The sequence below is a fragment of the Pteropus medius genome, unplaced genomic scaffold, assembly GCF_902729225.1.
Source record: "Pteropus medius unplaced genomic scaffold, Ma_sr-lr_union100, whole genome shotgun sequence".
In the NCBI taxonomy this organism is placed as follows: Eukaryota; Metazoa; Chordata; class Mammalia; order Chiroptera; family Pteropodidae; genus Pteropus; species Pteropus medius.
The window spans coordinates 1,571,632-1,623,489 of NW_024349798.1; the positions used below are offsets into that span (position 1 = coordinate 1,571,632).

The following is a 51,858-nucleotide window of genomic DNA, read 5'->3' on the forward strand; positions in this document are numbered from 1 at the left end:
CATCACCAGCCTCTTGCCTTCCTTATATTTCTCAGCTGTGTCTCTCCTAGACAATGATGGGCCAACTACAGAAGAAGGGTGTGTAAGGATATCAAGGAGGAAGAAGCTGACCACAGAACTAAAGTCCTTTTCATTGACATTTTCCTCTGAACTGGGAAGATGGGTGGACAGAGATGGTGGAGACCTTAACAGAGGCCATCTGTGAGCTATGTTAGTTTGTTGAGAGCAGACAGAGAGTTGGAGGATTAAGAATGGCTAGGCGAGAGCTTGACCAATGAAATTTTACAATTCCATGTGGCAGCCTCAGTCTTGAACAAACATTCTTGTGTGAATCGAGGCATTTACGCTTCTCCAAACCCTTGGGTCACTTGCTTCTGTGTTCCAGGATGACCACTTACTTCACACCAATAAGCTAAAGTTGACTCTGGAAGTTTTATTGAAAAATCTCAGAAAAAAGTCATGCTCCTACTGGACTTGCTAAGGTATTGGGACTTAAGTTTGGAGCTATGGAAAGCCATTTTGCCACTAAGAGAGAGGAGTCCGCCATATGCATGGGGAAAGCAGGGCCTAAAGAAAGTGAACCACAAGTTCCTGCTATCTTTTGGCCTTTTTATTCAGCTGGCCCTGAAGAAGCTTAATCCACTCTGGACTTTTCAATTGCTTGAGCAAACAGATTCTTTTAATGCTTAGGCCAGTTGGAGCTGGTCAATGAGAGATAGGATTGATAGAGGATCTCTTTGTGCTCATGATTTCAACTACTCTCTACACCTTAATGATTCACAACTTCTGTATCTAGCCTTGATGGCTCTCCTGAGCTCCAGCTTTTACATCCACCTGCCTCCTGAAGTCCACAAGCACATCCAAAACTGATTTCATTATTTCTGTCCCCCATCTTTATTTCCTGACTCAGATTGGAGCAATCTCCAGTCCCTTTCCTCAGAGAAGCCAAGGTCGCAAGTTCAGGCTCCGCCCCCTCGCGCGGCCTCACCAAGGTCACCCGCCTTTTCTTGCCCCGTTCCTTGGGGGCGGGGTCCGTGAAGCCCTCCGCCTCAGGGCTAGGCGCTCTAGGCAGCAGGCCCGTCAAAGAACCTCTCATCTCGCTCGTTTCCAGTACCCTGTGGCCACTCTAGCCTTCATCAGGGCCTCGGGACTCTATCCTCTAAAGTGGCTTCTCTATGGTAGACTCTTCTCCTTTGTCCCAAATTTCTTCTGGGAGGACGATCTGTTGGGCCCCAACTCTCTCCTAAGGCTGCTTCTGTCACCGAGCCCTCCAAGAGTTGCACACCCCTTAGGTCTTAAGGGTTGAGCGGAGTGGGAGAATGGCGGAAGTGAGTGTGAAGGTGCCCTTCCCTCTCGCTGCTCTTCTCTATGGTCGCTTCCTTCGGTGACGGGAAAGGGGGTCCCGGCGCCTGCGCAGAACCAGGTTGGGAGCTAGTTGCGGAGGGGGGGCAGGGAGCGGGAGCTGCCGCCGCCACCGCCGGAGCTAACCGCGGGGACCGAGATGCAGGTGGGACCGGAACCGGAACCCCCCTCTTCAAGTCCCTCTTCCCTCTCCGCGACCCGGCCCTGGCGCCTGCGAGGGGAGCAGGGTGGGAGAGGGCGTGGGAGGCCAGAGGCAGGAGGGGCCCTCGGCCCCGGAGAGTGTAGCAGGCGGGGCTGGTCCCCAGGAGACTGCGGCCCCGGGGAATGGGCGGGTGAAGGGTGTCCAAGGAGTAGGGTCGGGTCACAGTGGACTACACCGAGCCGGGAGGGTCCGAGCCAGGAGCGGAGCCTGCACCCTCCACCACCCGCTCTTCGGGAGATACCAGAACTGAGCCAAGAGGCAGGTGCACCGGGAAAATGTGTCAGAGTTCTGCTTGGCAGAAGAGAAACTGAGTCACCAGCTCAGGAGCCGCAGGGTCAGCGGGCCTGAGGGGGCTGGGTCTGCCTGTGGTGCAGAGGGTTGGGTGGGCCTGTGTAAGCCGAGGTGGCCTCTGCTTGGAGATTGGGCTCTTTGCTGTGTCCGCACCTCTTGGCTCAGTTCCCCTGTGCTCCATGACTCTCGCATCTCCTGGCTTCGTTTCGTTGGTTTGGAATTGTCCCAGTGGTTGGAGCCATCTGAGTGTGTAGTGCCTAGTCCAAGGAGGAAGGGGAGGGGTGGCTGACTGTGGGTCTGAGCAGGAGTCAGGTTTTGGGGAGACTTCTCTGAGCTGCCCTTGTCCCAGTCCTGGTGCCAGTCATCTTCCAGTAAAGTATGGGGGAGGAGCACTAACAAAAGAGCCATGGGTTGTATATTCCATGCCCAGCTCTGCCATTTGCTAGTTGTAAAAACTTGGAAAGCTTCTCTGATTTCTCTTTTAGAAAATTGGAACCGGTAGACATAGTAATGATGGCAGTCATTTATTGTGTGCTTGCTTTGTGTCAAGCACCGATGTGTTCCATTTAATTATCCCAACAATTCTAGGGTAAAAGATCATTAGTTCTGTTTTATGCATACAATCACTGAAGCTCAGAGAGGACATGTAATTTGTTCAAGATTACACAGCTAATTGGTGGCAAAGCCTGGATTTCATCCTAGGTCTAACTCCATAACCCATGGCCTTAACCAGCAGGCTAACCAGCCTTTAGGGTACACTCCTCAGTGAGAGAAGAGGGAGGTGAAAAGTCCTAGTTCCCAGCTCCTTGTTATGTTTTACTTACTTTATGGTCAGCAAAAACTTACCCTGACCCAACCCATAGTCTTTCTTCACCTGGTGCTGCCGCCTCTGAGCCTCAAACTGAAGGGGCACCAAAGAAGTGGGCTATAACCGTTCCAAGCCTTCCTCACACAGTGCTTGGGTGCTGAGCCCTTGGGTTAGCTTTTAAGACAATTGCTGTTTCAGTCCATCACCCATCCACCCTCCTCAATGAGCAACCTCCCTCCTCAGAGCTGGACCTCAGGATACATGAAGCAGGGTCTCTAAACTCTGCAGGCCCAGCTCCCCTGAGAGCTGGGACAGTAAAGGGCTATGACTAAGGCTGGTCCAGCCAGCCTCTGGGGACAAAGACTATGCAGTGGGAAAAACAGTAGACTCGGAGGTCTGAAACTCTTCTGAGCTTCGGTTTCCTCACCTGTTATAGAAGTTATTAAAACCTCTTACAGGGAAAGGTAAGAACAGCACGTGGGGAGCATGTAATAACTACTGGAAGATCTGTTTTAGAGAAGGGATGTGACGTGAAAGGGATTCCTTTTTAGAGGGAGGTGCTCCGCAGCTGTTTATCACTCCTGTAACCAAAGCCTGGGAAAATGGATTGGGAAGGCAGGATAGGTGCAGGCTGGACGCTGGCTCGTGGGGTGCGAGGGTCTGGGAAAGGGAAGGGAAGCAGTTTGGTGTTCTTCCCCATTGCTCTCTGAGGAGTCTAGACCAGAGTGGGGAGTCTGGCTTGGGTGGGGCTCTGCCCCCAGTCCCACCTCAGCAGTGACTCGGTATATGTGCCTCTCTTCCTTCTGCAGCTGCTGCCGCTCACCCCGTGTCTTCTGGCCGCTTCCCTCTTTGCTGCCCCTCCCCACAGGCTCCCCCTCTCCACCTCCTGGGGACCATCATGAATGGTGCCCTTCGAGGATTTTCCTCCTCCTCACTACCCTCCCCCCAGTGGCGGAGCTCAGGAGTCCCATGTGAGCGGCTGCCCTGGATTTTGCCCGCCGTTTTCGCCTCTACCTGGCCTCCCACCCCCAATATGCAGGGGCTGAGGCTGCCTTCTCCCGCCGTTTTGCTGAGCTCTTCCTGCAGCATTTCGAAGCTGAGGTGGCCCGAGCCTCTGGCTCCCTCTCACCGCCCATCCTAGCTCCTCTGAGTCCTGGTGTGGAGATCCCACCACATGACCTGTCCCTTGAGACCTGCAGGGTAGGCGGGCCCCTGGCTGTGCTGGGCCCATCTCGATCATCGGAGGACCTGGCCGGCCCCCTCCCTTCCTCAGTCTCTTCCTCATCTACAACCTCCTCGAAGCCGAAGCTAAAGAAGCGCTTCTCCCTCCGTTCCGTGGGTCGCTCCGTCCGCGGTTCAGTTCGTGGCATTCTGCAGTGGCGAGGGACCGTTGACCCTCCCTCCCCAGCTGGGCCCCTAGAGACTTCATCAGGCCCCCCAGTTTTAGGTGGAAACAGCAACTCCAACTCCTCTGGCGGAGCTGGGACCATTGGCAGGGGACTGGTTAGTGATGGAACATCCCCAGGGGACAGATGGACTCACCGTTTTGAGAGGCTGAGACTCAGTCGGGGAGGAGGGACTGTGAAGGATGGAGCAGGGATGGTGCAGAGGGAAGAGCTGCTGAGTTTCATGGGGGCTGAAGAGGCAGCCCCTGACCCAGCTGGAGTGGGCCGGGGAGGAGGGGCATCTGGGCCTACCTCAGGGGGAGGAGGGCAGCTTCAGTGGCAGAAGTGTCGCTTACTGCTTCGAAGTGAAGGAGAAGGAGGAGGAGGAAGTCGTCTGGAGTTCTTTGTACCACCCAAGGTGAGGCCCAGAGGAGGGTGGTGCCTGGGAGCAAGTGGTTGAGCTGCCAGAGTGGTAACAGCCACATCCATAGCTTTTCTTGCTTTGGTTTTTAAAGCAAGCTCCTGACTCTGGATTAGTAGCTGTGGGCATGACTGAAAAATAGTTGTTATTCCCTCTTGTCTAACTCCCTTAAGATATAGAGGGAAAGATGAATCTCTGGAGGGAAGGGAAAGATGCTGTCTGCCCACTGAAAATCTGGATCTTGTTCTCTTCCAACCTAGGCATCTCGGCCTCGACTCAGCATCCCCTGCTCTACTATCACAGATGTGCGGACAACCACAGCCCTGGAGATGCCTGACCGGGAGAACACGTTTGTGGTTAAGGTAGGAACCCTGAGTTCCCCTGCCCTCTTGGAGCGCTTGCGTTGGGGCGAAAGCTCTTACCACCATATAAGCAAAGGATCTTGGTAGAAGGAGGTGCCTAGATGTCAGATGCCTTGGGAGTATGTCCCTGGGGCTGCAGCTTTTCTGGGAGGAAGAGAGAGAGAGGGAGGATGTTCTTGTTGTCATTAGGGGTGAATTAAGGCCTCAGGACCTGCAAACAGCCTGTGGGCCTCCTCTTGTTGCCATAGGTGGAAGGCTCCTCAGAATATATCCTGGAGACAGCTGATGCGCAACATGTGAAGGCCTGGGTGTCCGACATCCAAGAATGCCTGAGCCCAGGGTGAGGAGCCTGACTTTTGTCACTGTGGGACCAGGGGTCGGGATTGGGAGCAGCCTTGTGCCACTCACCTAGTGACTTTCCTCTTAGTACCATTTTCCCTGTCTCTGCAGACCCTGCCCTGCTACCAGTCCCCGTCCCGTGACCCTCCCTCTGGTCCCTGGAACCTCTTTTCTTACAAGGGAGAACACAGACAACCTGGAGCTACCCTGCCTGAATCACTCAGAGAGTCTGCCCAGCCAGGATTTGCTGCTGGGACCCAGTGAGAGCAACGACCGCCTGTCACAGGGTAAGGTCGGAGCATTAGAGAGCTGTGAACCTCAGAAGCTGCCATGCAAGACCCCTTGCTGTCAGGTCCCAGACCCTCTCTCCAGACTACTGTGTACCCCATTCCTACTCCTCAGCTACCCACCCCCACCCTCCCAGTGTTTGTCTTCTGTCCCTGAACATGCCAAGCCACTGTTTGTCATTCAGGACCATCAGCATCGCCACCCCACACAAAGCCCCAAGCAAACTCCTGTCTGACCTCGTATGCCCAGCCACACCACCTTTTCCTTAAGCCTTGTGCAGAGCTGCAGATAACAGTTTTCTTCACCAAATTCCGAACACTTTGTACACATCTTTGTTTTGCTCTTACTCTGTCTCTGTGTGTGTGTCAGTGGCACCAAGTTTCCTTTTGACTGCCTGTCCTTCTGGGCTTGACCAGACACACGCATACCCTTACCCGCACACATAAAAACATGAGGACTTGTGTCTGCCTGGCCTCAGTTAACCTCTCTGGACTTCGCTGCACTCTTTCTCCCTGACCCTCTGTTCTGAATTTTAGTTTCACACTGCCTAACGCACAGGTTATATTCAGTGACTAAAATGAATTATAGAACCTTAAAAATGGAACGGACCTTACGAGTTCCAATCCCCTTGGTTCACAGGCAACTGATACTAGGGAAGGAAATGGCTTTTCTGATGTCATCTGAGAGTCACTGACAAAGACAGGGGCTGTGCCAGCTTGATGCTCGAGCCACTGCTCTCTGCACTGCACATATACCTGTCCTCTGAGTATGACTGTGTACACGTTCCTGTAGGCTCAGGCCTGCACTCAGCAGACGTTCAGAAATGATCTAGTACCTACCTATCTGTGTTGGTCTCTGGGTCACGATGGGAGAACGCAGACATCCCTGAGATGAGCTATTTGTCCTACACGGGCTCACAGTCTAGCTGAGTTAGCAAGACGTCATTCTGAAAAGCAGAACTCTGAAATGGAGAGCCTGTGCTTCGTGTCCTCTGAGCAGTACAGTGTACCTTAGGACCTCAGAGGAGAAAGAGAATCGGGGAAGGTGGAACAAACAGGGAATACTACACAGAGAAGATGAGGGAAAAGAGCACGGCTCGGAGGAGGCACATGGTGAAAGTAGAGACCTGAGGTGCGGAGAGCCCAGGAGATTTGGAAAAATTAGATGGGATAATTGGGCTAACATAGAGGATAGTGAATATGAGTTAACATGGGGATCAAATTGGTTAGGTTGGGGAGATTGCTAGAAGGAGGATCTTCGATGCCTCTCAGAGTTGGAGGCTTTGTCCTGCTGGTCAGACAGGATTTTGACAGCAAAAAAGAATAGCTCTATTAGACGGGAAAGTAAAGCAGCAGTGCGCTTCTAGAAGTGGAAGCAGCCTGAGCAAGAGAAGAGCAGCTCAAAGGGCTCAAGGGCCCAGGATGCCTTTTTAATGCAAAAATATTTAAGGGATTCTGCCACCCGCTTCTGCAACAATAGCTGTAATTTCAGCTGTCGATTAAAAAAAGAGGCACTCGTAGATTCTAGGACCTCCTTGCACTAACTGTAGTCGCTGAGCATTGTGTGAAACATAAATTAGGAGTTGTTGGGGGAAGAAATCAAGGGTCTGTGCCTGGAGAAGAAGGATCCAGCATTTCAGCCGGTGGACCCTGCCAGTGCACACAGGGCAGGCTGGGTGGCGGGAGGCAGCGCTGGCAGACCGGTCCTGCCAAAGAATAGCTTTTCTAGTTCTCAACTTTGCCCTCATACGTTTTTTTCTAGGGGCGTATGGTGGCCTCTCAGACCGTCCGTCGGCATCCATCTCCCCCAGTTCCGCCTCCATTGCCGCCTCCCATTTTGACTCAATGGAACTCAGCTTCCCCAGAGTTGCCCCCAAGATCCCCATTGAAGAGGGACCCCCAGCAGGGACAGTTCATCCCCTCTCGGCCCCCTACCCACCCCTGGACACTCCGGAAACAGCCACAGGTACCAGAGGTGTGAGTGCATTTCTGCCTTCATGCCCCGTTGTCCGTCAACCTGAAACTCTTTCCTTGGGATCCTGAGGGATCTGACTGAGGGGGAGGGAAGCGACGCAGGAAGGGAAAACAAGGCTTTTCTTCTCCAAGGATGGGGAGGCTTCCCTGACACCCCGATTTCCCTCCCTCTCTCCTTCCCAAAGGGTCATTCCTGTTCCAGGGGGAGTCAGAGGGAGGTGAGGGGGACCAGCCCCTCTCAGGGTATCCTTGGTTCCACGGGATGCTCTCTCGACTCAAGGCTGCCCAGTTAGTACTGGCTGGAGGCACCGACTCGCATGGTGTTTTCTTGGTACGTCAGAGTGAGACGAGGCGGGGCGAATACGTCCTCACTTTCAACTTCCAGGGCAAGGCCAAGGTGAGTGACTAAGGAAGAGGCCCTGTTCTTCACACAGAGCTTGTGGGTGGAGAGGGGGCACATTTCTCTCCCAGGGAGATGGCCCTGTAACTGACAGGGGCTTGGACTCCCGCTTCATCTTGTTCATCCTGCCCTCAGCACCTGCGTTTGTCACTGAATGAGGAGGGTCAGTGCCGGGTCCAGCACTTGTGGTTCCAGTCCATTTTCGATATGCTTAAGCATTTCCGGGTGCACCCTATCCCTCTGGAGTCTGGAGGCCCCAGCGACGTTGTCCTTGGCAGCTATGTCGTGTCCTCCCAGCGACAGGGTGAGCAGAGCAGGTCTGCAGGGGAGGAGGTGCCCGTGCACCCAAGAATTGAGGAGGTGTGTGTGCCAGAAAGGTGGGGTTGGGGGGCTTTGAGGAGGAGAGGCTTTGTTAGGGAGAGCAGGGAGAGAAAATTCCTGTGTGTCGGGGTATCAAAGGGAAAGAAGTATTCTTAGATGAGATAGGAAGGCAGAGGGCTCCTGGTTGGAGCCGGGGAGGAAGCTGCGAGTGGGTTGGTGCATTCCCATTCCATCAGACTCCTCTGTTCCATCATTTGTCTGTCACCTCCCCCGCCTTGTCTTTGCCCGTCTGCCCGTCCTCACAACCTTGCCTTGGGCCTGCCCTTCTTGGGAGTGCTTGGTCTGATTCCCCCTCCCTCTTCCCTTGATATTTGATGTCCCTGTCTGATCTCTCCCTTTTCCCCGTCCCAACGTCCCATCTGTCCCCACATTGCCCCTCCCCCCCAGGCCGAGAGCAGGCCGGGAGCCATGCAGGGGTGTGCGAGGGAGATCGATGCTACCCCGATGCCTCCTCCACCCTCATGCCCTTCGGAGCGAGTGACTGTGTGTAAGTGTGGTCCTCTTCTCACCATCGCCCATGATCCATCTTCCATGGATGGGGGGTTGCTCAGGAGATGGGGCGTGGGGAAGATAGCACATGGCTCCTGGGGGGATGAGTGAAAGGGAAGCTGCTACAAGAGCTTGCCTCCCTCCACAATCAGTTTGTCTTCTTACCATTCCTATCCAGAACCGAACACCTCCCACGACCCACCCCAGCCCCCTGAACCCCCTTCATGGACAGATCCCCTACATCCTGGGGCAGAAGAGGCGTCGGGGGCGCCAGAAGTGGCGGCAGCAACAGCCTCAGCAGCCAAAGAGAGGCAAGAGAAAGAGAAAGCGGGCAGTGGAGGGGTCCAGGAAGAGCTGGTCCCCATGGTTGAGCTGGTCCCCGTGGTTGAATTGGAAGAGGCCATAGCACCAGGCACAGAAGTCCAGGGAGGTGCTGGTTCTGGTGGGGCCCCAGGGGCGACCCCGATGGTGCAGCTCCAGCAGTTACCACTAGGGGGCGATGGAGAAGAAGGGGGCCATCCCAGAGCCATTAATAACCAGTACTCCTTTGTGTGAGACACCCTACCCCACCCTTTTCCCCACTCTTCTTGTTCCCATTCCTCAGTTCCTGAGATGGGCTGGGCAGGGACATAGAGGAGCGGTAGGTCTCCCCTCCCCACGTGCTTCTTGACCTTTGATGGCCAAGGGCATATATGTTGGTACAAGAAGAGGTTCGAGAGCCCTATTAACTCCCCAGTTCATACACTACAAGTCCTCTGTCCCCTGGGCAGGGGAGTTGGGCTTCATTACCTCCCTAACGGGCTCTTATGGTCAGCCCCATCCCTGGGGGACATTTCCCCATTAACCCCCCCCCCCCCCAGCCTAGTCCAAGGAAGGGTGAGGGGGAAGGGCTGTCAGTTACTATTAAGGTGGTGGTTGTTGTTGTTGTTTTAAACAAAATGGAGAAGCATAAATAAATAAAAGGGTTTATCTCAGTTCCATCCTGGTGGCTGTGGCCAGTGTTTGCAGTGGGGGCTGGGACAGGTGGGTCAGGAAGGTAGCCCACTCAGTGTTGGGAACCCCAAGGCTGAGAGGCTAAAGGGCTGGGTTGGGTTGTGTCCCCACTGCTCCCCAGGCCTGTACTTTTGGCCCATCGTCCACTGTATTGTCCAGTTTGTGGAGCGGTAAGTGCAGTGCTGCTCAGGGTCTCCAGCCAAATTCTCTTAATGGAACAGACAGTGAACAGCAAGATTGACAGTCTCCAAGGACAGCTCCTGTTCTGAATTCTTCAGTCAAGGCTTCCTATCCTGGAGAGAAAGCAGACAGATCATGGGGATGGGGCGGGGGCGAAGTGGCTGTGTTGGGAGAGATTTAATGTGGCGGCCACAGCGTCTAGCTGAAGAGGGGCCTAAGGGTAGGCCGACCGCCCCACTTCTCAGATCCAAGCTGGGAAGGTGGAGGATAGATGGCAGAGAGCACTGGCTGCCACTCCTGGCTTTGCCCCTCATTTGCTCTGGGCCTCAGTATCCTCGTTTGTAAAGGGGGAAGTTTCGTCTAGGTGGGAGCTGCTGATATGATTTGCTTGGCCTAAATAATGTTTCCATTGGAATTTCATATAAAAGTTCCGATTATTGGCTTCTCTTGAAAATCAGAATATCTAGGACATGGTTCCATAGTGTAGCGGTTAGCACGTCTGCTTTACACGCAGACGGTCCTGGGTTCGTACCCCAGTGGAGCCATGGTCCATGGTCTATGGCCATGCCACCCTGAACAAGCCTGATGTCTGATCTCGGAAGCTAAGCAGGGTCGGGCCTGGTTAATGTTTGGATGGCAGACCACCTAGGAAGACCAGGTGCTGTAGGCATAAATAATAAATAAAAGATAGATAGATAGATAGATAGATAGATAGATAGATAGATAGATAGATAGGTAGATATCCAGCCTCACACTATCCACCTTCCACGTGTGCTGCATCCTCACCAGACCACTTTACTCACATCAAGTACCTGGCCCTGTGGGTATCTGAGTTTGCAACAATTCCCCTCTTCCTCGTGTTCCCCTCCCCACTGCCACCCCGTTTAACCCAAGCTCTGCTCTCTGAACTGTGGCTCTGCCCTCCTCCAGTGGAGGGCACCCCTAGGCTTCCCAGCTCTACAGGTTGTGGGTGCCAAAGAGGAGGGGCCAAGTTCTGAAGACTCCCACCTATTTTCTTGGCCCTCTCCCCTCCACACCTCCATCCAGCTCTGCCTCTTACCATTGTTCCTCTCACTTTCCCTCCCAGGCAGCATGGACCCTACATTCTCATGCCCCTCAGCTTCTGCCCCCACCTCCAGGCCCTTCCCATGCTTATGACCTTGCTATTCTGGGCCTTGTGTCCTATTGGGAGATGGACAGGAGACAGCTGGGCTCACAGGCTACCCAGGCTGGGGGCTGGCCGGGGGGAAACCTGCTGGCTCTCTCTGTTTTGTCTAATCCCTGGGACTCCCCCAAACCTTGGCCTCAGGAGACTGGGAATAGAATGGGCTTTACAAAGGTGGGATGGTTTGGGGATTTGTGCTATATTCTCAAAATGAGATGATGAGTGAAGGCCGTGGCGCCCCAGTGTAAGCAGGACCTGATCCTCTTCTAATCTAGCAGCAACTGGTGCTCTGAGGCTCCCCCTCCCCCTGAACACTGACAGCCTTCTGGGACTTGCCTGCTGAAGATGGGTGGGGGAGGGGCACAAGGACTCCCACCCATCCCCAGATTTGCTGGAGAACCGTGAGAGACGATTTTCCTCTAAGCCCTTATGTATGGTTCAGCTGAAGTTCAGAACTGGTCAGGGATTGGCTGGGCTCTATCGCCATGTCCTTCAGAATTAGACCTCTCCCATTCTAAGCTTCAGCCTTCAGAGAGGAAAAAATCCTTCCAACTCAGCTTGGAGACCCCAGTAGGAAGGATCCAAGAGAGCCAGTGCCTCGTTGCTAGGCTCTCCTCCATCCCAGGTCATAGCCCCAGCCTCCCTGATGGTGATCCTTTTGCAGCTCTTGGCTGGTGGCTTTCCCTCACTGGCTTCAGTTTTCCCCTCTGGGAAGTTGAGAGAGGTAGAAATGACTAACCTTAAAGGGCCCTGTTGGCAGCAATGTCCTGTAAAGCCTGCCTTCTTTCCTCTGCCTCATGTGCTCAACTCCCTTGAAGCTGTGATCCGTCCTCTCCCCCTTCTCCATGTTTGGGCATTCCTGCTCCTTTAAGACAGTGACCCTGTCACTCCTCCAGGTGGTGTTGTGAAGAAGCCAGCCAGTGCAAAAGGTTTGGCAGATGCTGAGCTTGACTGGCCTAAGAAGGTGGGTGGGCGCTGGGCCAGGTGGAGGTGCCTGTCGATGGACACTCACGCCTTTGAGCCCCCGCCTTGCCCAGGTCACAGCAGGATTCTGCTTCAGCGGAGGGGTTTATTAGAGCCACGAAGGAGGGAAGGAGCACCGTGTCCTCAGCTCAACCTGGAGACTGCCCTCTCCTAAATCCTAAGTGCCATCCACCCCTGCTGGCCGACCTACTCCCCAGACATGGGACTTCCTTTTCCTTGCCCTGCTATCTCCTGTGCTATTGTCTGCTTAGGAACTTGAGCATCAGAGGGAAGCAGTCTTGAGAACCCATTCAATGGTCTATGATCCTCACCTGTTTCGGGAAGCAGGCCTGAACTGAGGAAGGAGTTGAGGTCAGGGTCATGAAGGTGCTTTTCCCTTCACTGACCTTTCACCATCACTCTCATCGAACTTCTCTGGCCTCCTTTCCTCCCCCACCCGCACCCTATGCTGCTCTCCTGCTCCTCCAGCAGCTGCCCTGGTAATAACCAAAAGATGCCCCCATCCCAGAGCAGAGGTGGGGGTGGGGGGCTCAGCAGCTGCTTCTCTGAGGAAACTGACACCAAGGCCAGCCGCTCAGCAACAACTTGTGGCTTTGCACCCAGCCCTGGGCCCCCACCCACCTGGCTGCCGCATGCCAGCTCCCTGCTGTCTCTTTTCCCCACTGCTCCTCAGACTTCCCTCTGACCCTGGCAGCTCTATTTCTGCTCCCCTAGCTCTGTTCTGTCCTTAATTCCCCTAGACGTGTCCCCATGCTTTTGGTCGGGAGTCTCTGCTTTACCAGCTTCCCCAGGCTCCTTGATGCCATGTCCCTTATGCTGCTTCTGATGGGATGTGCCCAGGGCCTGAGCACATAGCTCTGATCCTCACTCCCTTGAGGACAGATAGTTCACAGCCAGGTGGAGTGCAGACTGCAAGCCATCTGGGGTCTGCCAGGTAAACCCCTTAGGTTAAAGAGAGCACAGTGTGGGATGGAGGTGACCCTTATTCTATGGCTTGGGGTGACCCCCACCCCTATCCTAAAACGCTTATCCCTCCTCCTCTGCCATCAGCACATTCTGTAGCCTCTTGGGTTACTTTGCTGCCTGGGTATCCCGTTTTCTTGGGGGGGTGGTATTCACTGTTAGGAATGGGGGGGGCCTTGAAGGCTGTGTTCTCAGAGGCTGAGTTAGACTGATGGGGGCGGGGGGAGTTTAGGGGAGAGACAGGCAGTCCTGGCTTTGCTCACTAGGGCCTGGACACTAAATCCCTTGTTGATGGCTGCAGCAACCCCTCCCTAGGGTAGGGTTACCATCCTCTACCCTGTCCCCTTGACCCTCTCCCCTCCCTGCTTCCTCTGGTCCCTCTAGAGCCACTTCCTTTGGCCCACAAAAGATGTTCTCCCCCTCTTCAATCCCCTGAAGGTTGGAGTATCTCTGCTGCCCTTTCAGCAAACTAGGTGAGGAAGGAGACTGGCAGTAGAAACAAGTTTAGGGTGGATGAGATGAGAAGAGGGGTTGTGAGGAAGGTGAAAGGTAAAGAAGGGCTGAGAGTAGAAGTGGGCTCGAGAGAAGAACTGGAGGGATGAGTCTGGAATAGGAAATAGGAAATTCAGTGCAACTGAGAAAGCCTGGGCAACTGGGGAAGGGGTCAGTAGCAGAAGACAGACAGTGAAGTCTCTCCCTGCCCCCACCCCTTCCCTGGGGCTGGGGCCACCTTAACTTCCCTTATGAGTGACATCTCAGGCTGCAGCCCCACTGTTCCCCCTCTGTCAGCAGAAATACCTCTCTCTTCTGACCCCTCCTGCTGGAGTCTCGGCCAGCCAATCCCTGATCTGGGGGAGGGGGGAGTGTGGCCCCCCCCTCACTCCCTCATAAGGACCAACTGGGGACTGGGCAGGGGGGGGTGGCCGGCTGCTGCAAGTGGGACTGGGATCAGAGGTTCGTGGAGGGAAGAAAGCCCTGGGGGCGGGGACAGGAGAGAAAAAGGAAGAAACCCAGACAAACAGGCAGGTGGACACACTGAGGAAGGCCCCCTACGCGTGAGAACTCCGCAGAAGGAACACACCGCCCCCTGGCCTCCAGGAAGGGAGCACAATGGAGGCTGCACACTCCAAGACCACAGAAGAATGTTTGGCCTATTTTGGGGTGAGTGAGACTACAGGCCTCACCTTGGACCAAGTTAAGCGGCAATTGGAGAAATACGGCCCCAATGGTAAGTGTCCCTTGGAAGAAAAGCTGCTGATGCCCTCCTGCACACCCCCAGCACACACACACACTGGAGCTTCCCCAGGGTGTTGGGGAAGAGCTGGGCCATGGTCCAACGACTGCAAGAGGGAAGAGGACTGAGAAGACAGGGTCCCTAAGACCCGCAGTTTGGGGAGGCTTTGTGGGATGACCTTGGAGAACCTCAGAGTCCTGATGCGCGGGGCATTAGACTGAACCCCAAATGAATTTGTCCTTTTCTTCTTTTTCCCTCGGCAGAGCTCCCTGCTGAGGAAGGTAAGTTACTGCAATCCCTGAGCTGTCATAGGGGACCCCCCATCACCTCTGTGCCCCACTCCATTCTCCTTGCCTTTTCCCTACTGACTCCTGGGGCAAATATCCCTCCCCAAAAGTTAGAGTCTGGCTGGGGGAAGAAGTTTCCAGGCACTGTCTCCTTGAGGCATCCAGCCCTTGAACAAGTGCCCACCACTTTGAAGAGCCTGTTTTTGGAGTCCTGGCAAGCTCCCTCAGCCCTTCTCAGTACCAAGTAGCCTACCCATCACCCCAGAACCTTCCTGCTCCAGGCTGGAAGTCAGGGCACTCTCAGTCCCTGGACCCCAGCTTGCACCTGGAGCCCCAGCTGTTCATCCACTGGAGCTTAACCCCGGGGCCCTCCCCTTGCCTCTTTCCCCCAGGGAAGTCCCTGTGGGAGTTGGTGATTGAACAGTTTGAAGACCTCCTGGTACGGATCCTTCTCCTGGCCGCCTGCATTTCCTTTGTAAGTGTGCGAGAGCATCTAGGGGCTGGCTGGGGTGTGGGATGGGGCACCTGGAGAGTGCTGGGCAGGGCGGGCTCCGAATCATAGGCTCCTGTCGTCCGAGCCCTCAGCATCCTATTCTACAGACCAGAATCGAGGGGGTTCTGGGATGGGTTGCTCATTTGCATTCTCCTCTGTCCTCCTCTACACCCCACAGGCAGGTTTTATTTTAAGCTTTAAGGGTATTCACAGCCAAAACACTGAAGCTAAGCCATCCCCCGAAGCTTCCAGGCCTTCAAGCGCTCGGGTTACCCCTGAGCGCAGGGCTCCCCAGCTCAGACACTGCTGCCACTCTGGGCCACCACTAGTCCCTGCATACCGAAGTGCAGGAACCACTCCACCAATCCTGGAGCATCTTCGTGCCCCTGCCCCGCCCCTCTGGTGCTGATTGGCCAAGGCAAAGACTCCCTTCTAGAGGCAGGAAAGAGCTGCTGGTGCCAGGTGACTCCAAACGCTCCTGAAGTCCCAGACCTCTCACCTGTCTGTCCTTGCCTCCCCAGTGGGGCTGGAACTCCTGGGATCCCTCTCCTCACCATCTTGGCCTGACCTTCCACTTCTTCGCACTCCCTGGGCCCCTCACGGCCTAAGGGCTGCCCCACCCCTTCCTCAAGATCCTCCCACCCCTCCTGCCCAGAGCTTCCCTCAGCACCCACTGTCCCAGCAGTCCATCCTGAACTTTGAAATTTCTCCCTTAACGTCTTAGTCCTGCTGGAAGACAAGACTCGAGGCAAACAAGTCTCTCTGTCCCCTGTTCTTGTTAATGGAGGCCCCATGGGCCCCTGAAGGCAGAGCCTCACTTCTCCCTTCTCAGATTTGCTCCTTGACATTTGCCTGCGACTGTTGCTTTTGCCTGGCACAGGCAACAGCTGGGGTGGGGTGTGTACAGGAGGTCCCGTAACACTATCCCCCCCATCCTGTTCCCTCATGAAATTAGATCTTCTCTGCCCTTCAGGCTGTATTGTTATTGTGTGTGTGTGTGTGTGTGTTATTGTGTGTGTGTGTGTGTGTGTGTGTGTGTGTGGAAGGCGGGGAGGCTATGGGTGGGCCAGGCGCTTGCAGGGACCACAGGGTTTTCCTACTGAGTTGTCTCTCCAGTGGATGTAGCCTGGAGGCAGTTAGCCTGGGTGTCCTCTGAGCTTCATTTACAAGCCAAGGACTGTCAGGAAAACCTGAAAGCATTCTTAGATAATCCTTGAGTGCTGAGTGTCTGTGCCCGCCTGTTCCTGCTGAATGTTAGTGGCAGTGCTTGTGTGAGAATGCGCCTTGGAGTGATAGACCCTCCAATGCGACATGCGCCTGCAGTACCCCTGTGACACCCTGCCCCGTTTGCTCCTGAACATGTTCCCACCTCCGTTTGCTTTCTTTACCTGTTTGAGGGGCTCTATTACCTATTATTCTCTCTTGCCCTGCTTCCCAGGTGCTGGCCTGGTTTGAGGAAGGTGAAGAGACTGTCACTGCCTTTGTTGAACCCTTTGTCATCCTCTTGATCCTCGTTGCCAATGCCATCGTGGGGGTTTGGCAGGTTAGTTTTGACCCCGCCTCACTCCTTCACATCCTGACACTGAACATGAGGCCAACCCCTCCCCCCCACACACACACCCGTAACTTCCCCTGGGCTTGCCTCGTTCTGTTGTCCTATGGCTCAGTTTGGAAATGGGACAGAGTGTTGTAAAGAGGTAGAAGATTGGTGTTCCCACTGTCACTTGCTATATAATCCTGGGCAAGTTCCTTTATCTTTCTGAGCCTCAGTCTCATCATTCATAAAACGGGGCTAACAATTCTGCCCTCAGAGTTGTGGCAAAATATAGCAAGACTGTGAGTGTAAAAGTGCCTGGCCCTGTGCCGAGCACGTGGTCAGAGTTCAGCAAATGCCAGTGTGACTGTCTTCCTTCTCTTACGCTGCCACCCTCTGCTTTTCCTGTCCCCTGCTTTTTGATTTTCTTTGATTCTCTTTTCTTCTCTCCCTAAAACCCTCTTAACTGTTTTTAGTTGTAAGTGACAGGTTCTTCAACACACACACACACACACACACACACACACACACACACACATGCCAGGCCATACCCACCAGTAGTGGGTTTGTCTGCTTCCTGTGCCAGGGCAGGACTGCACAACCTCCTCCTTCTCACCAATGTGACACCCTATCCCAGGACTCTGGCCCCTGCCCTGCCATCTCTACACTCTCTCCACCCCCTAGTCCTCCCCTGCCAGTCTCCTCCCCTTCCACAATCTTTATCCCTCTGATGACCCGCCTCTCTTCCACCCTGTCCCACCAGGAGCGTAATGCAGAGAATGCCATCGAAGCTCTGAAGGAATATGAACCCGAGATGGGAAAAGTCTACCGGGCTGACCGAAAGTCAGTGCAAAGGATCAAGGCTCGTGACATTGTCCCCGGGGACATTGTGGAGGTGGCTGGTGAGTGACGAGAATGAGTGGTCCAGGATGGGAGGCCTTGGGTTGGAGGCCAAGATGATGTGCATGTTGGCAGTAGGGGTTGGCCAGCTACTGATTCCGGTGTCTAGGAGGTAGCCTGGATGGCAGAGTCTTGCCTTCTCCTTCCCAGACTCCTCGGGAGGTCACCCCAGGGCACTGTGGCCACAGCAGCGCCACCTCGTCAGAGTCTCAGCAGGAACAGCCAGTCCTGTCCCTGAAGCTGCAGGCAGACCCCCTGCTCCCCCTCCTCTCACTCAGCCTTGCAAGCAACAGGTGGAACCCAGTCCCTGCCAACGGTCCTGTCTCCACCCCCCTCCTGAGGCCTGGCTTCCCTCTCCTTCCACCCACCCCCAAGCTTGGTCAGCCTTAAATCTTGACCTCTCAGTGCCCTTGATGCCTCTCAAAGGGGAAGGAGCGAGGGTAGAAGGGAGGAGGGGGGGCCAAGGCTTGAGCCCCCGACCATGTAAGGGAAACTCAGGCCCCGGCAGAGAGCACGGGACCTGGGAGGAGGCAGCTCAAGGAGGGGCCCCGCCTCTTCGGGAAGGGACACTTAATGCCTGGCCAGGGAGGGGTGGGGGCCAGGTGGCTAAGATTACTGGGATTCTGCCCCCTTCAGCGGTTTTTATATTTGCCCTGTGCAGGCCTCCCCATATCCCCAGGCCCCTGGCATAGTGGGGATGTATCTTTCTCAGCCGGTTTCCTTCCACTAGACACCTATGTCGCCATCATGGGAAACTCGGGGAGAGGGAGGAAGGGCAGGCTGAAGACCCCAGTGCCCCATCGCAGGGCTGCTCTGCTACGGTGACAGTTTGGAGTCAGCGCCATGAATGTCTATAAATATCACTTTGGCTTGGGTGACAGGGTGTCCCGCCCAACTCCATGGCCAACCTCCTCCCTCCTCCGTCAGCTTCCTCTGGCACAGGAGGAGGAACCTTAGAAATGGGAAGGAAAGCCCTCAAATCCTGTCCCCGGTACCATCCTTGGGACTAGGCAGGATTGGGCAGAGGTCCTGGGAGGCATTTCGCCTCTTCTAAGATCTCCAGTCTGGCGGGGCATCTGCCTTGCAGCCTCTCCCCAAGGTGGCTTCCTGTACTGACCCATTCCTTCTGCGCCTCTCCCTGGCCTCCCCCACTCCTCAGCTCTCTGCCGTGTGTTGCTTCCCTGTCCCCCCCTACTCCTTGTTCCTTTTAGGCGTCCCCTTCTCACCTGCTGTGTCCCCAGCTCACTCACCTGGCTTCCTGCCTCCCCTCAGGTGCTCAGACTGGGCGGCAGGTTCAGATGTGCGTCCTCTCCGTGTGGATCTGCAGACCTGCGCCCTCTGCCTCAGCTGCTCCTCCTTCTCCTGCGACTTCCCTTCCCACACATCCCTCTCACTTACTCTCTCCTGCTTCTTGCTCTACCTTTTGTCTTGGTTGACACTGATTTCCTCAATTCCTATATTTTCTCTTCTTTCTTCCTGCCTTTCCTGGCTGGTCCATTTTATTCTCGTCCCCTAACTCATGTCTCTCCAGCTCACTTTGTTTTCTTTAGTTCTTTTCCTGTCTTTCCCTCCTCATCTTTCTCACTCTCTTCCCTCTCTGTTTTGCTGTCTCCCGTTCTCAGATTTAGTTTCTTGTTATAGAGCTAAATTGTGCCTAAATTTCCCTTCAGTTGTTCAGTGTGAGTTTATTGAGCACATACTACGTGCTGGGCTCCATGCCAGTCCTTTCCCTCACAGGGCTCACAGACCGATGGGGAGGAAAGCTTTCAATGAGGGGGGCAATTGGAATGAGCGTTAAGAGGGAAGTGCTTGTTGGGGCTACAGGAGCATATGCTGAGGGCCTGACTTAAGCCTAGGGGCAGGTACCCAGCCCAGGTGACCTCCCCGAGACCTGAAGGATGAGGTGAGATAGTCGGACAAAGATTGAGTTTTTCCTAGGAAGGAAGAAGAACCCTTTCACAACTGACTTCATTCCTCTCCACTCTCTCCGTAGTGGGCGACAAAGTCCCTGCAGATATCCGCATCCTCTCCATCAAATCCACCACCCTCCGGGTTGACCAGTCCATCCTAACAGGTCTGGGGGCCTAAGTGGGAGGATGCATCAGGGAGTGTGGGGATGAGAATGTGGTGAGCAGGAGCTCGGTGGACGGACAGGAATGAAATTCCAGATGGATAAAAGAGAACGCCGACAATAGGACCCGCTTCTGGCTCTGTAGTGGCAGTGAAGTCAGCACTGCTTAGCCTTGTTCACTGTTGTAAGACAAACCCAAGGGGTCATGGGAGAGGGCGGGACATTTGTACCATGCTCCAGATGGCCATAAACCCATCTCTTCCTCGCAGACGTAGGGACCCACTCACCCTGAGAACTATCCTGTCTCCTCAAAAATCCTCAAGTGAGGAGCCATAGATTCTAGGACAAGATGGAGGATTCAGATGCACTTAAAACACAGCTGCTTCTGTGTCTCTACTGGGAGAGAGAAGGCAAAGAGCCAGGGAGCATTCCCCGTGGTCCCAGGAGGCAAGGCAGGGCTGGCCCAGGTGACTCTCTGAGCCCCTGCCGCTGGGATGAGGGAGGCAAGGTCCCACGGGTCGGAGCCTCTCCTCCCCAGGAATACGCTCTGCAGTCGACAGTGCACTTTCACATACGTCAGCTTATTTATTTCCCCAAGACCTTATTCTGAAGTGTATGTATTATCATCCCCATTTCACAGAGGAGCAAACCAAGGTTAAGTGATCCAAAATCATGTAGCCTGTAAGTGGTCAAGCCGTTACTCAGGTCAAGGTCATGTTACTCTAAGTGCTGTGGATTTCCCATTTGCCTCCAGTGGCTTCTTCCAGAGTCCAGACTCCCTGCAGGATTGCCGCTTGGTCTTTACCAGGCCCTGTCCTGCAAAGCAGGGAGGGAGCTAGGGGTGGGAAGTATGGGAGAAGGACATGATGTCATCTGAAAACTCCTTGTCTCGTACTCCACAGGCGAGTCTGTATCTGTCATCAAGCACACAGACCCTGTTCCTGACCCCCGAGCTGTCAATCAAGATAAGAAGAACATGCTTTTCTCGGTGAGCCATCCCGAGCTTGCTGTTGTGTGCTCCAGCCAGAGGCCCTGGTCCGGGAGAGACATGGTGGCGTGAGAAGAGATGAGGCCCACAGGTGGGGGATGCAGCATGAGGGTTGCCTCTTGCCTGACTCCTTGCCTCTTCTTCACCTTCCCAGGGCACCAACATTGCAGCCGGCAAGGCCTTGGGCATCGTGGCCACTACTGGTGTGAGCACTGAGATTGGAAAGATCCGTGACCAGATGGCCGCCACCGAGCAGGACAAGACCCCTCTGCAGCAGAAGCTGGACGAGTTTGGGGAACAGCTCTCCAAGGTCATCTCCCTCATCTGCGTGGCTGTGTGGCTCATCAACATTGGCCACTTCAACGATCCCGTCCATGGGGGCTCCTGGTTCCGTGGTGCCATCTACTATTTTAAGATTGCCGTGGCCCTGGCTGTGGCTGCGATCCCGGAAGGTACGGGAGCCTCTCTTTCTCCCCGCACTTTTGCTAATCTCATCCTCAGAGACCCTTTTTCCAAATAAGGTAACACGGGTTCCAGGGATCGGGACCTGCTATCCTTGGAGGCCATTCCTTTCTTCGCCTATTATCGTTCCCTCACCCCCACTTTCCCCCGCAGGCCTTCCTGCAGTCATCACCACCTGCCTGGCCCTGGGCACCCGCCGGATGGCAAAGAAAAACGCAATCGTGAGGAGTTTGCCCTCTGTGGAGACTCTGGGCTGCACCTCTGTCATCTGTTCTGACAAGACAGGCACCCTCACCACCAACCAGATGTCTGTCTGCAAGGTCAGAGAAGTGTGGCCACCTCCCACTCAGGAGACTCTCCTTGGGTGAAATGAGCCCTCCAAAGATGGAGTTACCTGTTCATCACTGACCGCTTCTCACTTTGGCCTGGGAAAGAAATGTTCAGAGGGCAGTTAGAGTGCCATCCTGCCAGCTGTGAGAGGGATCAGAGAGATAGCCAGATAGCTCCCTGCCGCCACCACTGTGTGCCAGACCCTGCCCTGGGTTATCTCTGATCTTCCACAGCAGCCCCGTCAGGATAAGGTCTCATTTACTCCATTTTCTGGAGGAGGAAACTGAGGCTCTGGGAGATTTGGTACAGTTAATAAGTAGCAGAATTGAGTTTCAAATCCAAGCCTATCTGGTCCCAGAGCTCCTGCCTGTACACCAGACTGCCCTCCAGGATGGTCGTTTGTGGCGGGCCGTGGTGGGGCCCACCCACACTAATCTCCAACAGCATGTCCTAAACCAGGGCTCCTCATCTTTTTGGTGCCTCACATTTTTGGCAGACTGGATCTATTCTCAGTCTAATATTTTAAATGTATAAAATAAAATACATAGGGTTCTGTTTTTAAAATCTATCAGATTACAAAGGAAACCAGTGATTGAAATACAGTTATCGAAATATAAAAACAAATTTGTTAATTGGTAACACTTATGCTTCTTTATTACTAAATTAAATAGCAGGTCCAGTAGTGGGTGAGAATTACCACAACGTTGAAGCTGAAGAGCAGATGAGCATAAGTGCAATGAGATAGGAAGGTATCTGTGATTATGTTGGTGGCAGAGTCACAGATTTCACTAATAATAATGCAGTTAATTTCTGCATTTCTAATTGGAAGGAAATGCTAAGTGTCAGAAAATAAAAGGTGTCTTTTTTTTTTTGCCATCAAAGTTCACAGACCCCTTGGTGGGGGTGGGGGTAAGGGTTGGGGTCATCATCCCTGGACCCAAGGCGAAGGACCCTTCCCCTAAACAGAGTTCTTGAAATAGCATGTCCATGAGATAGAAATTGTTCTGGGGAGCAAGGGCCATGTGTTCAGAACAGGGTGAGAAAAGCTGCACCCTCGGCCCCTTGGGGAGACCCACAGATCTTTCGGCATTTGAAAGCCTCAGAGAAGGCTAACTGTAGAGGGTGGATTCCACTTTGTTTAACCCAGAGTTTCCCAAACCGACTTGACCACAAAACTGTTTTGTGGTGGAACATATCTCAAATCCTGTTGCTTCCACGCTTGCTCTGGGTCGTGCCGGGCTGCCCCGCTCTGGGCATCACATACTCTACACACCTCCAAAGCACAGGCTCCCAAACCAGGCCACAGGCTTGTACAGCTGGGCTCTTGTCATGTTTCATAAAAATGAATTCATTGCCCACATTCGAAAGTCAAGAGATTTCATAGGGAAATAACCTGAATTTCTTGCTGTTCCTGCAAAACTAGAAGATCTGGTCACAAGTGGCTGGGGCTTTCGATGTGCTAACAGGTGAACTGGTAGCCACAATCCCCACACCTTATTGTGCATGTCTTATTTTATTAACTGATCTAAAGGAGCCAGCAGCCTGTGGTCTGCAGTAACTTTTTTTTAAGGCCACTAACAGAACATGGAGAATGATTGCAAGGGAGTGGTGGGAGAGGGGAGGATGCAGGGAGAAAAAGGAGAGGCAAGTGTGGGGGATGGTAGGAAGTTTGGTTAGTTCCTGCAGGTGGCTGAGCAGAGGGACGTTAGGAGCCGGGCCTCCCCCAGTGCAGACTACCTTCAGGATGGGGAGAGCTAGGCATCAGTGCGCATGCCCTTCTCCCCTGCAGATGTTCATCATTGACAGGGTGGATGGTGATGTCTGCATTCTGAATGAGTTCTCAATCACCGGTTCCACTTATGCTCCAGAAGGAGAGGTGTAAGTCCCCCCGAAGTCCTCCTCAGCTCCTCACACCCCCTCTGCACACACCCCACCTTTCCCCCGGGGCCCTCCCTCCAGTTGTGTCTTCCTTTCTCTTCCTCCCCTGACTTTGTTCTCTCTCCTACCTTATTTCCAAGTTGCTTGCCATCTCCCTGACTGTGCCTCACTGCTTTCCGCATGCTCTCTCTACATCTCATTCCCTATTCTTCTCTACTTGTCTTTTTTCTTTCCTTCCTCCCCACCCCACTGCCAGCCTGAAGAATGATAAGCCAGTCCGGGCAGGGCAGTATGATGGGCTGGTGGAGCTGGCCACCATTTGTGCCCTCTGCAATGACTCTTCCTTGGACTTCAATGAGGTAATCTCTACACTCCTGAAGCAGTCCCTCCTTCCCCTTCCAACTGGCTCAGAGTCCAGGCATCTTCAACAGGTCACAAGGAAGGGGTTTGGGGAAGGCAGACTCTTGTACCCCTGGGTGTAAGGGGAAGGGAGTGGCTTGCTCCCTTCCCGTTCTAGGCAGCAGGTGGGTATGATAAGTGGGAGCAAGGGGCCAGGAGCCCAGGGCACCTTCTTCCTCCACCTCCTCCGCTTCTTCAGGCCAAAGGTGTTTATGAGAAGGTAGGTGAGGCCACCGAGACGGCACTCACCACCCTGGTAGAGAAGATGAATGTATTCAACACTGAAGTGAGAAGCCTCTCGAAGGTGGAGAGGGCCAATGCCTGCAACTCGGTGAGTCTGGCCACTCCCTCCAACGGGGTCCTTTTCCACCCCGCCTTGAGTAGGCCAAGCCCCAAGGAACCTCAGGAAGTAGGGCTCTCCACTCCCCCAACCTCAGCGGGCTGGATAGGGCCTTGTGCCCCATGTAGGATCCCAACCGGGACAGGCAGGGTGGCTTCTCCACAGCTTTCCTTGCTCAGGCTGACTTTGGGGAGGACCTGCTGCCCCTGACCTATACCGCTCTTTATGCTGCCCAGCTGCAACATCATTGATGAATTTAAGATCACTTCCTCCTCTTGTGTCCCTAGTTGAAAGGGACAGAGCTGGACATAGAAACCACAGGTGACCCATCCTGGGGCAGCCCCGACTTATTATCCCTTTGTCTCTAGAAGCACACTAGTTTTCATCAGTTCTCAGGACCTGATTTAGGATTTGGGAAATTTGACTACTGCATATGCCTCCACTTTCCCTTGTCCAAATGAACAAGCCCAATTCTATTTCTCTCACTCTTAAGTTCTTGCTATTAATATTTACTCAGTATCCACATTGAATTCCTCTGGGACGTCATGTTCCCCTCATCACCCATTCTTATATATGCGTGATGCTCATTGCTGTTTTATTCGATATGACAAAAATAACCTAAATATCAATAGGTATTTGACATCTATTTTAATCACTTAAAAAATTTACAAATGATAATATAAACATGAACTTATTTTTTTTATCTTATTTATTAGTTTTGTTTTGTTTTGTTTTATTTTGTGGAGAAACAGCTATGATGCCTTTGATGAAAAAGGCTCTCATTCGTTTTTACCGAGTGCTTATTATTGCATTCCGGGCGCTAGGACTGCACTGTCCAACAACACGTCTCTAGAAGCACACATGCGGTTATTTAAATTTAAATTAATTAAAATCAAATGTAAGTAAAAACTCAGTTTTGCAGTTGCACCAGCCACATTTCTTGTGCTCAGTAGCCTTTGCTCAGTCTCACCGTTTTGGACGGTTCCGATAATAGAACATCAGATCATCACTGAATGTTCGACTGGACCGTGCCACACGGCACATTTTGTTTCTGCTGTGCTTTAAACCAGATGCTAAGACAGTAGCAGCACTAGCCTTGGAATTCTCTCCATTAGTGCTGCAGGTACCACACTTAGCTTGACTCGGTTTGGGGTCTGCTTGGCTTCCTGGTCCTTTTTGACTATGTTTTCAGGGTTCTAGGGCTTTTCCCTTCACATACAGCAGTATCCCTCTTTTCCCATCAGGCTCACGTCTGGCCTCTCCCTCCCTGTCTCCTCTCTCCCAGGTGATCCGCCAGCTAATGAAGAAGGAATTCACCCTGGAGTTCTCCCGAGACAGAAAGTCCATGTCTGTGTATTGCTCCCCAGCCAAGTCCCGGGCCGCCGTAGGCAACAAGATGTTTGTCAAGGTCAGAAATCAGAATGTGCCCTAGCCCCTCTTCTTCCTGAGCCTGAACCCCTCTCCTATCCCTGCCCTCCCATTGTGCCCTGGAAGGAAGACAATCATCTCTGAATGCTGTTCTGGCTTGCTAGGGTGCCCCTGAGGGGGTCATCGACCGCTGTAACTACGTGCGAGTTGGCACCACACGGGTGCCCCTGACAGGGCCAGTGAAGGAGAAGATCATGTCTGTGATCAAAGAGTGGGGCACTGGCCGGGACACCCTGCGCTGCCTGGCCCTGGCCACCCGGGACACCCCCCCAAAGCGAGAGGACATGATCCTGGATGACTCTTCCAAGTTCGTGGAGTACGAGGTGAGCAGATGGAAGCCTCCCATTCCTTTGTCCTGGAGTCATCTGCCTCACCCCTTCCACCACCCTTGTCATGTCCTACACTGTCATGGGTCCCAGGATCACAGGACATTAGAGACTGAAAGAAACTTAGGAACCATCTCGGGCTACTTTGCATGGGATCTGTGGACCTGTCCGCGATGAGGTGAGGTGCTCGCACCAGAACAGAAATCAACTCGATGACCAAATATACTCAGGTTCAGCTGACATGTTTCCAGAGTGAGATTTTCTTGATGCAAGAAGCAGCGCCTTGACCTGCATTCTGGCACAAGCAACTTTTCTTGTAATGGACTAGCTCTCTGAATAGCACCAGAGTTCACTCCCTCTGTTTTATAGAGGGGACACTGTGGCCCAACAGGTAACACAGATTTGCTCAAAATTGTAGAGGAAGTGAGTGGTCCCGAAAGTAGAAACCACCACCCTAACTTCCAGCTTGAGTTCTTTCTGTGAAAGATGAGATCTGCCACCTACGATGTGCCTGGCACCGCCAAACCTGCAGGTACACGTGCAACAAGGATGCTTCCGGCCTGAGCTTACGAGGCCCTGCTGAGATTTGACTCTCAGGTCCAGAGCCGGCTCTCCCCACAGCTCACTGACCTTTCTCCCTAGTTCCCTGCGAGCTTCCTCCCTGGCTCTTCTCCGAGTCTCTCCCTGACCCTGTTGCTCTCTGCTCTGTCTTTGCAGATGGACCTGACATTCATTGGCGTGGTGGGCATGTTGGACCCACCCCGCAAGGAGGTCACAGGCTCTATCCAACTGTGCCGTGATGCCGGAATCCGAGTGATCATGATCACTGGGGACAACAAGGGCACAGCCATTGCCATCTGCCGACGAATCGGCATCTTTGGAGAGAATGAGGAGGTGGCAGACCGAGCCTACACTGGCCGGGAGTTCGATGACCTGCCCCTGGCTGAGCAGCGGGAGGCCTGCCGTCGCGCCTGCTGCTTTGCCCGAGTGGAGCCTGCCCATAAGTCGAAGATTGTGGAGTATCTGCAGTCTTACGATGAAATCACAGCTATGGTGAGAAGACTAATGGGGCCACCCAGGCTGGGACCCATGTGGAGTCCAGTGTGGGGCAGTCTGCTTAGTGTCCATTGAGACTATCGCCTTTGGGAGCTGGGGGCCCTGGTCAGATGCACAGAGGGGTGCGTGAGAAGGGCCAGGTCCCACCTTCCCTCTCCCCTCAGACCGGCGATGGTGTCAATGACGCCCCCGCTCTGAAGAAGGCCGAGATCGGCATTGCCATGGGCTCTGGCACCGCTGTGGCCAAGACCGCCTCTGAGATGGTGCTGGCCGATGACAACTTCTCCACCATCGTGGCTGCCGTGGAGGAGGGCCGGGCCATCTACAACAATATGAAGCAGTTCATCCGCTACCTCATCTCCTCCAACGTGGGCGAGGTGGTCTGGTGAGCAGCCAGGGTGGGCACCCAGAAGGAACCAGGGCTGAGGGTGGGGGTTGGCCACAGGTCTAGGAGCAGGACCGACATGCAACCACCTCTCCCGGACAGCATCTTCCTGACAGCCGCCTTGGGGCTGCCTGAGGCCCTGATTCCTGTGCAACTGCTGTGGGTGAACTTGGTGACTGACGGGCTCCCGGCCACAGCTCTGGGCTTCAACCCACCAGATCTGGACATCATGGACCGGCCCCCCCGGACCCCCAAGGAGCCCCTCATCAGTGGCTGGCTCTTTTTCCGCTACATGGCAATTGGGGGTGAGCTGGATGGGACCCCCCCAATCCTTCCCAATCCTCAGGACTGACCCCCTCTCTGGGACATCAATCCCCTCCCCGTGCCCAGTGCGGCCACCCCATTGTTCCTTTTCCTCAACCAGCTGTTCATGGCCATAAGGCCCTCTGATGCCTCCCGTCTCCCTGGCCCTGACTCCCCAACCCCCATCTTCTCTCTACCACAGGCTATGTGGGTGCAGCCACTGTGGGCGCGGCTGCCTGGTGGTTCCTGTATGCGGAGGACGGGCCTCGTGTCACCTACAGCCAGCTGGTAGGGAAGGGCTGAAGAGAGGGGACAGAGCAGGGGCGGGAAGCAAGAGGATGGCTTGGAGGCGTCTGTGGGGTCCCAGTTCCTGCCCTCTCCTCCTGCAGACTCACTTCATGCAATGCACTGAAGACAACCCTGACTTTGAGGGTGTGGACTGTGAGATCTTTGAAGCTCCTGAGCCCATGACCATGGCCTTGTCCGTGCTGGTTACCATCGAAATGTGCAATGCTCTCAACAGGTGGGGCCGGCCCTCCCTCCCGCTGATGCCTGAGTCCTCTACCCTTCTCCTCACCACTCTTTCTTCTTGTGTCTCCCACTCTGGCCTCTGCCCGGCCATCCACTTGCAGCCTGTCTGAGAACCAGTCCCTTATCCGGATGCCGCCCTGGGTGAACATCTGGCTGCTGGGCTCTATCTGCCTTTCCATGTCCCTCCACTTCCTCATCCTCTACGTTGACCCTCTGCCGGTAAGCCTTCTGGCCAGGGCCACCTCCGCCTGTTCCCCACCCCACATGGAGCCTCTGTAGGGGTCTGTGACCACTGCAGCTGGAGGCACCGACAAAGGGAAGAAGGTGGGGTCAGGTTGGGGCAGTGCTGGGTCCTCTGGCTCCTGCCTACCCCCTCCTGAGAAGGACACTTGTCCTTCTCACTGCCTCTGACCGCCCCCTCCCAGATGATCTTCAAGCTTCGGGCCCTGGACTTGACCCAGTGGCTCATGGTCCTCAAGATCTCATTGCCAGTCATCGGGCTCGATGAAGTCCTCAAGTTTGTTGCTCGGAACTATCTGGAGGGTAAGATGCTCCCCTCCTCTGAGCCCTGTCAGCCTCTGGGCCCTGAGCACAGCCCCCTCCATCTGCGCTGCGAAGGCGCCTGCCCCACTACCCCACTCTTCCTTTCCAGGTAGGTGTATTCTTCTTGGTCCTGGCAGGACCACTGTCCACCAGGGAGGTGCAACCAGGCCCCTTTTCCCCTCCCATCTCTGCCTGGTGCAGACACATTCTCCTTGGCATCCCCGCAACCTCCTCAGCCCTCTTGGCCCTCTAAGCCTGCCTCTTTTCCTCAATAACGGCTGTCTCTCTGTCCTCTCTGGCCATAGGATAACTCGTTTTCCCCTCCTCCATCTCTTTGAACCGTGTCACAGGTATCGCCCCCTTTCTTGCCCTTGCACCAGCTGCCGTGCCCCCCACCCAACCCCTTCTCCCCCTTGGGTGGCACCCAAGGTCACTTGTGCTCGCAGCTCCACCTGGAGCCATTGCTGCCACTGCCACTGCGGAGCTTCCGAGCTGGATGGGGGGCGCTGCTGCCCCTACTCCAGGGGCCGCACCGGCCCTGCCTCTGGGCACCACCTGTCTGCTGGGCTGCGCTGCGCTGCGCTGCGGGCGCTGGCTGGGCGCTGCGCTGCGCTGTCTGCCGCTGGGGTTGCAGTGGTGGGGAGGAGTGGGGTCCAGGGACACAGGTGAGTATTGGGACGGGCAGTGGAGCGACCCTCCAGGTGAATCTGTGCGGAATGGGGACAGAGCCTGGGAGGGACTCTTCCTCTCCTCTCCTGTCCCCCGGTTCATCTCTCCCCTTCCTCCTTCCAGATCCAGAAGATGAAAGAAGGAAGTAACCAGCCCTTTTGCCCCTTCTTCCCCGATAGTGACGCATCTTCAGCCAGAGCTGTGGCACAGACCCCACGTTCTCTTTCCCCTTCTACATTCTTGTTTATAAACACGTTCCCTTCAGTCTCCTCCCCCCTTCAGCAACCCACCCTCCCTTTTCCCCTTGAAAAACCTCCTTTACCCGAACCCCGTGGGGCTTGCAGGGACAAGGCGACTGACTGAGCTGAGCTGCTTATTTATTGAAAATAAACGACAGAAAAGTCTGGCCTTGCCTCCATGCACATCTCTGGGCCTGGGTCAGGCCCCGGGGGACAAGCATCTTAGTGTCATGCAGTCCAGAAAGCAGCTGCCCGTCCAGGGCACACACGTGGAGGGAGGCTCCCAGCCACCACTCACAGCTCGGCTCTGCCTCAGGGAAAGGGACAAAGGACGGGTTGGCAGTCTGGCAGTCTGGCTAGGGGGCAGGGGCAGGACGGTTGGGGCTCGGGAGGCAGCATAGCAGCCAGAAAGCCGCAGGGCTGAGCCTGCACCTTTGGTTCCAGGAGGGAGTTGGGACCCTCATCCAGTGTCACCCTTGCGAGCAGAAGGCTCAGCTCCTCCTGAGAGGAGGCCCTGGAGGGACAGGGCAGTGATGGCCCTGTCCCTGAACCCCAGGCTTGGAGAGGGGGAAGACAACATTGTGAGGCCCCCAAAGCCTAGGCCTCATGGTTCCGCAGTGGAGAAAGACAGTCTCCCCAGGGGGGTGGGTTCTGGCCCCTCAGGTGTCCTTGATGTCCCTGATGTCCCTGAGGGGCGCCTCGTCCACGATGCTACGCACTTGTTCCAGACTCTCTGCCTGGCGGATCCGTTCCAGGCGCACCTATGGGGTCCAGCGAGGGAAGCAGAGGGGCCTTGGTGGGGAAGTGCAGCCCCCGCCCCATCTGCCAGCCCTCCAAGGGGCAAGGGCCAAGGACCAGTGGACCCAGGGGCCCCACCTCCCCTGACCCATGGTGAAACCAGGTTCAAGGGAAGAGATGAGTTCTAGGGGGGCAGCCTGAGGAAGGGGACAGGGGCAGGTGCAGCTGACATGAGCACACCTCACACCCGTGTGCCAGGCCCTGGGCTAGGGGCTCGCCCTGACCAACAAAGACAGACACACGAGGGCTTTAACATTTTTGAGCAGTAACTCAGGAAAAAGGATCGTGCCAGCCCCAGAAGGAAGAGGACTCCTCTAATGGGGGACTGCCCTTGCATGACCCAGGACAAGTCACCTGGAGTCATGGCAGTCTTTTGGGGAGGGGACATGCCATACCTGCAGGGCCTGGGAGAGTCTTACGAAATCCCTCTGCACCTGTTCACTGGTCTCCAGCTCGGCCTGCAGCCGTAGCACCTTTGCCCTCTGTTCTGAGAGGAGGTCTGTGAGCTGGGCCTGGGGGGACAGGACACAGGCTGAGGCCTTGGGCCAAATGGGAGGGTGTGTAGCCAGCTGGAGGGGTAGTCCATCTACACCACCCAACTCTGACCTCTCCTGTGGGGTCTGAGCTTGGTGGCTGCCTTCCTGCCACCTGGCCTGAGGCAGACACAAAGGGCAGGAGGGTCCAGTTAGGACCTTCTCCACTCTGCCACCCCGTCCACGTCATCCCAGTCTGGCCTGACTTCTGCCTCACCTTGCTCTGTTCCTGCTGGATTCGCTCCATCTCCGTCCTCAGGCTGCACAGGGAGGCTGGGAAGTCAGGCAGGGGCAGGACGTCAGGCCCACGCCCTCCCTCCTTCGCCCACCGCACCCCCGCAGGGCCCCCGTGCCTACTTACCCTCTAACACTTCTGTGTGGAAAAGAAAGAAAGAGGTCAAAGCTCATTCTTGCAGTCTCCTCTCTCCCCTCCTGGTGCCCAGGAGGTCCCCTGTGGGGAGGTCACCCTCCCCAGGAGCAGGGGTGGCGGGGCTCGGCTCCCCTTCTCTCACCTGTCTCCTCCCGCTGCACCCTCAGCTGCCCCTCTAGGCTGGCCCTTGCTGCCGTCTCCTCCTCCAGCGCCTCCCGCAGGGTCACGATCTCAATCCTAAGGCGCTCGGCCTCATGCTCCCGGGCCTGCTCATGGGCCTGCACCTCCTGCCGCATGCAGCGCACCAGCTGCTGCAGCTCCTGGAAGAGATGCAAGTCACCTGCTCTGAGGGGCAGGAGGGGCGGAGGTCATAGGGGCCACCAGCAAGATGGCGATTATGGGGCAGGGAAAGGAAGGGAGGAAGGAAACTTAAAAAGGGGGAAAAACCCAAATGGGTGGGCAAGGGTTCTGCGTAGTCTTCAAACTTTTAATAAATTATTGACAAATTCAATAAATGAACAGATCAATGATGACAGCTTGTTATGAACCAAAGGTTATAATGAATTCAATTTTACGGATCTTATGTCACTTAAAAATAAACCAAATTACTGCTTCTTTCATATCAAGCATTCTGTTAACTCTTTCTAGTCATGCCAATGCTGGGAAGGGGGTGTGGTCTCATTTTTCAGATGAGGAAACAGCCTTAGAAAAGTCGAGTTGGCCAAGGAAACGCAGCTAACACACAACAGCCTGAATCTGTCCTTTAGTCTCATGATCCCAAGCCAGTGCTCTGTTGTGCATGGAGAGGAAGGGCCGATAGGGTGGTCCCCAGGCTCTCGGCACCCACATTCCCCTTACCGGGACCGAGCTGGGCAGCAACTCCTCCTGGCTCTCATCCTGCTCCAGGCCCCGGGGGACTGAAGATGGTAGCTGCTCAGCCCGGAGCCCTTGGTTCTCCTCAGTCAGCCGCTTTACCTCGTGGCTCAGGCACTTGTGGGAGGTGGCCAGCTCTGCCTAGGGGTAGACAGTTAGCATGAGGTGAGGAGGGGGACAAGATGTCTCTAGTCCCCTGTGAAGCCAAACCCTGAATCTTCTTCCAGACACTGCTGACAGCCAGAAAACCCACACACTCCTCCTCTTCTAAGAAAAAAAGAAACACCCTTTATTACATGTCTTTGGCTCTCAAGCTTTTTATACACCCTCCTCCGTGACACAGAGGTCACACAGTGGCAGCAATGGCCAATGTCAAGGGTTTTATTTGGTCCACATGTTTTTTTAAACATTAAATTAGTTGTGCTAACTTTAAAAATTGGGAGACTATGTACAAATATTCAGATTTTCTGGCTTCTCTTGACAAATCAGAAAAGCTGGCAGCCTCGAGCTTGCATTCCCACGTGGCTACGGTCGGCGGTGTGGAGGAGCAGCAGCCCCCCATGCGTGGTCCCTCCGTTTGCCATGCTTCTCCTTCCTGCCTCACACCTGGCCCAATTCAATCATTTACATCTCCCGTCTAATCTTGGGAAGTATCTGATTTTGCAATCCTTGCTTTTAATCCTCACGACTCTGTAAGCTAGGTCTCATTACCTCAATTTCAAAGTGGCAAGGCTGAGGCTCCCAGCTCATAGGATCAGATCAAGATCAGAAAGTGGGTGCATGGTGGGCTCTGTCTGAATATCAAGCATCTCAGGCATGGCCCCTGCTCTGGCCACAGTGCCAGGTACCCTGGACACGCTTTTACCTACTTGGCACCAGGTACAGCCAAAGCGGCTGGAGAGCAGGACAGATGCCTCAGTCTTCCATGTGCACCCCCTCAATCAAATCCCATCACATTCCTCTCCCTTCTACCCCAGGCCCCAAGCTCTCACCATCTGCAGCTGAACCCGCTCCTGGGCCTGGCTCACAGTCCCCTGCAGGGTCCGCAACAGCTGCTCTGAGTTCTGGACCTGGGCCAAGAGCACCTGCATCTGTGAATGAAGAAGGGCAAGGGTGACATCAGGGTCCAGGAGGAGGCAGGCAGGCAGCCAGAGGCCCTGCTAGGGCTGAAGCAGAGGCTAGACCCACCTGCTTGGCACAGTCCTCATTGCTTCGTCTCAGGCCCTCTTGCAGCTCGTCCCGCTCACGGCTGATGCTTTCCAGGTCCTTCTGTAGCTGCCGGCCCTGCAACAGACCCCGGTCTCAGTCTCAGCCTCCAGGGGAGGACTCTCTCCTCACCATGGCTTTTGCATCTCAGTGGGTGGTGCCATCGCCTGCACAGTCACTCAAGCCAAAAGCCCAGGAACTGACACTGACTCTTCTCTTTCTTCTACTCTCCACATCCAACCCACCAGCAGGCCCTGCCAGTCTGCCTGCAAAGTAGATTCCAAATCTACCCACTTCTCTCCATCTCTGCTGCCATCTCCTGGTCCTAGTCACGTCTTTCTTCTAAACCATGTCAAGCGTTTCCCAACTGGCCACTTCTGTTACCCACTCCCCGACTGCGGTCCAGTCCTATACAGGGGCCCGCGTGATCTGTTAAAAGTCTAAAGCATATGTGATGACAGAAAGAAATCAAACTATGGGAGGCGAGCACACAGTGTAAATATATATATGCCTTACTGTTGGAGTACAGCTGAAACTTATTGGATTTAGTTAACCAATGTCACCATAAAAAATAATTTAATTAAAAAAAAAAAAAAAAGTCTAAAGCAGAGCAAGACTGTTGCTGGCTTAACCCCCTAGAGGCTTCTCACTGATGTAGGCTCCATGCCTCTGTGGCTGACCTGTGGACCCTGACTTCTTTTCTGATCTCATCTCTCTTCTCCCTCTTGGTGGTCTTCCCACATGGCCTGTCCATCCTCGGGGCCTTGGAACTTGCAGTTCCTTCTGCCCTCAATCTTCGAAGAGCACCTCATTTTCACCATCCAAGTTAGTCTCCGGCACTGCCAATCTCTACCCCATGACCCTATTCCTTTGTTCTGGGCGCCTCATCCTATGACATTGACTTCCCCATGTACATGCCCATGTACATGTGTGAGTCTGGCTCCCTCATGAGGAGGAAGCGCCAAGAGAGTGGGAGTTTTTACTGTGGAATCCACAGATCTGGTTCAGGGCCTAGATATAGTAGGTGCTTGGTAAGTATATTTGGTGAAGGGAGAGATGGGATGCACGCACGCAGACAGGCCACTCCACTCACCTCCACTTGCAGCTGCTCCCACTGGGTGTCTGGAACAAGCTGGTAACCAGGAGGGGGCAGGTAGATGCCCTCAGGGACCAGAGTGCCCGTGGACACCAGAGAGGCTGTCTCTTCCTGCTCTGAGCTCAGGCCCTGGCGGCTACGGGGCAAGGACGCACTGCTGCCAGCCCCACCACCAAGGGAGAAGGAGGAGATGGAGGCGCTGTCATCACAGTTGTGGGCAAAAGCCTCGGCCGCCGCACCCCCATCTCCGCTCAGCTCCTCCAGAGGTTCCAGCGGGGGAGACGGGTCCCGGGACAGGGGCAGCAACTCCACGGAGCCGTGCAGGGAAGGGGGATGCTGGGGACGTCTCTAGGAAAGGGGGACAGGAGAGGCTGGGGGGCCAGGGGTCCTGCAGCGCCCCTTCTTCCCTCAGTGCCCCCCAGCCGTCCCCTCACCTGGATCTCTTGAATCAACTCCTCTGCCCTCAGCAGTTTTGCCTTCAGCTCCTCTATCTCCTGCTCCATGGGCAGCACAATCTCTCGAAGCTTCTCTGAGTCCTCATGGGCCTGAAGGAGAGTGGGGGGTGCTGGGCAACAGACCCCATACTGACGGCAGGAGCCCTCAAGCTCATTTAGAGCTTTCTGTCCAAGCATATCAGCTCTTTTAACTGTCCCAAGAAGGCACTGTCCACCCCCATTTTAGAGATAAGAACAGAGGTTCTGGGAGCTCCATGACCTGTTCCAGGTCACATGGTAGGTAAAGGAGCCAGAGTCACGACCATCTTCCTGTTGCCCATCTGCTCACCATACTTTTCTTCCTCAATACCCATTTTTTTCTTTTATTATAGAACCTCATATTTTTAGTTGGATACATGGCCTAAATTCTAGAATACCATCCACATTTCTCAGCTTCCCTGTGACAAAGCATTGCTACATGACTAAGTTACAGCTAATGAGATGTAAGCAGATGTGCCATGTGCAACTTCCAGGACAACTCTTTAAAGGAAGGGGTTGTACTTTAATCTTCCTCTTCCTTCTGCCTGGCTAAAATGTGGACATGATGGCTGGCACTCAAGCAGTCATCTTGGACCATGAAGCAGTAAGCTACCTATGGCAAAAGAGCAACATAGGAGGAGCCTGAGTTCCTAATGACATTTTTTTAAGCGAGGCAACCCTTGGTTGACCTCACAGATTGCAAAGACCTTGTCAGTTTACAATCCTTCATTTTTTTATTTTTTACACTTACAGCACCTGGTCTTCCTAGGTGGTCTCCCATCCAAGTACTAACCAGGCCCGATCCTGCTTAGCTTCCGAGATCAGACGAGATCGGACCGGACTTGTTCAGGGTAGTATGGCTGTAGACAACTTTTTTTTTTAATAGGAGTTTATTTGAGCCAACATGTGCTGGAAAGCAAGATCCCAAATGCTATGGAGAGTAACGGTTTTTCAGCTTCCCTAATGACTTGTCGAGCTGCCATATTAGTACTGGATATATCCCTGGACTTTAAGAAAAATAAACTCTTATTTTATTTAAGCTACGGTTGACTTGGGTTTTCAAGCCTCATCCTAAGTGATATGTCCTCCCACAGTCCCATCACCACCACACTGCTGGCTATTTCTTTTGGTCTCTTCAGGTTTGGGATCCTGCTGAACTTGCACAGGCAACAGTCTCTGGACATCTCCAACTGGATGTCACCCAGGCTCCTCTACCCTAGTACAGCCAAATCTGAACCAACTCACGATGCCATTTCTCCTCCCACAAGTGCTAGGTCAGCAAGAATGGCCCGACTATTCACCAAGCTACCCAAGGCAGAAAACAGCCAGTCACCCATCCTCTTCCAATTCATGCCACTTCTACTTCTTGAATTACTAAAAAGCCATCTTAAACAAGCTCAGTCTAACCCTCCAAATCTCTTATGTGAACTGTTGCAAGAAACAGGATAAGCCTGTGTGGCCTAAACAAAACACTCTGATCCCATGTGAAGCCCTGGAATCCATGCTCTGCAGACGCCTAGGCTGTGGAGGGACAGTGACTGAATGTAGGAGTTGGGCAGGGACTGGAACTCCTTCATTCTAGGCCTGCTGCTCCTTCCGCTGTCCCAAGTGGCTTTCACTTAGCAGAGCCCTCTCCTTTACCACCCTGGGTAATGGCTCCTGGAGGAATACTCTGAATGCAAGCAGCAGCTTCTGTTGGGAGAGTGTGCGCTGGATGCTTTCCTTTCTTGGGCTCCTGTTTTGATCACTATCTTTCTAACCAGGCGATTTATTTCATCTCCCCAAGCCTCTGTATCCTCATGCATAAAATGAGTTAAGTAGCTACTTCACAGGGCTGCTGTGAGAATCAAATGAAGTAACAATGTGAACTCACTTTGAAAGATGAAGACTTTGGTAATATGCGCTTCCTACTACTGTTAATAACAATAATAAAGGAGGTGATATACTATAAAGATTAAGAACAAAAACTTTAGAAACATACTGCCTAAGTTCTTAATTCCCAAATCCTTTTTTCATATGTATAACCCGAGGAGAATTACTGAATTTCTTTGAGTCTCATTTACTCATCTGTTAACTGGACCTAAAGACCTCATTTTCAGGGGAAAAACAGAAGAGCCTGAGTCTGTCAAGCGGTTATCAAGAATGCCTAGTGCATGAGAGGTATCCTTAAGTGTTAGCTCTCTTTCCCCTACGTGACAGTCCTTAATTTGCGGGGAAACTAGTAGTGGCAAGCCAGGACCTCGCTAAGTAGAAAGCCAGCATGTGCTATACCTAGACTGATGACTGGGTGCCCTGCTTCCAGGTGCCTGGGAGTGGCACGCCAACAGTCCCTCTGGCCCACAGCCACCTCTGGCTGCCTCAACATCTTTTCAAATCCTGAGGAAGGGGAAAGGCCATCCCGACTCCAACCTTTTCCATCTGTTTCTCCAAGGAGTCCAGGGGGTGAGCCCGGGACAGCAGCTGCTTCAGGCGGCCCAGCTCTCGCTCCTTCTCCTCACAGTCCTGTTGCTGCTGCTGTCGCTCCTGCTTCAGAGAAGTGATCTGGGCTTCATAGCTGCTGATGGAGTCTGGTGGGGCAGGAAGAGCAGAGGGGAGGGAGGGTCAGTGCACTGGCGAGTAGAGGGCTCTCCATCACTGACGTGCCCTGCAAGGCAATTTACCATAGCGATTAAGACAGTGGGCTTTGTGGAAAGACTGCCCTGGGTAATCGGTTAGCCATTCTGCATCAGTGTCCTCGGCTGAAAAATTGGGACACTAATGATTACTCCACAGGGTTGTTACAGGATCAAAGGAGATGATATCTGGAAGGTGTTCAGCCTTCTTCCTGGTATATAATAATGCTGAAAATATGATATCTATTCCTATTAATATATACCAATTATAAACAATATATAGTAATAGTAATATTTATTTTTTATTTGCATAGTTATTTATTTTAACGTATACTAACATTAGAAGTAAAGGTTCTGCCGAATCCAAACAGTCCAGCCAATAGCCAGGCAGCACAACTTTATGAGGAAAACAAACAAGAATATGAAAAGGGTTTCCGCCATTGTTGAACAAAGCTGGAATGAGTCATAATAGCCAAGTAACTGTTAATCTTTTTCATCATCATCGTGTATAATTTAAGGATTCTGCAGTAAAAAAAAAAAGTCCTTTAGTTTAGGACCTATGAAAGCTTGTGTTGATAATGTACTTTTTATTGTATGGTGTGAACTAAGTTAAATTTGTAATATAGCCTGTTTAAAAAAAAAAAAAAAAGGAAATAAAGGTTCTGCTACCAGAATGCCTGGGTTCAAATCTTATGCTGCTTTCTAGTTGTATGACCTTGGGCAAGTTATCTAACCTCTCTGGGCCTCAGAGCTTCCTCTGTAAAATGAAGATGGATAATAGTTCCTACCTTACAAAGATTGTTATGAAGATTAAACACTCATAAAACATTTAGCTCAGTGCCTGACATATAGTAAGTACTCAACAAATGTTAGCCATTATTATTATCATTATTGCTATGATGATGATTCAGGATAGTTTCTCTTATAGGTGCAGAAAATTTCCTCTAAAATAAAAGTATATAAGTTTTTAAAAAGTGGATCTATTTAAAGAAAATTATTTAGTAAATAACAGGGTAAGTTATATGAGGAGACAACCACATTGCACAGGTGACGTGTGGATACCTGAAATATAGGAAATACGGCCCCAGAGAAGTCTAGTGCCAGGAGCAGTTGTTTGAAAGGGAAATGATATGGTGGAATGAGAATTTCAGAAAGCTTACTCTGGAAGCCAATGCCAAGGCCATACTATAGAGGGAGACCTATGAGAAGGCTAGGGCAACATTCCAGAGAGTTGTCAAGAGCTTCACTACAGCGGTGGCAGTGGAAGCAGAAGGGTGAGACAGGGCTGGAAGCTATTTCAGAGACTCTGGCCTCTGACTAGAGGACAAGGGGAAACTAGGAAAAGAAGTTGGGGGATCTGAGGCAAGGGGTGGTGCTGCATCCCAAATACATATAGAGGTTGTGAGGGAGGGAAAGAAGTCAGTGTATGGGGGAGGGGTTCTGGGTACGGATGTGATGTAGTGGTCCCTGGGGAAGGAAGGAAACCAGAGGATTAGACTCACAGAGAGGCAGGGCCTAGGGCTTAGTCTGAAGCTCAGAAGCTTGAATAAGGGTGGTTCAGGGAACTGAGAAGTTGCATCTTCAGAGGTGGACAGTGATCAGTGAGGGGCAAGGTAACAGGTAGAGAAGCTCAGAGCTAAACTTAGCTGGAACAGACAGAGCTGCTGCTGGCACAGACAGTGCCTCTGTGCAAATTAAAAAGGGGCTCCCCTTCCTCTGAGCCCATAGGCCTGCCCTGTCCAGGCAGCCCTGCTAACCTACTCCATATCTTGTCTGTCCTCCTGACCCCTTTCTGGTCACGCGTTCCTCCCTTATGGGGCTGATGGAGAGTCTGGGAAGAGACCCTGCCTCACCTTTCAGGATGGCCTGCAGCGAGGCCACCTCCTCTTGGCATTGCCGCCTCACTGCAGCCACAGCCTCAGCCTTCGTGCTTTCGCTCACCTCGGCCACAGCCTTCATGGTCTCCATTTCTGCCAGGGCGCCTGCCAGCTCAGCCCGAAGTCGGCCGAGCTCCCCTGACTCAGCTTCAACCTTTGCCCCTTCCTGGGGCTGGAGATCCAGCACTGTGGGGGACAGGGATCAGCCTCTCTTCCCATCACTCCAGGATCCCCAATAACCCAAGCCACCAAATCCGAATGTCCCGCGACCTAGTAGTACCGCAGCCAAGCAGTACTGTAGATCCTCACCCCTTTCCCTAGCCCCGCCCCGCTCACCTGGCCCCGCCCCACATCCCCGCCTCCTTCTCCTGGCTCTCCTCGTGCGCGCATAAAGGCCCGCCTCTTCCCAGTCCCTCAGTTAACCCAGCCCTTTGGGCGTTATCCTTCTAATGTCCCCGCCCCCTTCTTCCTTGAATTTCACTATCTCACCTGCTGCTGGCCCTACCCTCCGACCGTGAATGTCCAGCCTTGTAGCTATTTTGCCGGCGGCGTGGCCCCGCCCCTTTCTCCAGGCTCTCCTCACCACCCCCATCCGCCCGCTGCCGAGCTCGGCCCCGCCTCCGGCTTCGCAGCCCCTCGCGTGCACGGACGTGCCTCACGTACCAGACCCCGGTCGCAGTCGCCGGCCATCCTCGCCTGCGGCCGCCGGCGCAGCTGCCGCCATCGCCTCCGCGCAAACCGCGGGGTCCCGCACTCCCTGGTGACGGCGCTCGCCGCTTCCGGGTCCTCTCGGCTGTTTCCGGATCCGCTCGGCTGTTTCCGGATCAGCCTGGCTCGACGCCGAGGCCCGAGTCAAGGGTAGGGGATTGCCGAGACTCGGCCGAAGGCTTCCGAGTCGACACCCGGCTGCGGCCCCAGGTCCCGCCCCTCTCCGCCCTCTTCGGGCTGTTGCCGTTCGAGAAGGATACTAGTCCTTCAAACTCCAAAGTTCTTTTGTATCAAAGGCCTGCTGGCGTCTGCTCGTGACCTTAGAGACTCTGTTCAAATTACACCTCCTCCAGCGAAGCTCTTGCAGTCTCTCGCGAGCTCCGGAGCCGGCCCTTAGCTCGGCCCGTGGCCGCCCTTCCGCTGGAGCCTGGCTCGCAGTACAGCAAGTTGTGGCCGGGCCTCCCTGTACCTCCGCCCTCGTGGATCGTCCCTTGGGGCAGGGCTGGGTCAGCTCCACTATTCTGGGCGCTCGAGTTCCCGCGTAGTCAGGAACTTCCACGTCCCCACCCCCACTTTGATATTCATCCAGTCACCGCTTCCTGCTAATACCCTTCCCCCTCCCAATGCCTCTTAAATCCCTCCTCTCTTCTCCTCTCCCTCCCCACCGCCACTGTCCTAGGTCAGGCTGTAATTATCTGTGACCTCTCCCTCCAACAGCCAGCCTGACCTGACATCTTCCATTGGACGATGTCCAGCAACTCAAATTGAAGTCCATAGTCTGATTCCCTTTCTCCCAAACCCTTTTCTCCCTCTGTAGAGCCTGGAAGTCCTGTAAACTCTACTCCTAAGGAGTAGAGCGGTCCAGAATGCTTGCTTTTTTCATATCCAGCGCTAAAAAACAGCCCTTGTCCCTATCATCTCTCTCCTGAACTTCCACACTGCCTCCTAACTGTTCCCCCGGTGTGGCTTTTTGGCCTCGAGTTAATTTTCAAAGCAACTAGCGTAATCTTTGTAAAACTAGATCGTGTCATCCCTGCTTAAAATCTAGTTCAATTTGAAAAGGGCAAAAAAAGACAAGAACGGACATGTCACTAATGTCACAGATAGCAAATGTGCACTTTAAAAGATGTTCAACATCATCAGCCATTAGGGAAATGCAAATTAAAACCACAGGGAGATATCACTGCACACCTACCAGGATGGCTAAAACAAAGGGTGATAACGCTAAGTGCTAGTGAGCATATAGTTTTCTCATATATTCCTGATGGGAATGTAAAATGGTATAATCACTCTGGAAAAGAGTATGACAGTTTCTAACAAAACTAAGTATGACCTTGAACACACCAAGTTTTTCTCCACCTTGGGTCTCAGCTCAGAGGTCTTCCCTGACCAACCTGTCGAAACTAACCATCCCCAGTCATCCTCCACCATTAGATTACATCAGAGACTTATCACCGAAATTGTTTATTGGTTAGCTTGTTTATTACCTGTCCTCCTTTACCCTTCTGTGGTCCCAAAACTTAAATCAAAGCTCTATGTCTTTCTTGTTCCCCAGCACCTAGCACAGTCCCTGAAAAATAAACATAGTAAATAAACATTTGGTGAATGAATAATGAACACTTTCCTTACTGATCTCTCTGGCTTCCCTCCAATTCCCCTTCCACACTACAACAAGGAGGAGTTTTAGAAAGAGCAAATCTGGCCAGGTCAATGCCTGGCTTATAAATCCCCAGTAGCTTACTGCCCTGGGTAGCTTCTTGTCCTCAGGACTCCCTGTATATGTGGCAGGATTTCTTGGAAAGGGGGTGAAATGATGAATATAAATAAGGCTCCAGTCAAGTACCAGGCTTGGGTTTTATCCTGAGGCGCTGGGAACCATTGAAGGTTGTGGAACAACAGAAGCACATGACTAATATATGGAGGGCACTCTCTTTTTGTGGAGTGTAGTTGGGGAGCAAGAAAGATAAAAGACAGCAAGCCCACAAAAGAAGCTGTTTAAATGGTTCTAGTTGGGAAGGGAAGAGTGCAAAATGAGGGAAAAGTTGGTTCTAGAAATGTATAAGCTAGAAAATGGACTAGCCTTGGTAGCAGTGCATGGGGGAAGAGAAAAAGTTTTCTTTCACTCTTCCTAACTTCCTTCCTTTATACAACAAAACTTATCAAGCATCTACTGGATGTCAGTGAATAAGATAGTAAAGATCCCCGTTGTCCCAGAGGTAACATTCTGGGGCAGGAAGCAGAGAAGACTAACAAGCATACTTTAGTATTGAGGCAAATGCTGGGAAGGAAATAAACAGAGTCAAGGAAGGCCTCTCTGAGGAAGTAACACTTGAACTGAGACCTGAGTATAATGAAAAGGAACAGTGCAAAGGTAGGGAGTGAGGGGCAGAGTGGTGGAGAGTTGATGTGGAAAGTGTAGGTGGGGCAGCCTCAACCAGGCCTTTAGAGGGCATGGTTTGGAGTGTTTCTTTTAGGTAGACGAAAAGCTACTGAAATAGTCTAAGCAGGGAACTATGCACTCTAGCAAGACTCTGCCCATGAGGCGCCTGGGAAGCTAATGACGGGGTTAGAGATTTTGTTGAATGAAAGACAAAAAAAAAAAAAAAAAAAAGTCCTGCCACCTCATCCTCTCCATTCCCCAATGCCCCACTCTTCCCCCTGCCAGCCACCCAAACCTGACCAAAGGGAAGTGGGGGCCCTGCCAGCTGGAGGGTGGTCCCTTGGGGTTTGCCTGAGGTAAACAGGAAGCCACAGCTCAGTGACATGGCCCTGGGAACAGCCAACTGAGAAAGCAGGTCTCCTGGGTCCCTGGACCCTTTCCCTGAGTGCAGCAGTGAAAGACACAGATACACAGAGAGGAGGGAGGGAGAGAATGGAAGGGGAGAGGAAGTGGGAGGGAGAGAGGGAGGCAGGGGGAGTGAGAGAGCACAGAAGAAGAAAGAAAAAAGAAGAAGAAGAGCAGGAGGAAGAGGGAGAGGGAGGGAGAGAGAGAAGGGAGCAGAACAGATTTAAGAGTCAAGACTCCTGGGCTCTCGTGCTCATTGTACTACCTGCTCAATGTGTGATCTCAGGCAACACCCTGCTCTTCCTGGGGCCTCAATTTCCCCATTTCTAAATGGGTTCCTGCCATAAGGAAACAGGGTCTTCCTGGAGAACTGGGAGAGAAAGGGGGATTAATCGTCAGTCATTTCTCAGGACCACTGCAAAGGAGTTACAGTGGCAGTCTGGCTTGAGGTCTTAGCCATTAGTTGATACTGTTTCTCATTAATTAAGGGCCTACTATGTGCTGGGTGCTGAACTTAGGTTGCCCTGTTTAATCTTCACAAGCAATATTTTGATAGTACTATCATTATCCTCAGTTTTCAGAGAAAGAAACTAAGGCTTAGACAGATGAAGAAATTTGGCCAAGTGGCAGAGGTGGAGGATTCAAACTCAGATCTGAGAGATCCCAGAGTGTGTAATGGGTGGAAGGTGGTCCCAGAAATGTTGGTCGAATGAATGAATGAGGTGTGTATGTGAAGGGAAATGGAGTTAGAGCCTGAGGTCGAAGTAGGGAGTGGAAGAAGGAGGGAGCCCCTAAAACTAGATCCATTCATTCAATATTTATTGGGTGTCTACAATGTGCTAAGCAGTGTTCCAGGGCACCATGCTTACAGTGGTGAACAAGACAGTCTCTGCTGCAAGGGGCTTACTCTAGTGGGGGGAACAGAAAGTGAGCAAGCAGACACAAACAAGGTCATTTCAGGGGCAGTAAGTGCTGGGATGAAAATAAAACAGTGTAGCAGGAAGGAGGGGAGTTTTGTGGGTCTGAAGGGGTATATGGAGAAGGAGGCCTGAGACATGACCATCCCTTCCTCCCTGGGGGGACTGCCCGCCCGCCCGCCCCCGCAGACACCCATGGTTCAGTGCCCACCAAGTCCCTGCCTGCCCCAGCATCCCCTGCGCGGCCAAGCTGGTGCCTCGGGGAGTCTGGCCACCATGCCACCTCCTCTCCGCCTCTTCTTCCTCCTCTTCCTTACTCCTGTGAGAGTCAGGCTCCAGAAACCACAGCTGGTGGAGGCTAAAGGTATGTCCAAAGGGCACAAGTAGAAGGATTCGGGGCTGGAAACCTGGGTTCTGGCTGGGCGTCTTTGCCCAAGTAACTTACCCTCTCTGGGCCTCCATTTTCTTAATTGTAAAATTCAGGGAGGGGTTGGAAGGATTCTGAGGGCTCATCCACTCCCAATTGGTGGAGTCCGAGATCATTGGGTTTATAACCTAGTGTGAGGAGTGAAGGGAGCCAGAGGCTCCTCTCTCTCCTTCTCTCTCTCTCCGCAGAGGGAAGCAGTGCTGTGCTACCATGCCTCAAGGGTTCCTCAGATGGTCCCCCCCATCAGCTGGCCTGGAATCGGGAGTGCAAGTCGGCATCCTTGTTACAGATGAGTGCAGGGCTGCCAGGCCTGGGCATCCAGGTGGGGCCCCTGGGCATCCTGCTGCTCATCTCCAACATCTCTGACCAGATGGGGGGCTTCTACCTGTGTCAACAGGGATCCCCTTCCGAGCAGGCCTGGCAGGCTGGCTGGACAGTCAGTGTGAACGGCAGCGGTGAGGTCCAGGGCAGGGCAGGGCAGGGAGGGCTGGATGAGGAGAGGGAGGCCCAGCACGGATGAAAGAGGTCTGGCGAATAAAATGGATCTGGAGGGAGGGGCTGGAGGGGCTGAGGAGCAGCAGGGAGCCAGGGAGCAGGGAGCTCCTAAAATTTCCTGTGGCTTTGTGACTTCAACACCGAATTGCTCCATATCTTTCTCAGCCTTGTCTCTCTCTGAGACTGTTTCTATTTATCTCCGTCTTTCTGAGGTCTCTGTACCGCTCTGCCTCTTCTGGAAGTCTCTGTATCTGGTTCTGGGTCTTTCCCCAGGGGAGCTGTTCCGGTGGAAGGCTTCAGACCTAGATGGCCCAGGCTGTGACCTGGGGAATAGTTCCTCAGAGAACCCCAGGCTTTCTTCTGGTCTCACCACAAGCCCTCAGCTGTATGTGTGGGCCAAAGACCACCCTGAGATCTGGGTGACAAACCCTGCATGTGCCCTACCTAACGGCAGTTCTAACGAGAGTTTCCACCGAGGTAAGGTGCTGGGGAAATGCCAGGAAGTGGGGGGTCCAGGCACAGGATAGTGATTGGGTTTGCGGGGCAGAAGACCCCTAGGCCTATACTTTCCTAACCTTGGCTCTCCCTGCACCAGACCTTACTGTGACCTCTGGCTCCTCACTCTGTCTATTCTGTGGGGTGCCCTCTGCCTCCGTGTCCAGAGGCCCCATCTCCTGGATCCACGTGCACCCCAAGAAGCCTAACATCTCATTGCTGAGCCTAAACCTGAGTGAGGATGCCACAGTCAGAGAGATGTGGGTCCTGGGCACACTCAGAGGAGGGGCTGTTCTGTGGCTGCACCGGGCCAAAGCTCAAGATGCTGGCACCTATCATTGTTACCATGGCAATACAACCATTAAGATGCAGCTGAAGGTCACTGCCCAGTCAGGTAGGGTTTCTCCCAATTGTGGGACATGTGTGTGAAGTTGCTGGAAAGAGCTAGAAGCCAGTCAGCCTTGGCTCCCCCTCGCTGGTACCAACCTCAGCCTGAGCCTGAATCCCAGCCACTACATTCAACACTGACTCCACTTCCTTCCTCCTTGCTTGTCAGACATGGCTTTTCTGTATCTTCTCCTACCAATGGTTGCTCCTTCCCATCAGCTTTGGTAGAGTCTTCCTCTCTCTCCTGCTCCTTACCTTTGGAGCCCTGAGCTCTCTTCCTATCCCTGTCTACACTCTCTTGTCCTTGTCTATGCCCTTTTATCATTTGACCTCCTCTACTCCCTTGGCTCCTTGGGCCACCATGCCTTGGTGAACTGAATTCTAGGTTCCATACCCCCACATCTGGAATTGCCATTTGATGTTCCATGGACACTGCAGGCTCAACATATACAAAATCAAACTCAACACCTTCCCCAAGCATAGTCTTCTGGGTGGCCCTGTGTATGTGAAGGACTCTATTGCCTGCGTGTGCCCAAGCCAGGAATCTGGGCATCCTTTCTTTCCCTCATCCCATCCATCAAATTTGTCACAATGTTCTCCCCATTCTGTCTCCTTTCATACAATCCTACCATGCTACGCTAAGCACAATTCTCAAACTCAACCTCAACTTTCACTTCAAACTTATCTCAGCACCTTGCTACTTCCCACCTCTCATCTGTGAACTTGATTCTGCCCTTCACTTCGACCATGGCTGTCCTTACCTGCAGCAGGAAGCTGATCGTCATGCTCCTCTTACTCCTGACATTTCCTCCGATTATACTCATGGGTCATGGTTTGCTTAATAAATACTGTTCCAGGCCCTGTGCCAGGCTCTGGGGTGTAGCTTGGGACTTCGAGGATCTGTGTCTTATCCCCTACTCCCAGATTTGTGGCCATTTGAGGTCTTGAGGCTGAAAGTAAGATGCTAGCCTCATCTCATTGCTCCTTCCCCCTAGCAGTAAGGCATTGGCTTCTGGAGACTGGTGGCTGGAGAGTCCCTGTTGCGACTTTAACTTATCTGATCTTCTGCATGGGTTCCCTGGCAGGCTTTCTTTATGTTCGAAGAGGTGAGTCTTGTCCCCCATCTGGTCTGCCAAACCTTATTCCATCTCCCTCAGAAGAGCCCACATTGACCAATCTGACGTCTCTCTCTCCTCCCATACCTCCCTCACAGACTTCAGAATCCTGCCCCCACCTCCTCTAAACGCCCTCTGAACTATCTTAGCCCCTTGGAAGTTGAACTCGCATCTCCTCCATTGACCCAAGTTACCTCCCCAGCACCCCCAGAATCTTCACCTGGCCAAGAAGCCCCTTCTCTGATCACTCCCCTTAACTCCCACCAGCCCTGATCCTGAGGAGGAAGAGAAAGCGAATGACGGATCCCACCAGAAGGTAATGACTCGAGTGCCCCCTCAGTCCCCCTCCTGCGCTTCCACTTTATGCTTTGCACTTACTGTTTCTTCTGCTCAGGGTCTTTTCTTCATCTCTGAGGTTGAAATACTGCCCAACCTTCAAAACCCAGTTCCAAAGCTACCTCTTTTGTGAAGACCTCCTTGGAGTGATCCCAGACCCCTCTGTAGGCTGTCCCAGGACAGAGGAGCTAATTACAAGTGACCACATTTTAACCTCTGAGGGCCTGGCTTGTGTCTTGAGTATGTGTCTCCCGAGTTCCTTCAGGCCTTGCCTCACAGAGAAATTCCCCTTCTTCCGCCAGGTTCTTCAAAGTGACTCCTCCCCCGGGAAGCGGGGCCCACAACCAGTACGGAAACGTGCTGTCTCTTTCCTCGCCCACCTCTGGCACGGGTAGGAGGCACCGCCAGGTCTCTGGCCCCGAGCTAGAGTCCCACCCATTTTTCCCATACCTCCAGTACCACCCCCCCGCCCCTCCGCGATTTCCAAGTCTTTCCCGAGCTCTCAGCTCCGCCTTCAGATAAGAGCCGGTTCTGGGTTGCGGAGTCCCGCCCAGATTTGAGTCCCGCCCCTAGGACCCAGGCCCTCCCCCAGGACTCGGGACCCGAAGTCCTGTTCCGAAAGCAGAACCTCCCCTGAGAACTTGCGGCCACGCCCCTAGATTTAGATCCCGCCCCCTGGAGACCCGGAGTCTTCCCGGCGATCCTGAAGCATCCTCTCCCGCCGCTCAGCTGCGCGCACCTTTAGCCCTGACTCCCACCCCCTTCTCATCTCACTCGCCCCTCTACAACGCTCATCTCGCCAGGACGCGCCCTACGGTGGGCTGCAAGCCTGGGGGCCGCCGTCACGTCCTACGGAAACCCGCGCGGCGACATCGAGGAGGCCGGAGCCGAGGGGTCCCAGAGACCGACGGGAGCGGGTGATGGGGGAGGGGTCGTTACTCATAGTGGGGATTGTTGGAGCGGCCTGTGCCAGGATTAGGGTAGTGGGGCCTGGAGAAGCGGGGCTGTGACTTGGGTCCCAACCCTATGCCCAAACCTTAGGCCCGGAAGAAGAAGGGGAAGGCTACGAGGAGCCGGACAGTGAGGGGGGCTCCGAGTTCTACGAGAACGACTCCAGTCTTGGGCAGGACCAGCTTTCCCAGGGTAAGACTGTCCTCCTCCATGACGGCCCACCTTCTCAGCCAGGTCTGTGGACCCTCCCCGAACGCCCCTCCCTCTCCACCAGATGGCAGCGGCTATGAGAACCCTGATGATGGCGCCTTAGGTCCTGATGAAGACTCCTTCTCCAACGGTAATTTGGGGTCTTTGTGGGGGCCTCAGAGACTTGGGACGACCCACAGGGCTGTGGAGCTCCTACAGGGCAGGAGTGGCCCCTGGAGTTCTCTTTTTCTGCAGCATCTGATTCCTATGAGAATGAGGATGAAGAGTTGGCCCAACCAGTCACTAGCACAAAAGGTGTGTGTATGTGAGGATGGTCATATTCCTGAGGAGTGTGAGTGGTGGTAGTGGTGGTGGTGGTGTATGTGATCTGGATGAATAGTGACTTCCCTCTTCCTTCTCCAGACTTCCTGAGCCCCCATGGGACGGCTTGGGACCCCAGCCGAGAGGCAGTCTCCCTTGGTAAGAAATGCTTGGGACCTGCCAGCTTTGTCCAGATTGAGTCGACTTGGCCTCAGCTCTAACTCCAGGCAGAATGTTGACCTGGATTGTGACCCCAAACCCAAGCCCAATCCTGACCTTAGATTTGACTCTTACCTCTAACCTCAATACCTACCCCAACCCTAATCCTGACCCTAGTATTTACCCATCCCTAACTGTGAACATCAGCCCTGATCCCAATCCAATTCCAGCCTGGACTTTGACTTCCATGTCACCCCAGCTGCAAAGCAGACCTCAGCTTTGACCCCAGCTCTCTCTACAGCCTCCTTATGACTCTGACTTTGATTCCTTCCAATCTGTTCGTGACCCTTTCTCTGACCATGACCATAATCTAACCCATACCCAACTGAACTCTACAATTAATAAGGGCCCTGAACCTGATGCTAACCCTAATCACTCCTTCCTAGTACTGGGTCAAGCCTTCCAACTTATTCTGCCCCTCAGACTCCCTCCATATCAGGCTGCATTTCCTTTCCACAAGCCCTGAGCATGGTTCGCAGGCTTCCAACTCTCCATCCTCTGCCCATGCAGGGTCCCAGTCTTATGAAGACATGAGAGGAATCCTGTATGCTGCCCCCCAGCTCCGCTCCCTTCGGGCCCAGCCTGGTCCCAGTCATGAGGAAGGTGGGTGCTTCTGCTGTCCCTTGTCTGAAGCTAACCCCCTCTCACTCTACTTCCAGCTGTTTCACTCTTTCCTCATCATAACCAGATGCAGATTCTTATGAGAACATGGATAATCCCGATGGGCTAGAACCAGCATGGGGAGGACAGGGCCTCAAGGGGACCTGGAGCACCCGGTGATTCCCTTCGGGTGAGCTGGGAACTGTTCTCTAAGGAAGGAGGAGGAGAGAGATGAGCAGGGATGGAAGTGGGGGTCTGGCTCTCGGGGGCAGGAGGCTCCTAGACCCATCCTCATCACAGTTTTCTTCTACATAGCCTGGGCCTCCTCAGGCTCCTGAAATCCGCACTTGACTGAAATCTGGGGGCCCCATGCAGACGATGTCAACCTCTGGAGCGATGTCGCTCAGGATGGGTGTATCTGTGTGTGTTCGTGTACACAAGTGAAACTTCCAGTCCTCTTTGCACTACCCAAATAAACTCCATGAGCTCTTCCAATCTTGCAATGTAGTGCCCTTGTGTGGGAGAGGAAGGGAAGGTGAGGCTGGGTGTACTCCCATCCTCTCTCGAATCCGGGGAGGAGGGAGACCTGCATCCCAGGTACAACAGGGCCTTTTCCCTCCTGTGGCTTGGCCTGCGCCCATCTCCCCACTTGCCTGCCATTCCCACCATCCAGTTGTTCAGTCATTGTTCATTTAGCAGTTGTATGCTGGGTGCCCAGTGAAGAAGCAATCCAGGAATTGGCAGTCATCACTGACATTTGTTGAACATCTACTATGTTCTAACATCAGTTAACTCATTTGATCTTTACAATAACCTGACAAGGTTATTGAGCACTTATGTGCCAGGATTGTATCAAAGTATTTTATGTACATTTTATGTATTTTACATTTGTTATGTATATATGTGTTATGTATATTAGCTCATTTTATCTTCACAACACCTCTATTTTATAGATGAGACCGAGGCACAGAAACTAAATAACCTGCTCAAGTCTGGCCTAGTTAATAAGTGCTGGGGCCCAGTCTTGAATTCTGGCAGTCTAATTCTAGAGCCTATACTTAATCTTGACACTCTCCCTTCCTAGGTGCAATTCTGCAGATGGGAAACCAAGTGTCAGAGAGGCCAAGTAACATGTCTAAGGTCACACAACTAGCATTTCACAGAGCTGGATCTGAATTCAGAAGTCTGGCTGCAGTTCAAGGCACTGTGCCTACTCACTTATCAACTGCCTACTTCTGATATAAACCATGAACACGAAGACTTTTTGAACTAAAAATCTCCAGGCTCTGAAACGATTATGTAGCAAGCTCCACCATACCCAAATTCTTGTCTCAGGTAAAAAACAAAAAAATCAGTCACTGTTATTCCTGATGTCTTCTGCCTAGTCTCCCTGCGACCAGTCTCCCTAGCTTCAATGCTCTTCTGAAACCCAGGACTGGCATCTGAAACCCAGTCTCTCTTCTGCTTAAGAAGTGTCAATGTCTCTGCAAGACTGACTAGATTTTTTCAGTATCTCTATTTTTATTTCTAGAATTCCATTTCTTAATGAACCAGTTCCTTCTTCCTAATGTCCTGTTTTTATTTTAGAGACGTTATCCTTTATCTCTGAACCTTTAAAACTTACTTTATTTGTTTTAACACTATTATTATGTGCCAGGCATTGTTCTAATCAGTGCTTTACAAGTAGCATCTCATTTTACCTTTCTAACAGCCCTATGAAGAAAGTACACTAAAATTATTATCATCTTATAGATGAGAAGACTGACACAGAGGAATTAAATACTTCAATTGTTAACTAACTGTAGGCAACATACTTACACTCAATGAGTCTCAGTTTCCCCAACTGTAGCATTAGGGAAGGGACCTGGTATAGTTACTATTTGTACAATGGGGTGAATTCTCCCATGGCATGTCACCGTGGAAGGTTTCTTTGACTTCTTTGTTTTTTTCCTGCCTGCATGAGTCCCACGAGTTCCCTGGGATCCGTTGCCACCCCCTGGGGGGCCAGTTTACTTTGGCTTCTGCCACAGTCTTACAGGCTACACAGGTTTGACCATTTTACTCATGAGTTTCTCAGAGCAGATTTTTGCACCTGAGGTTTGGTCTGAATCCAAGTTCATAATTTGGTAGTCCTTGGGAGTCTCCCATCCAAGTACTAACCAGGCCCGACCCTGCTTAGCTTCCAAGATCTGACAAGATCCTGCCATTCAGGGTGGTATGGCCATAGACTGTCCTTGGGATTCTGATTTCCTGCTACGACTTTTTCCATCCACTGCCTGTTGAGTGCCTTGCTTCTATGCTGTAGCCCAGGGCCTGTGGATGGGTTTTTTCTCTGTCTTCTGTGTCCAGAAGAGGCAGCCCTTTCTTAGCTCCTAGTTTTGTGCAGTGCACCCAGTTTCAGCTCTCTGCTGTTCCCATGGCCTCCGCCTTGACTTCTGTTCCCATATAGGTGTAAAACTCCAATCCTAGGGATCTTAGCATCCCCCCATGGCCTGCTTGACTACAGCCCTCTCCCACTGTTGTGGATTTGATTTCCTTCTTTATTTTTTGCATGGGGAAGATTCTGTCTTGCTTTTGAGCTCAACTATCTTTAAAAAGAAAGAAAGCAAGAAAGCAGTATTCCTTGTTATATTTTCGTGTAACGTGTGTTTGGAGTGTGGGTGGTGAGATATGAACTTCTAGCATTTCCTTGG

The 51,858-nt window shown here is 53.1% G+C and overlaps 4 protein-coding genes and 1 pseudogene across 12 annotated transcripts; 3 read left to right on the top strand and 2 right to left on the bottom strand.

Moving 5' to 3' along the window:
* The first annotated feature begins 1,365 nt into the window (after window positions 1–1,365).
* Window positions 1,366–9,681, top strand: SH2B1 (SH2B adaptor protein 1). Of its 6 annotated transcripts, XM_039884656.1 has the most exons (10): window positions 1,366–1,507; window positions 3,473–4,466; window positions 4,730–4,831; window positions 5,080–5,171; window positions 5,282–5,457; window positions 7,220–7,423; window positions 7,617–7,828; window positions 7,967–8,135; window positions 8,600–8,699; window positions 8,880–9,681. In XM_039884656.1, exons 2-10 carry the CDS (start codon window positions 4,263–4,265, stop codon window positions 8,914–8,916), a joined length of 1,296 nt encoding a protein of 431 aa, XP_039740590.1. In that variant the 5' UTR covers window positions 1,366–1,507; window positions 3,473–4,262; the 3' UTR covers window positions 8,917–9,681. The 6 variants fall into 6 exon arrangements, with proteins under 6 accessions (XP_039740590.1, XP_039740587.1, XP_039740588.1 ...); XM_039884653.1 differs by lacking the exon at window positions 8,600–8,699; XM_039884654.1 differs by lacking the exons at window positions 1,366–1,507; window positions 8,600–8,699 and adding an exon at window positions 1,515–3,127.
* A 938-nt stretch (window positions 9,682–10,619) lies between these two features.
* Window positions 10,620–29,549, top strand: ATP2A1 (ATPase sarcoplasmic/endoplasmic reticulum Ca2+ transporting 1). Its single transcript, XM_039884666.1, has 22 exons — window positions 10,620–14,214; window positions 14,484–14,501; window positions 14,900–14,982; window positions 16,439–16,543; window positions 17,298–17,436; window positions 19,428–19,508; window positions 20,408–20,493; window positions 20,648–20,945; window positions 21,109–21,275; window positions 23,075–23,163; window positions 23,420–23,522; window positions 23,762–23,893; window positions 25,188–25,310; window positions 25,435–25,653; window positions 26,374–26,709; window positions 26,877–27,097; window positions 27,200–27,402; window positions 27,603–27,688; window positions 27,790–27,923; window positions 28,033–28,150; window positions 28,357–28,474; window positions 29,267–29,549. Exons 1-22 carry the CDS (start codon window positions 14,097–14,099, stop codon window positions 29,290–29,292), a joined length of 3,003 nt encoding a protein of 1,000 aa, XP_039740600.1. The 5' UTR covers window positions 10,620–14,096; the 3' UTR covers window positions 29,293–29,549.
* On the bottom strand, window positions 29,504–40,508 carry RABEP2 (rabaptin, RAB GTPase binding effector protein 2). Of its 2 annotated transcripts, XM_039884661.1 has the most exons (13): window positions 39,884–40,506; window positions 39,197–39,406; window positions 37,141–37,298; window positions 34,693–34,803; window positions 34,256–34,606; window positions 33,145–33,240; window positions 32,949–33,047; window positions 31,942–32,097; window positions 31,226–31,403; window positions 31,075–31,086; window positions 30,931–30,986; window positions 30,576–30,692; window positions 29,504–30,143 (listed from the first exon to the last, which is right to left on the bottom strand). In XM_039884661.1, the coding sequence occupies exons 1-13, from the start codon at window positions 39,942–39,944 to the stop codon at window positions 30,042–30,044; spliced, it is 1,707 nt and encodes a 568-aa protein (XP_039740595.1). In that variant the 5' UTR covers window positions 39,945–40,506; the 3' UTR covers window positions 29,504–30,041. The 2 variants fall into 2 exon arrangements, with proteins under 2 accessions (XP_039740595.1, XP_039740596.1); XM_039884662.1 differs by lacking the exon at window positions 31,075–31,086 and having other exon boundaries at window positions 39,884–40,508.
* LOC120620627 (uncharacterized) lies at window positions 35,476–35,599 on the bottom strand (annotated as a pseudogene).
* Window positions 40,509–43,464: 2,956 nt separating the features above from the next.
* CD19 (CD19 molecule) lies at window positions 43,465–50,960 on the top strand. Of its 3 annotated transcripts, XM_039884658.1 has the most exons (15): window positions 43,476–43,994; window positions 44,246–44,512; window positions 44,826–45,029; window positions 45,148–45,441; window positions 46,430–46,540; window positions 46,817–46,865; window positions 47,188–47,276; window positions 47,689–47,802; window positions 47,927–48,028; window positions 48,111–48,176; window positions 48,281–48,340; window positions 48,449–48,505; window positions 49,076–49,168; window positions 49,254–49,355; window positions 49,481–49,660. In XM_039884658.1, exons 1-14 carry the CDS (start codon window positions 43,769–43,771, stop codon window positions 49,343–49,345), a joined length of 1,824 nt encoding a protein of 607 aa, XP_039740592.1. In that variant the 5' UTR covers window positions 43,476–43,768; the 3' UTR covers window positions 49,346–49,355; window positions 49,481–49,660. The 3 variants fall into 3 exon arrangements, with proteins under 3 accessions (XP_039740593.1, XP_039740591.1, XP_039740592.1); XM_039884657.1 differs by lacking the exons at window positions 49,254–49,355; window positions 49,481–49,660 and adding an exon at window positions 50,250–50,960 and having other exon boundaries at window positions 43,468–43,994; XM_039884659.1 differs by lacking the exons at window positions 47,689–47,802; window positions 49,254–49,355; window positions 49,481–49,660 and adding an exon at window positions 50,250–50,960 and having other exon boundaries at window positions 43,465–43,994.
* The last annotated feature ends 898 nt before the right edge of the window (window positions 50,961–51,858 follow it).

What these genes read in the sequence shown, in the direction of transcription:
- SH2B1 (XM_039884651.1), top strand. Translation starts at nt 4,263, where the DNA reads ATGGTGCAGAGGGAAGAGCTGCTGAGTTTCATGGGGGCTGAAGAGGCA. An exon ending in CAACGACCGCCTGTCACAGG is followed by an intron (nt 5,458 to 7,219) that starts GTAAGGTCGGAG and finishes GTTTTTTTCTAG; the next exon opens with GGGCGTATGGTGGCCTCTCA. An exon ending in CGTGTCCTCCCAGCGACAGG is followed by an intron (nt 8,136 to 8,879) that starts GTGAGCAGAGCA and finishes ATTCCTATCCAG; the next exon opens with AACCGAACACCTCCCACGAC.
- ATP2A1 (XM_039884666.1), top strand. Translation starts at nt 14,097, where the DNA reads ATGGAGGCTGCACACTCCAAGACCACAGAAGAATGTTTGGCCTATTTT. An exon ending in GCAACAAGATGTTTGTCAAG is followed by an intron (nt 25,311 to 25,434) that starts GTCAGAAATCAG and finishes CTGGCTTGCTAG; the next exon opens with GGTGCCCCTGAGGGGGTCAT. An exon ending in GTGTCACCTACAGCCAGCTG is followed by an intron (nt 27,689 to 27,789) that starts GTAGGGAAGGGC and finishes CTCCTCCTGCAG; the next exon opens with ACTCACTTCATGCAATGCAC.
- RABEP2 (XM_039884661.1), bottom strand. Translation starts at nt 39,944, where the DNA reads ATGGCGGCAGCTGCGCCGGCGGCCGCAGGCGAGGATGGCCGGCGACTG. An exon ending in GCGACTGCGACCGGGGTCTG is followed by an intron (nt 39,407 to 39,883) that starts GTACGTGAGGCA and finishes TGTCCCCCACAG; the next exon opens with TGCTGGATCTCCAGCCCCAG. An exon ending in TCCAGCAGGAACAGAGCAAG is followed by an intron (nt 30,693 to 30,930) that starts GTGAGGCAGAAG and finishes CTGTCCCCCCAG; the next exon opens with GCCCAGCTCACAGACCTCCT.
- CD19 (XM_039884657.1), top strand. Translation starts at nt 43,769, where the DNA reads ATGACCATCCCTTCCTCCCTGGGGGGACTGCCCGCCCGCCCGCCCCCG. An exon ending in CTCGCCCACCTCTGGCACGG is followed by an intron (nt 47,277 to 47,688) that starts GTAGGAGGCACC and finishes TCATCTCGCCAG; the next exon opens with GACGCGCCCTACGGTGGGCT. An exon ending in GCAGGACCAGCTTTCCCAGG is followed by an intron (nt 48,029 to 48,110) that starts GTAAGACTGTCC and finishes CCTCTCCACCAG; the next exon opens with ATGGCAGCGGCTATGAGAAC.